This window comes from Ochlerotatus camptorhynchus, unplaced genomic scaffold, assembly GCF_037179485.1.
Source record: "Ochlerotatus camptorhynchus isolate MF236.1 unplaced genomic scaffold, CSIRO-AGI_Acam_v1.1 ptg000433l, whole genome shotgun sequence".
NCBI classification, from domain to species: Eukaryota; Metazoa; Arthropoda; class Insecta; order Diptera; family Culicidae; genus Ochlerotatus; species Ochlerotatus camptorhynchus.
In genome coordinates, this window is record NW_027040919.1 from 683,464 (window position 1) to 755,552 (window position 72,089).

At 39.9% G+C, this 72,089-nt stretch overlaps 2 protein-coding genes across 5 annotated transcripts; one reads left to right on the forward strand and one right to left on the reverse strand.

The window, feature by feature from the left end:
- Nucleotides 1-264: 264 nt before the first annotated feature.
- LOC135711505 (forkhead box protein K2-like) lies at nucleotides 265-39,633 on the reverse strand. 4 transcript variants are annotated; one of them, XM_065234371.1, is made up of 5 exons: nucleotides 39,365-39,633; nucleotides 16,106-17,319; nucleotides 15,317-16,045; nucleotides 14,907-15,229; nucleotides 265-1,230 (listed from the first exon to the last, which is right to left on the reverse strand). In XM_065234371.1, the coding sequence occupies exons 2-5, from the start codon at nucleotides 17,197-17,199 to the stop codon at nucleotides 1,058-1,060; spliced, it is 2,319 nt and encodes a 772-aa protein (XP_065090443.1). In that variant the 5' UTR covers nucleotides 17,200-17,319; nucleotides 39,365-39,633; the 3' UTR covers nucleotides 265-1,057. The 4 variants fall into 4 exon arrangements, with proteins under 4 accessions (XP_065090443.1, XP_065090442.1, XP_065090444.1 ...); XM_065234370.1 differs by lacking the exon at nucleotides 39,365-39,633 and adding an exon at nucleotides 28,123-28,277; XM_065234372.1 differs by lacking the exon at nucleotides 39,365-39,633 and adding an exon at nucleotides 27,743-27,930.
- Nucleotides 39,634-52,855: 13,222 nt separating this feature from the next.
- LOC135711511 (proton-coupled amino acid transporter-like protein CG1139) lies at nucleotides 52,856-71,316 on the forward strand. The gene is made up of 5 exons (XM_065234379.1): nucleotides 52,856-53,061; nucleotides 69,484-70,122; nucleotides 70,188-70,639; nucleotides 70,709-70,881; nucleotides 70,949-71,316. Exons 2-5 carry the CDS (start codon nucleotides 69,484-69,486, stop codon nucleotides 71,194-71,196), a joined length of 1,512 nt encoding a protein of 503 aa, XP_065090451.1. The 5' UTR covers nucleotides 52,856-53,061; the 3' UTR covers nucleotides 71,197-71,316.
- Nucleotides 71,317-72,089: the final 773 nt, after the last annotated feature.

A 72,089-nucleotide genomic window follows, 5' to 3' on the forward strand; every position in this document is an offset into this window, starting at 1 on the left:
ATTTCGATTATGGAAGACGAAGTAATAGAGCTCATCACCACAGGGGGCCTTTCGGATCGCTTTAGCCGAAACAATTTCGCACAGTGAAACTTTTCACGAACCCAACAGAGTTTTAATAACAATCAAATGATCCAATGTGTTTGTGTGTGTGTGTGTGTTGATGCCTATTTTATGTGAGTGTAGATCTACCTGTGAGTTCTTTTTCGTACCTCCTGCACGCTCTCTCTTTTCTTTTGTTTCTATTGTTTTCGTTTTTATTAAAAAAAAAAAAAAAAAACGATTTGTTCGTTAGGCTTCAATGGTTTATTTTGTTGTGGTTTTGCATTCACTTTTGTGTCTGCTGCTTGTTCGTTTCTAGAGAACTTGAGAAAGAAAATAGATTTCCGAAATGAACATCAATTTACACCATTTATGACACTCACGTATGTATGCCATCAATTCCAATAAGAACCTGAAGTTGATTTCGCTTGCCCGCATTGGTAGGTAGCTCCTTGAAGGAGGTCGTCCCCAACTCGAAGAACCCAGCACTCACACCCTGAACACCCTCACGGAAATAACAAACGAAGGTGAAATCGGAGCGTGCGTGGGGTTTCGTAGTTGGGAAACTTTTTGCTTCAACCCGAAGCAGAGCCGCACAAACACAAAGCGCAGAGAGAGAGAACCCGGGGGGAGGAAATGCCTTAGGCTTATTTAGCTAAAAACGACGACGACATCGACATTGTACAACAAGCACTTCTACTAAATAGAATAATTTCTGCATTAGTCAAAACTCTTACATGCTATGTTGTTTGCCACAACTTCTTCTTTTTTCTTCTTGATTTGTTTTGTATGTTTTATACTATCCAAGATGTTTTGTGATTTTCAGTTTATGCTTATCAACAATTATATCAATACGAACACAATAGCGGTTTTGTTCGTATTTTGCTTTTACCTACAATTGTATTAATAATGTGTAGTACCAATAATATACTCATACTCAATAAAGTTGGGTTTCTTTGCGTACAAAAGTAAACGGATGGTGGAAAATCTCACTGCGATTGCGATTGTGTGTATGCGCCTACAGATGGGCTCCAGCCACTGCTGCCGCTGACGTAGTAGCGGTTGTTGTTGCTGCTGCGGCTGTAGTGGAAGCTACTACGGTTGGTGCAATAGGCTGCTGTAGTTGTTGCTTAAGGAATTTACCAACAGATTCCAGGTGAACTCGTTTGGTGGGTTGTTTCGCAAAAAAATCTGGAAAACGTATTATACGCATGGCTTTGTATCGGATCTGCATTCAGTTTCAGTAGGAAGGTATTCGAGAGCGTAATAGAGAAAGAGCATTTCCAGCCCAAAACGCAAACCGGTTGGTCATGAGTGTTTCCGATTTGAATGAAACATTTCTCACGTGTTCGCTGCTACTAATGGTTGCATTTTTCATTTAAATATGATTTTTTCCTCCAGAGTAACTTTTGAAAAGGGCGTATAAAAAAATGGATTTTTTTTTTTTCAAAAAATCATAACTTGAAAACTATTGATCTGATCAAAATGGCATATGAGAAGAAGTTTTAGGTAGTTAAATTATCTTTGCGGAAAAAAATACACTGAAAGAAAAACTTAGTAAATTAGTATCTAAAAAACGTAAAACGATGATTATCTCAAAACACCCCCCCTTCGATCTTTATAATTTTTTTTTTCAAGAAAACTGAAAAAATGCCCTAATATTTGGTGAAGACTGTATACTGGTAACTTTCTTTAAAAAAAATTTATAATTTTTGAAATTTTTGTTGGTTTTTACAAGTTGGTGAAATTGCATATTTTTTAGTAAAATAGTAATTTATTTGGATTCTACGCATAATTTTCAAAAACATTGCACATAGAAACTTTTTTTCTAAATCCAGCCGTTCTCAAGTTAGTGCAATTAAAAAAAATAATTATAATAATTTTCTACATTTTGGGCCATTTTCAAATGTTAGTCGTGATGTCCAGCAACGAGATGTTTTTCCATGAATATATATTAAAAAACAGACAATTCATTCTCAAATATGGTAGCTGTCAGACTTACCCGTTTCTATTTAGACGCAGCGGAAAAGAAACAAGTTTATAAGTAAATACTCTCAAATATACCCAAATAATCAACAAACCCACTCATGTGCCTTTTTTCTGTCCTCTATTAGTTGTATACCTGGATAGAATTGTGTATGTCATAACAGAGGCTCAAAACATAAACAGGTAAACAAATATGTTATTAAACCTGTAATTGAGATAAATTCTCTAGGTACTTCTCTGACGTATACCATATTGTGCCTTAAGAGCTCATCCCGCGATATCACAACTACATAAAAAGGCACTCCGTGGAGGCTTCTTACACTCACACTTAAAAAAGTTTGCTATAATCAATTGTACCTAATGAAGATAGGTATAATGTCAACATTGTAATTATTCTGCTACATATATATATATATTGGGACGATCTTCACCTGTTCCATTCAGTTCATCTCTCTTAGCGTTTCAAGTTAAAAAGCAAGTAGTTTTTTACGATGGATAACAATTTCAAGTGTTGTAAACCTCCACCTAAATCAATTTCAAAGCATGACACAGTAGCAGTTCAGTTGTTTATCTCAAAATTATTAGAATTTTTAAAGTTGCAAATAACAGTCCAAAAGTGTATTTTTATGTCAGATGGAGCAGCATCACAATACAAAAACATAAAAATTTTTGCTAGCATTTGTGGATTTAAAGATAAGCATAATGTAGAAATTGAATGGCATTTTTTTGCAACTTCACACGGCAAAGGTCATTGTTATGCGATTGGCGGTACCCTTAAGAGAATGGCAACCAGAGCAAGTTTAGCTAAGCAACACGAGCACCCTATAACGAACCATTAACAACTGTACGACTGGGCAAATAGTCGTAAAGAAGATCTTCAAACAAAAATGTCATTTTGTTATGTTTCTACGGAAGAATACAAAAAGGCTGACACGGAATTTGATCCAATTTTTAAGAAAGTGAAACCAATTCCTGGAACTCGAAAATATCATTGCTATATTCCAGTTTCAAACAACCAAATTTCAGTAAAAATATTCTCTAATTCAAACGATACACCCAAATTATTCAATGTATTCAAATAATATGAGTTGTAAAATAAAATAATAAATATATACTGTTTTTTATCTCAACAAATCATTCATTTGACCATATCAACGTGCTTCTCTTCCGCTGCCTCTAGATAGAAACGGGTAAGTCTGACAGCTACCATATCTGAGAATGAATTGTTTGTTTTTTAATATACAATCATGAAATAAAATCTCGTTGCTGGACATCTCGACAAACATTTGAAAATGGCCAATAATGTTGAAAATTGTTATAATTATATTTTTTTTAATTTGCATTAACTTGAGAACGGCTGGACTTAGGAAAAAAATTTCTATATGCAAAGTTATCGAAAATTATGCGTAGAATCCAAATAAATTGTTATTTTTCAAAAAAATATGCATTTTCATCAACTTGTAAAAATCAACAAAAATTTAAAAAATTATAGATTTCTTTTTAAGGAAGTTACCAGCATACACTTTTCACGAAATTCAAGGGTATTCCATCAATTTTCTTGAAAAAAAAATTTATAAAGATCGAAGGGGGGGTGTTTTGAGATAATCATCGTTTTACGTTTTTAAATACTAATTTACGAAGTTTTTTCTTTCAGTGTATTTTTTCCGCAAAAATAATTTAACTACCTAAAACTTCTTCTTATATGCCGTTTTGATCAGATCAATAGTTTTCAAGTTATGATTTTTTGAATAAAAAATAATCCATTTTTTTATACGCCCTTTTCAAAAGTTACTCTGGAGGAAAAAATGATATTTAAATGAAAAATGCAACCATTAGTAGCAGCGAACACGTGAGCAATGTTTCATTCAAATCAGAAGGGGTCGAGACAAAATTGACATTTTTTTTAACGATTTGAGCTAGAAATGCTCGAAAGCGATTTCGTGCAATGACTTTTGGATTGTGATAATTGTAAGTAAATTAAACAAAAGAAAACATACCTTACGATGAAGACGATGAAAATAAATGCTATTTTAGATCTCTAGAAACGACGTACTTAACAAAAAGCAAACTTAAACCATCGAATAGTTGTTATGCTCTGGAGAAGGTGAAAAAGAAATACAAAAGACGTTAATTTTGATAGCAACTGAAAATGCATCGAATTGTTGGTGGTTGAGGAGTATTGGATAGTTCTAAACATAAGTCAAGTCTACAGTCAAACTATTAGTAAAGCATTTTCGATTTTTTTTTTTTGAAAAATGGTAAATAGATTCTATCAAATAACGCACGTGTTTTAATCCCCAAACCGTGATACTGAATCTATTGTTATATAATTTCATTCCAAATCGTCTATTGGCAGAACCCTCTCAGATTCCAATGATGGGTTTAAAAAGACATCGACTATTGAATATCGTTTTCGTTTTTGCGGTGTAGCTATTTTTGTAAAAATATTATAACATAGTCTGAGGGCTGGTAGCAATCACTGCTGTTAAAAATAGTGATTTTAGTGACCATGTTGATGAAATAAGTGACCAAATAGTGACTTATAGTTGTAAAATTAGTGACTAAAAAGTCGTTATGATGGCACACCAAATAAATGTTAAAACATCGAACAATCGACTTATTCAATTAGTATCTCATAAAAACTTATGTACGATATGAAGTAAAAGATTCAATAGAAAGTTTATGGCCAACCCAACGGTATTAGTCAGGGTGTCTACTAACGGCAAAAACCTGGAATAATCAGGATTTTTTTTTAAATACCCAGAAGGCTCAGAGAATTTAATAATTTTCTTACTAAGGATATTTTAAAACAGATAATGAATTTTAAAATACAAGCATTTATTTTTTCTCGTTATTTTCATTCACACTTTCAACTTTATAGATGCACAGTGGATTGATCTTCAGAAACAAATAAATATAAAAACAGCGGTTTCAAATGTTTTTGTTTTGTTTTGGAACATGCATATTTCCTAGAAATTTTAAATTTGAACTAGTTCTGGATTTAAAAGCTATGATACTTCAAGAAATTTTCAAGAATCTGGAGTCAAATTCCATGCACAAGTCTTTAATTGTGGAATTTTATTATAATTTCTGAGGACCTCATTCGAAGGGAATTCTGGGGAAAAAAATGGACAAAAACATCAAGTGCAATCTGCTTTCAATGTAGTTCTGAGGAATTTTAGATTTCAATTTAAGAATTTTAAGAAACCCTGAATTGAATTAAAAATAAATTTCAACGAAAACTCTTAGGAATTTCTGAGGAGCACAACTCCTGTGAGCTTCAGAGGAAAATTCCAGGGGCATTCTGAGCATAATTTCATAAAGTTTGTGGGACAAAACGAATCCGGAGCATAAGTCCTTGGAAATCTTTTGAAAATACTAAAAGGAAGATTACAATTAAATCTGAAAATAACTCCAGGACATCTTCAAAGGATTTCGGCAACTCAATTCAGGAGAGTTTGCCAAACAAATAATGAGAAGAAATCTAATGAATTTGTGAGGAGAAATGCCTCTTATGAGACTTTCAATGTGAGTAGAATTCCAACGAAAGGAGTGCGAAAGGAAATCTGAAATGAATACAATTAAAACTCGGAGAATCTTTCCAAAGGGTTTCCTATTGTGGAGAATTTCAAGGTAATTCCAAGGAAAACTAAAAGAAAATTGAATTTGGAGGATAGCTTCATCAAAATTTTGAGGGATATTTGAATGGAAATCTCCGTTGAATATGGAATGGACTATTCTTAAGTTTTCAGAACTACTTGAAAGCTCCCAAATTTTTCCTGAAGTTAATGAAACTGCCTTGAAGTTCTTTTGTAGTTTTAGAAACTAGCCTGAGCCTCACAATACTTCTCATCAAATTCTTGAACTTCCCTGAACTTTTTAGGACTTTCTAATGTTTCCTAATTTTTTTAATTAACATGAATCTCCTACATACACGAAAGGTTTAACAATTCGCTGAAGTTCTCTAAACCTCTTTAAAACTTATGTGACTTCTCTTATGTTAACGGAACTGGCTCTGAAAATTCTTAAAACTTCTCTAAAGTTTTTGCAGTTGTCATGAAGCTTGTTGTACTGCGCTGAATTTAATTGAACCGCTTCAGTGAACTTCTGAAGTTTTGCGAAGACTTCAATAAACTTTTTAACATTTCTGAAGTTATCTAAAAATCTGGGCACTGCTTTAAATTTCCCTGAAACAAATGGAACTGAAATTCCTTCAATTTTCGGAGATTACTTCACTTCTTTCAAAAGCTCCTGCATTTTGCTAATGTTCATAAAAATTCCTGAAGTTCGCGGATCTCCCCTTCAGCTCCATAGAATTCTATGAAGTTCTCGAAATGTTTCTGAAGACCACTGTGAAGTTTTTGAAGTTTTTCTAAATTTCTGGAACTTTTGTGATTCCACATTTTTTATGAAATTCGAATGAAGTAATTAATATAGTTCTATGATTTTCTTTGAAGTTCATCAAACTTCCATTAAATTATCGACACTAATTTTAAACTGCTTCAATAGTCTAGACTTTCCTGGTGTTATTAACACTGCCTAAGCAATTACTGAATATCTTTAAAGTTCTCCAGACTTCCCTGAATTTATCAGTATATTTTAAGAAACCGCAACTTTACTGAAATTAATTGATTTGCCTTGAAGATTCGACAATTTTCCTCAAGTATTCTAACCATTATAAACGCTCTCTTATTTTCTTATTTAATCTATGCTTACCTGAAGTTCTCTAAATTTGTTTAATAATCTGGCAAATTTTCTGATATATATTCAAAATTCTCTGACGTTTTCGAATCAATCATAGAATTCTTGGAAAACCCCATAATTCTATGGAATTCCTTGTAAGTTGCTGCAAATTTGCTTAAGTTAATGAGATTATTCTGAAGCTATCTGATCGTCCTCGAAGTACTAGGAACTTTGCTGAATATCATAAAACTATTTAAATTTATTAGAAGTTTGCTGGAATTTCTTGAAGATATCGCTGCTTGCTAAAAGTTCTCGCATTTTTTTTTAAATTAATGGAACTTCGTTGATATTCTCGAATCAACTTAGCTAAATTTTCCTAATTTTTTAAAAATCTTGAAATCTCCATGATAAAACACCCCTAAAATACTCTCATGTTTTCCGGATGTTCATATAATTTTCATCACGTCCCAGAAATTCTCTCGGAGGTTTGCTGAAGTATCCGGAGGATTCTACAATTTCCATGAAATTATTTGAACTGCCCTTTGATTCTCTGATCTGTCTTGATGTTCTCGAAGCTTCCTTAAATCTCTCAATTATATTCAAGATACATTTCCCAGAAACTCTCTGGACGTCTGTGAAGTTCCTGACATATTTCTGAAGTTTTCATTAATTCTCTGATGGTCTCTGTACTTCCCTGAAATTATCGGAACATCTTAAGGGTTCGCAATTTTTCTAAATTTACAATTATTGATGTTTTAACTGCCCCAAAAGTTTGGACTAAAGTTACGGGAACTGCTCTTAAGATCGGATATTCCCCAAAGATCCCTAGATCTCTAGAACGTGTTAAAAATTTGCACAATACCCCTCGTGTTTTCTATATTTATCAAGTTCGCTTAACACCTATTATGTGCTCTGAAATTCTAGGGACTTCATAAAAGTTTTTCGACTGTTAAAAGAACCTATTTGAGGATCTTAAAGCTTCCAGTAAGTTCCCCATATTTTCAGTGTGTTAACTTCCCTTATGTTCCCGCAGTTTGTTTATGGAGCTTCACGGAAATTCTCAGCAGTTCATTTTATTCCTCAGAAGAAGTTAATGGGACTGCAATGAAGATCTCTAATCTTTCATAAAGTTAATAACAAACTTGAAATAAATCAATTATTTGTTTTCCTTAATTCAGGCTCTTTGAAATTTTTCAATATCTAGAACTTGTTCTTGGAATAAGAAACTTCAAGACATTGAATATTTTAAAATCTTGGACTTACTCAAATTAAGTGCGTTTTTTTAAATTGTTTTAAGTGAGAAATTAAGCAAGTGCTTAACATCGACATTCAATGGATTTGATTGTAAAGCTGTTTATATAAAACTGATTACCATGTCTTAAAAACGTTTGAGTTAATTGCTGTTGTTTTTGATCTTCCAAAAAAGCATATTTTGAATGCTTTCTTAGTCAGGAATTTTTTTTTAGCAAAATGAGTAGACACTCTGAACATAGATAGAGAAAGCCTAATAAACGTCACAAAGCAAAGAATGATCATTCTTGAAATAAATTCACGCTAAAAAAGTTGAAAATAGCGACTGATTACAAGAAAAAGTAGTGGCTTGAAAAAAGTGACCAAGTCACTAAAAAGAGACTCGCTACCAGCCCTGCTATCTATTCAGAGACGATTCAGCCAATGGCTGAAAGTCTCTATAATAAAGAAATCAAATCATTCAATATCACCATTGCAATGATTAATGACCAATTCATTTGTTTCGAACCATAAGAAGTCTAAGACTAAATCACAGGAAGTTCACTATGCCCCTCCTTCCCCTACTTATTAGTAAGCTTATGGGGAGTACTACGAAAGGCCGAATCACAGAAGGCCGAAAATACAAAAGGCCGAATCTCAAAAGGCCGAAAACACAAAAGGCCGAAAAAGCTCAGGAAAGCGACAAAGTGGACCGGTCCATTAGCAGCGATATTGCTCTTGGTCCGTTTTGCTGAACGTTCAACTGCTTGCGCAACTCGTTACCCAATCAGAATGTTGTGTATGCATAAATAAACCGTTCACCTCTATCGCATCTCTCATTTCCTTACCCTTCTCTTACCTGCAGTTTACCACTTACTGGTTTTTCCCAAAAAGTAAGCAAGTGAGAACACCTCTATATCTAATTTCATCTTGGCTTATTGATTTTTTGAAAGTAAACCATTTCGAGCCGAGTCAGTTGTGCAAGCAGAAATGCTAAAGACTGGAGCACAATGCATCAGTTTCCGGGTTTTTGACAGATAATGCATGGGCTAACTGTCAAAAAACCTGAAAACTTATCCATTGTGCGCCGGCTTTAACAGATTGTTTGGATACGGTTTTCAACATATTCAGTTTTTGATAGGTTTTCGGCCATTTTGGTTTTTAGGTCTTTTGTGATACCTTAGAATATTTTCGGCCTTTTGTGATTCAGCCTTCTGTACGGTTCCCGTTTATGTGATTAAAAAATATTTCCCTGAATTCGAATGAAATTCCATGATATATTTGGATCCCAGGTCCAAATATATCATTCTCTGATATTGGGTTTTCCCGGTTCAAATCTCAAAATATTCCCGTTATTTATATTTAGTAAAATTAATGATTGCAATATCACGTAATATTTTCGAGATACTTAGAATCAATTTGAAAAGACTCGAGTCCTGGTTGTAAAGCGCCATAATATCCAAAGTACCAGAGTCATGGATTTTTTAAGGTCGTATAGCCGAACGCTATCGAGCTGAATATGTCATTATACCGAATTTTAGAGGGAGAGATTAAATTAATAAATTATTTTAAAAATCTTGAACCTGGTACGGAGCAAGAAAACTGTTTAAAGTATCGTGACCTGTACTAATATAAATCTTAAAAGCAAATTCAATCTTAAAAACAATTTTAATTTCTACGATTATGAGGCTTTGACATGTGTTTAGAGTTTAGAATATGTATTTTTTTTTTGAGATTTGTGACTTATGAAAATCTAACCTAGATTTAGAAGAAAAAAAAAGGATTGGATTTTTTTTCCAACAATATGAAACTGAGCAAAATAGTCAAAATGTGGGATTCCGAAAATTTTTCTAGACCCCTGATTTAGAAAATTTTTTAAGAATCCAAATTTGAAAAAATACAGTCCTTGGAAACTTGTGTGGCCCTGGAAAAAAGTTCCGGGTTCTAATATAATTTTTTATAGAATTTAAAAATTAAAAATTCTGAGAAGAACTAGAAGAAAAATTCAACGGAGCTCTGACAAGAATCCTAAACTAATTCCAGGATTGTGTCCTGACCAGAGTTGCGACCTATCACAATCACGATCGTCAAACAGCTGATGGTAGTAACGCTTTGTACATTCCTATCAATGTGCTCGTCGAAGCTCTCTCCATGACCATCCATCAAGTTGACGAAAGAAGTAAAAAGCAACTGGTGAATGTCGTCTTCGGTTGTGATCCATCACCGATCTGGTCATTCCCGACAATCACAACACTCATCTGTGCTCGTTTTGAAGCAGTTGCTGCTTTGCTTGCTATTGTGAGTGTGTTGATGAGTGAGCCCAACAGCGTCCGTTTAATGTTGCCTGCTTTGATTGTAACTCACACAGTCGCGCCTGCCGAGACGAACTTGGAATGCGTAGGCATTATTTTCATTTTCTTCTATCGTTTCGCTTTTTCTCATGATCGTACTGTACTGCCGGTGGAAGCATCCCATGTTTCAAAACACAAAAATGAGAAAACTGCAGTTAAAGTTTGAACAGACGTTTTGCTGTTATCGAAAAATTTCACGGAAAAAATTGATTCTACTTCGAAAAACTGACGTAATATAACTATTCCATAGAAAGTTTGTCAACATTTTGCAAAAAAAAATATTTTTTTCCATTAAAAAATCTTCTGTGACACTTATGCCGCGAATTTATCTGACGAGTTGAAAAATGTACGCATATCTGTCCCACTGTGAACAACTTCTCAGTTGCTGCTGTTAATATGTTTGACACTTCGTGGGTGACGGTTGGAGTTTTTTCTTAAAATTGTTGATTTCAGTGCCAACATTTCAAAGAAGCGTAATTGCGTTTGTAAACAATGGATAGCCGTCGATTTCTCGCGGAAAAAAGCTCACTCATTAAAATTAATGACACCACAGAGACACAGGCTAAGGAATGTTTCATCTACCACCTAGCATTGTTAATTTGGAGGGGTGAGCATTTATTTGCGAGATACCGACGGCTAAAGCCATTTTTTTACAAAACCAATTACGCCCCTTTGAAATGTTGACACTGATTTAAATGTGGGCCGGAAACGTCTGCCATAGAATATTTAAAGCAGTACAGTGGTTCCAGTGATAGTGATAGCTATTAGTCTTTACGAAACATTTGCTCCTGTTGGCGCATACGCACGATCATTTCCAGTGTCTGCATGTATTAGGCCCGAGTCGATCAGTGGTCGCACTGCCAATGACATTCTTAGTTGTTTTTTTCAGAGTAATTAATAAGCATGCTCACCTTAACAAACTTACATTTTGGTTGGACAGTTGCTCATCCCAAAACAAGAACTGGAATTTGTTCCAACACATCATCATCATACTGTTCAAGTTTTTTGAATCAGGCCATACTTTTATAGCCGCTCATTCATTTCACGCAGCGGTTGAAAAAAAAATGCGTCTCGAACGTGTCGTTCCAAGCCAAGTTTAATGTCTCACAGTACACGTTGAACTTATTCAAGCCATCGTGGACATCATGAGAAAATTGGTTTTTCAAAAAGGAAGTTATGAGCTACGATACGCAAGCAACATCAACAGTGAGGACCTTAAATACTGCAAACTGTTTTCCAAGAAATAACTCCAGCTGATCGAAAAGGATACGTTCTCTACTGAAGCTAACGTACTCTGGCAAAGGCCTCCTTGTGGAATTGAAGTAGATAAGCCTCTCTGTTGGCAGTTGTCGTACCTGTTATTGGGGAAGACGAAACATCATTTTTAGTTGGTCTTCCGACCAAGCAACATGCATCGGAATGATAGTTATTTAAGTTTAACCGTTGTATGCATTTGTTTTAGTTTTTAAAATATATCTCCATAGTTCTTCAATACCAAATAATCATATGTGTCACGAAAAGGTACAAATAGGGTAAGGTGTTGCAAGTTGATTAGTACATTTTTTTAATTTATTTGTTTGTAAATAGTAACAGAACTGAAAATGATAGTTCAAATTTTCCTTAAAAAAGTGTTAATGTGCCTACGACGTTATCGAGGTATCATCCAATTAATTAAAAGATTAATTTTACCATTTGGGCAATCGTTTGGAGCTTGTAATATGTTTACGATGTATTATTTGGATAGCAGACTGTAATTTTTGAATAATTTCTTATACGTATTACAAATTGGAGCAGTGGGACAGATATGCGTCCATTTTTTTGTAATGAGACAAAACGACTTCACATTTTTCTTTAATTTTTCTATAAGAAACATCATGTTTGAATATAATATTTTAAAAATGTGTATTGATTTATCCCGTTAAGCATCATAATCCCAAAAAAGTCAAAATGTCACATGGGACAGTTATGCTTCCACCGGCAGTGTAGAATTCTTCACTGTTTTCGTTGTGCTTTTCATCATCAGCAGCGAGTGTAACGTTTTGCTTGTGAGCAGCGACCATTACTGGTGATTGTTGCTTGCCATGGCTCTACCTCTCACTGCGTGACAAAACGTTCTGTCAGCGAAAGTCGGTTGATGCGTAGACGAGCATCACTGGTCCTGACGAACTCTTAGAAGAATTACAAGGGAAATGTCGGGAGAACTTCAAGGAGAATGCCTAGGTGATTCTGAAGAGAATTTTATGCGGATTGTGAGGAGAATAGCAGGTGAATTTTAAGGAGAATTTAAAAAGAAATATAAACAAAATTTAAATGGTTGTCTGATAATAATTTCAAAGGAATACTGAGGAAGATTCACAGTAGAATTTTAAGCAAGATCAGAGGAAAATTCTTAAAGTAAATACAGAAAAATTCTGAATAATTTAAATTAAATAGGGGAAATGTTGGCTTCGGCAATACCTTAACCTATTATCGTCAGGGGGTAAACAAAGTCCTAGAGCACTTAAATTTGGCCAATAGATACCAATACCCCCTGACGATAATAGTTTAATGTATTGCCGAATTCTGAGGAGAGTTTTACGAAAGGTCAAATAATTTCACAGGTTTAAGATATTAAGAAGCTGAATAAAACATGTTTGAGCTGAAGAAACATATATTTGCTTGATTAAGCTCAAGCTGTTATTCAAGTTTTAAGTTTTGTTGGAATATGTAAAGGTTTATTGATTTTTCCCGGTTCTCATGTGACATTCCCGGCTTTTTCCCGAATTTCCCGGCTTCTTTTCAAAATCCCGGTTATTTCCCTGTTCGCTGGCCACCCTGCTAATTGTCCAGGTAATCGACACCCTGTTATACGACTTTTTGCCAACAGCACCTTCATAGTCGTAAGTAACATCGAGAAATGTTTTGATCGACTGGTGACATACGACACTTTTTTTTTGGTCAGATAATAAAACAGGAAAAAGATAGCGGGCCCATGTTTTGCCTGTACTTCGTGTATTCGGAGTAGCGTCTGGTGGCTTTAACACCTTGATTTATTTACATTTGTTACATACGACCTATTGAAAAACCACTCCAGAGTTTTGTTCGATTTTTTTCACGTTTATGTCAAATGCGCATTATGCCAAACGGGGTACACCCTAGGGTACACCCGATTGTGAAAACATGGTTAGGTAGGTTTAAAGAGACTAGAATATAGAAAGTAGAAATACTCAGAGGGAAAGATGGGCGGAGAGAATGTTTTGAGCCAAATGAACATTCCCATGAATTTTCCCGAGGATTTCTTATTCTTACTAGATTAAATTTGAGAGTATTGCAATCGAACAGACATTCAATAACCTTTATGTTTTGTGTTCGTCTCGAGTTCAACTAGTTTTTGGAATATTCTAACTCTTTTGATTAATAAATTAATGGCACCAAGAAATGTGCAAAATATTGCGATGCTCTCAATTATTAATTTTGCACGTAAATCGGATCAAAAGTTTAGTTTCTAGCAAGGGTTGCAAGATAATTTAGGTACAAATCTCTGCTGCCGAATTGTATTTTATTTTCTCCTCCTATCTCTCCCTCTGAGTAATTCTAATAGAAAGAGACGCCATATTCCGATTGCAATTTCAATTTATCTGTTAGTGTCATTCCAATCGACCACGAGACCTGCCAAACAAAATTTTTTGTTACTGTTATTGGGGGTGATTGGAGAAGTATTGCTATCTGCTTCATTAATCTTTTCTGGTATTTACAGGTATAATCTCTAAAAACAAGCGCAAAGAAAAATGATTTCGTTAGATTGAAATTGTTCTCCAACTCTAAAGCGATTCACCGAAGAATAAAACAACAATGAATAATTTCACTCGAATAACAAGAAACGTGAACGAAGCAAAAGTCTAGCGACCAAAGCAAAAGTTCAATGAGTGTTGCGCATATCGGCTACCATGGTTGCTAGATTGCTTTGAGTTGCATTTTATTCTTAGATTAACTTTATTAAGGAGATTTTCAGCCAGCTCCGTTGTGAAGAAAATAAAGTTACCTACTGAAAAAAAAACTTGGGTAGACAATTTAATATTTAGAAAAAAAAAATAAGCAGGTAGACTCGCCCTTTCCCCCCGCTGTGAGAGTAAATTAGTGCCACTTGCCACTTGATTGAATGTTTTTTTTTATCCTTGGAAAAAAATGCTCATCAATGTAGGATATTAATCCAATTGCACCTAAAATACACTGACCCCACAATAATGGATCACTTCCATTTGATTAACACGCTAGACTGACTGACCCATAATTGTTTTTAGCTGACTGGACGTGGTCTCTACATCTCAGAAATGATATAATGCTAGCCTAATGTATTCATCATTATGAATGTTTACCCAGAATGAATGAGAAATAATCAAAATGTAGCTTTAAACATGTTCATCGAAAATAGATTCAGCCTTTAAAAAAAAAGCAAGTTTAGAGAAAGGTTGGGCAGGTCTGATTTAGAATGTGTATATGATAGGTAGGTAACCATTAGCAATAACATTTATTGTAGTAGATAGTGTAGTAATCCAATAATTTAGAAAAGAACAATTGCGGCATAGCACGACGGATACGGTCAATTCGCCATGCCATACATAGAAAAATAAATCTCACCTTCCTGCCCGGGATGGCCTGCCACACTGGTACCGGTGCTGCTGTGAACATACGCATTGGCTGCCACATGACCCGGCGAACCCGGCGCCGATTGGAGCAGCATTTCGTGCAATGGCGAGCCTTCTCTGCTTTCCGGATCCATAGCTGTCGGCGAAACGGGTGCCGACTTCGGCATACCGTACGGCGTCCGGAAGCACTGGCTACCCCGCTGGCGTCTCTTCCGGTAGCTTTGGTCTATCAGCTTCAGTTCGCTGTTTGGGTCGATACGCCAGAAGCTTCCCTTGCCCGGTTCGTCCTGCAATCGGGGCACTTTTATGAAGTAGCTGTGTGTGTGAAAGCGAGAGAGAGAAAGAGAGAGAGCAAAAACCATTTCAATTAGCGGGAAAAGTTTCAGAAACGATCGAAATTACCGGTTCAAGCTTAGATTGTGCCGGATTGAGTTTTGCCAACCCTTGTTTGCTCCGTTTCGATAGTACGGATAGTTCTTTGAGATGAACGAGTATATTCCGGACAGCGTCAGTTGCTTCTCCGGCGAGGCGGAAATCGATTGCACAATCAGCTGGGCGTAGCTGTACGGTGGCTTTTCGTTCTCAAGCGATTGCGACGTTGCCGGAGGTTGGAAATCGTTAAAGCTGTGACTGACGGTTGCGCTTCCACTACTGCTCGATGCCAGATGAACCCCGGATGATCCGCTCATGTCGTGGCCGAGTACTCCGCCTACGGAACTGAGATGGCCAGTTGTGTAGATGGAGAAATCGTGATATCCTTGGCGGGGACTCGTGGGACAACTGTTGGCAGCACTAATCGTTCCCGTAGGCGAAGGGTACGGACTCTTGCCGTTGTCCCGGTTGCGGCCACTCATATCAATGTGTTCCATCGATGACGAAGTGGGCGGTTCCTGCGGTATGGAGATCTTGAGCGGGGCGTACATGCTGGTATTGCTGGGGGTCGACGTAGAGGCAGGATGGATATCGCTGTTGCTGGATGGACCATTGCCGGTGACCTGCATGGTACTGCTACTGGCGGGATAGGGCCCGCAGCTCGTATCCAGCAGGTCACGTGGCCCGTCGGAGTTATTTTTGTGGTACAAATTCTCGAACTGGATCTTGATGTTTGTACTCGGGAAACGTATGCTGCAACTGTTGGTAGAAATAGTTGTTTTATGAAAAAAGTACATTCCTTTCAACCGAATCACTTACACTCTGGGCAACAAAAACGGCTCTGCTCCTTTTCTGTGGAAAATATTATCAATGAAGACACCATTTTTACTCAAGCAGGATAAATAGAACTCCCCGTCGGTGTGATCATGGTGCAGCAGTAAATGTTTTCGCGATACGAAGCTGTTCCTTCCAACATGGAAGTCCACCTGTGCCCGCGACGAATTCCGTCCAATTTCGATCAGGTCCTCGGATATGAGCAAGATGTTGTCCTTGCTTATTAACCGAGCGATAAAGTTGCTCTGGTTGATGTTGGCCAACGAGATCGGCTGAGGTGGTGGTTGAGATGCGGGTGTGATGCGAGAACTTAGCGAGTCGGTCGTACCCGAAACGGTCGGAGATTGGGAGGGGGACAGCGAACGGGACGGCGGACTTGGCGAGCGCCTCTGGTATGACAGCTGATGATTATCTTGCTGCTGATGTTGGATGAGTTGTTTGCGAAGCTGGTTTTGCTGTTGCTGCTGATAGAGCGCTTCGATAATACTTTGCTCTTGGTCTTCGATCGATTCCCCACCAGGTCCCTGGTGGACGACCTTTCGCCGAGGATCTTCGTGATCCTCGTCCTCGCTTGGATAGCCAGATCCGTTCTCGTGTTGTACATTATCCATACGCATCCTTTTGCCCTTGGCTATTTGCTGTTGTTCCTGGTGCAACCGATTCTGGTGAGCTTGCTGGCAGAGCGCTTCTATCACGCTCTGCTCCTGCTGCTCGATGGTCGGTTGAATGTCCCCAACTTGCTGATGCTCGATGACCACACTTACCGGATGGTTCGGATCACTGACTGGATCGTACTCGATAATCTGTTGCGGGTGATGGTGATGAGTGCTGTAGTCAAGCCCGGCAACGGAAACCGAATGATCTGCCGGTACGGTTTCGACCATTTTCACAGCAGCGGCCTTGGGCGGGTGCGACTGACCGTGCGCCTGGTGGTGATAGTACACCTGGAATTGGGGCTGCTGCTGCTGCTGCTGTTGTTGCAGTTGCTGATGATGGTGCGGTGGAGACGCGGACGATGACTGGATCGTCTCATGTTTGATTACGTGCTGCGGCATGTGGAAATTGTTGTTGTCGGTCATTGTAGTAATCGCTTGTGGCTGTTGCTACTGGGGCCGAGCATTAGAGAATCGATTACACACACGCGCGGCGATGGATCGATGATTCAGGGTTGCAACCGCTGGGCAGTCCTGGATCGAGTTCTGTAAAGAAAGGCAGGAAATGGGTATAAGATTGTGATTGAAGAGTAATTGTTACGCTATCCTCAAAGACGAGTGCTTCTAGAATAAAATATAGCGATGTGCCGCAGATTAGATGATTGCCCTGGGAAATTCACGCGACGTGGTTCAATCTGACTTTTTTTTCCTGGCCGAAGAGTTTACCAACACCAAGTGGGTTTTCAAGCCGCCTTCAGCTCCACATTTTAGAGGAGTTTGGGAGCAAGTAGTAAGAAGTGTCAAAACGGCGCTCGGCAGCTTGTCTAGTTTACGGAACGCAGATGAAGAGACGTTGTTGACGATCCTTGTCAAAGCAGAATCTATCGTTAATTCACGACCTTTGACGATCAAGAGCCACTGACCCCTAACCACTTCATTCACCAGTGGAGTTGTTCGATCTCTGAAGACGTTAGCCGAAGTCGACCAAATAACTAGGACTAACTTGGATTTGGCGAGACAGCTGGTCGGCCAGTTCTGGACTTGCCTAGCATCGCTTACCGTATGACATGGCACAACGAATTGGAACCACTAAAAATAGGGGATCTCGTGGTAATAGTGGACAAAGGGACTCACAATGAGTGGATCCGTGCCCGGATTGTGTCCGTCCGCGATGGAAGAACGCGTCAAGCTGTTGTACAGACCTCGAATGAATTGTTACGTCGGCCGGTTTCTGTGTTGGCTTTGGAGACAGCAGGTAAAGCGGAACCGGAAGTTCAGCGTTACGGGTCGAGGGATGTTGCGGACGTAGCCATCGATGCAGTAGCCCCTCGGCCGACATAGCTACCAGATCTACGCGTGTCATCAGTAGTGACAGTGAGAGAAAAAGCAATTGAAGCCAAATCTAAAATGTGCGCTGCAATATTGTTTAAATTAGTGTCTTTACTGTTGTTCATACATTTGTTGGATTTATATTGTCTCTAAGGAAAATAAATTCTTTGAGTTACGGAAAGCTAACCTAGCTTTTGACGTCTCTCTGAAGAGATCCGAAGAGTAAAATCGAACAGCTGTCGTTATCGGGCATTCCTTTCGCAAGATCCAACCACGTTCGAAGCCGACGGCGGAGACAAATTTTTTTAAGGCTTTATTAAAGAGATTTTTAAACTCAGGCTAGTTCATCTCTAATAGGCGGAGACAAATGTAACAAGTTTTAAATCATGTTTTTTCTTCTTCTAGTTTTGCGTTTTAGAATTAGGTGATGTAATATGGGCCTAACTTCGACGTTCATCCGATTACCGCTGGATGAGCTCCTGAAAACCGACAAGACGTTCGTCTGGTTAGCTAAATTTGACTTGACCTTCTCCACCTTCAAGTTGATCGTCAACTCCGAGGTGCTTCTGACGCACTACAGCCAACAACGCGAGAACAGCTGCCACGTTTCTGAAAATATCAGCCCAGAACGCAATGCCTCCCACCTCATAGGAGCCCCTAAACCTCTCAACGCAGTTGTGTTTACTGACTCCTGCCAGTGTAGTCGTTTTGGCCCTGTGGTTGAGAACGGTGAAGTGGTCTTTCAACTTTCTATTTCAGGCAAGTATGCGTTTATTGAAACCAATTCCTCGCCTCTACGTTTCAGCGCAACGTCATCTTTACCACCGACTGAACCTCGCCTTTCCGATTGCCAACCTATGTTATCCGGTGGACTTGTGGTGTATTATCGAAATGTTAGTGGCCTGCGAACTAAGATTGACGACTTTTTCTTGACTGCTGTTGAGTCCAACTACGATGCAATAGTTCTTACCGAGACCTGGCTAGATAATCGAATTCAATCAGCAGTTCTCAGTTTTTCGTAATGGCAGTAACCGGATGAACAGTGCCAAATTACGTAGTGGTGGCGTCTTGATTGCGATTTCCAAACGACTGAACTGTTGCCGCGATCCTACTCCGGTCAGCACTTCTCTTGTGGGTGTTATGGGTGAAGAATACGACATCACACAACATTATAAGTATCGGCGTTATGACCTTCCTCCTGACCGTAAATCTAATTTGAGCTGCGTTGAGAACTATACCAGTTCCATTGGTGCTGTATTGTCCCGATCACGTCACAACGATCTAGCTCTGCTATTTGGCGACTACAACCAGTCTGGGCTTGTTTGGAATATTTCCGCGAATGATCATTCAACCGTTCTCGCTTACTTTTTCGAAGGGACGTACCGTCGGTTTGGCTCACCCACGCATAGGAATACTACAATCAGGTAGAGGGAAATGTCCCCTATCTGATGGTAGTGTTAACATGCGTGGACGAGCTACCAGTTATGCCAAATCGACGATAAAATGCATTCTTTACTAAAGATGATACGTCCCTTCGAAAAAGTAATCGAGCATTGACATTCTTCGGTCGTACATGACTTCCTGCTTCCTGCTGTACTCTTTTGGATGGTTTCAGTCTGTATGATTTAAGGCAAACCAATTCTGTACAAAACAGAAACTTTCGGCTGCTTGATCTTGTGCTGGCAAACGAAGCCGCCGCATTCGAGCCTCTGATACATCTAGATTCCGATCATCCAGCGTTGGAAGCTTTCATCAATTGAATGTACAACCGTTTTCTATGCAAGAAATATTCGAGACGTATGCAGACCAATCTCCGGCTCAATCCCAAGCTATTCTGGACGTTTGTGAAGACAAAAAGGAAAGAGGATGGGCTACCGGTTGAGATTCATCTAAGCGATAAAAAAGAAGAGATCAGAGATACTCCCAGTGGCGCGTTCAGCTTTGATATTTTCACGGTCACGTTGGACCTCGTCGACTCTGCCACCCAGAAGCTGAAATTCTAGAACACTGTTGGGCCTGACGGCATTCCATCGTCGATACTCAAAAGAGCTTTCCTCTCCACTTTTAAAGCTGTTCGATATTTCATTACAACGAAGGTGTATTTCCTTCTCGTTGGAAATCTTCGTTCATGTTCCCGATTTTCAAGAAAGGAGAACTGCGAAATGTAGAGAATTACCGAGGAATTACTTCACTTCGGCATTCGAGATAATCATCAACGACGCTTTATTTTTCAGTTGTAGAAACTACATTTCTCTTGACCAACATGGTTTCCACCCCAAACGTTCGGTCTCAACAAACCTCGCGCCTTTCATTTCCCTATGCCTACGGAATATGGAGGCAGGAGCACTGGCTGCTTTTGACCATGCCACTCTACTTGCCAAACTCGAGAAGTTCGGTGCCTTTCAAGGACGCACTCGTTGGGCAACTCAGGCGTTCCTCAAGGCAGCAATTTGGGACCGATATTCGCTTTGATACTTCCAACTGGCTGCCGGTTCTTCTATGCAGACGATGTCAAGATGAACGTGGTTGTGCTATGCTTCACTGATTGCTTGCGGTTGCAGCACCTGATCGATAAGATAACCAACCTCTGCAGTGTGTGGACAACGTTCGTGATCTAGGAATTAACTAGATTCTGGTTTTAAATTTAAGCTACATTACACGGATATCATAACCAAAGCTAACAGGCAACTCGGATTCATCTTTAAGATCTCTGATGAGTTTCGGGATCCTACCTGCCTGACTGTTCTCTAGTGCGATCGATCTTGAAATTTGGTGTAGTAGTATGGTGTCCGTATGACAGGCTTGTTGAAACTCCTCAAACTCACTGGAGGTTTTAAAAAACTCTTGTCCTGCGGGTTTAGCCAGCCCTCACCTCGAGTGAGTGGCGGCAGGAATATAGCAGAAGTAAACAGAAACTCATCGAGAGAGAGGGAGAGTGAACTTCAGCGAGAGGATGATTTGACGTAAGGTGCGCTTTTCGAAACTCCAGATGACTTTTTTGTTCGACGCAAGAAGCTCAGAGTTCACCCAGAGTGAGAGTAAGAGCGTGTGATAGAAAACATGAATATGAATGGCAGCAAACCTCACTCTCATTTTATCCCCCTTCGCTCACAAGCTCTGAAGCTCAGTGGAATGATTTGGCAGTAGGCATTCTACTCCTCAGAAAAATGCTACGCTCGGCTCATTTCAAACTCGCGAGTGAGGCTCCATCAAGCCTGTTGTATGAAACCGTTTGGATAGCGAGGATCGAGTCTGTTCAGAGGAAATTCGTTCGTTACGCTCTTCGCCACCTTCTTTGAAATGATCCAACGAACCTTCCACCCTACGAAGATCGTTGCCAACTCCTGGTTATTGAAGCTCTTGAACGTAGGCGAAAGATTAAACCAGACAGTTTTGCAGCAAAAGTACTGACAAGCGAAATCGACTCTCCCGGGATTTTGGCTGAATTCGAAATCTATGCACCTGAACGAGTTCTACAATCGAGAAGTTTCCTCGGACCTCGAGCAGCTAATTACGGATTACACTTCAATCTACCGGCAATTTCTTGGCGATCATCTTACGGTGGATTCCTGTATCCGGACCACGACCGTTCTACATTTCACTCTGGAGCTGTAAGACTTTTGTATCATTACAGTATTTGCCACTCTGAAGCAAATCAACCACACGTGGTTAATGAGAACAATCGTAGTTTAGTCCTTCGCTTCGTCACCGCTCAGGATACTGCTCCACATTTGTCTATGGCTGTTTCTCCGTTGATAAAGACTGTTCCACACCATGCTTCTTTAGTTATTGCACTTGAAGGCAACCAAATTCCTGAGGTCATTCCAACCCACCCCCTAGAGGTCTCCTACGATTTCCGAAATGCTGACCACGACAGTATCGGGAAACTTCTTTCGAATTTGGACTGGCACATGACACTCGTCCCTGCCGATGTCAATGCAGCTGCCCAAACGCTCTCGCATATTTTGGCTTACGTTCCGAAAAAAGGTCCTAAACAAGGTAATCATCATCCTTGGCAAACAAGTTAACTTCGTATGTTAAAGTCTTCCAAAAGAGCCGCGCTAAGAAAATACACCAAGTACCACACCCTACAACTCAAGGACCATTATGCGAGGATCAATCATGCGTAACAACGAACCAGTCGCCAATGTTAGCGGCGTTATCAACGAGATGTTCAACGGAAGCTTCGATCTCACTCGAAAACTTTTTTGGAATTATGTGAATGAGCAACGAAAGGAGTCTGGCCTTCCATCGACTATGGTACTGAACGGCGAAGAAGCTTCATCCCCTCAGGACATTTGCCGTCTGTTCTCAACCAGGTTTGCGAGTGTATTCTCGGATGAGAACCAATGTCTGGTCAATCTTTGGCAGCTATCAACATCGACCTCGCTATGATAACTAGTTCGGCTTCGCAACTGAAGTCTTCATTTAAGCCTTGGACCTGACGGAGCTCCTTCCGTCTTTCTTAAGCAACACATCGATAGCCTTGTGGCTCCTCTCTGCCTTCTGTTCGAAATGTCCCTCTCCAATGGGGTGTTTCCTTCCTGCTGGAAATCAGTTAAGAAACATCGACAACTATCGCGGCACCACATCGTTGTGTGCCACATCTAAACTGTTCGAGTTGGTCGTTATGGAACCATTAGTCTCTCACATCAAGCAGCACTTGAACGAAAACCAGCATGGTTTCATGGCAGGGCGGTCGACTACTTCCAACCTTCTGTGTCTCACCTCGTACATTACGGAGAGTATGACAGACCATATGCAAACAGATGTCATCTACACTGACCTATCAGCCGCCTTCGACAAGTTGAACCATCCTATAGCGATCGCCAAACTGGATAGGCTCGGTATAAACGGCAGTCTCCTACGATGGTTCACATCCCATCCATCTGATCGTCAGTTGGCAGTTGCAATCGACGACTGCCGATCTCCTTCGCTCTCTGCCACTTCGGGTATTCCGCAAGGTAGCCACCTCGGCCCGTTGATATTTCTTGTGTATTTCAACGACGTCAATTTCGTCCTCGACGGTCCACGACTCCGAATCCGAGCCATCGCTGACTGCCTCCTTCTCCAACTCCAGCTCAACGCTTTTGTTCAGTAATCACGTTCTCACGGAAGAAACATCCAATTACATTCAGTTATATCCTAGAAGGCGTTGACGTACATCGTGTGAATCACATTGAGGATCTGGGAGTCATCTTAGATTGTCAACTCACATACAGCCAGCATATCTCGTACGTGATCGACAAGGCATCCAGAACGCTCGGCTTCATTTTCAGGATAGCTAAAAGTTTCACGGACATCTACTGTTTGAAGTCGCTTTGCTGTTCCCTCGTCCGGTCGGTGTGTTAGAATACTGCTACCCTGTATGGAATCCCAATTACAAAAAGTAGAGTCTATTCAACGACAATTCATTTGGTTTGTCCTTCGATGATTGCCTTCGAGGGATCCTCTTCGCCTTCGCCAAGCTAGGAAAGTCGGTGCCAGTTAATTTACCTGGATTCTTTGTGAAGTCGAAGAGATACGACAAGGGCACTGTTTGTGGCAGACATTCTACAGGGCAAAATCGATTGTCCTTCTATTCTGCAACAAATCGACGTTAACGTTCAACCACGAGCACTCTGTAACAACGCAATGCTGAGGATACCTTTTCTTCGATACATTATCCTCCTGATCACTCACAAAACCATAAAGGCACTACGTAGAAAGATGGGCACTGCCACAAGGGCAGTCTCCCTGTGGACATCACTGACTGGCTTCCAACTTTCAGCCGAAAAATGCACACTAGTGCACATCTGCTCTCACCATCATGCCGTCCTTAAAACTCCCATCTGTATCAATGGTACAGCTATTACCATCAGCAGGTCAGTCCGTATCCTCGGAGTTCGAATTGACTGATATTTGACCTTTTCTGCCCACTTCGGCGAAGTCAAGAACGCCTGCAAGACACGTCTTAATCTGCTACGATCCATCGCAAGTCGACACCCAGACAGTAACCGGCCCATTCGGCTTCGAGTTGCTAGAGTAATTTTAGAATCACGTCTCCTTTATGGAATCAATCGAAGTTACCTGTCTCGCTCGCGAACAACTTATTACGAAATTAGCCTCTACATACCATCAAGCTATCCGTATCTCATCCGGCCTGCTACCATCCACGTCTGCAATTGCAGCTTGCGTGGAAAGTGGAGTACTACCATTCAACCTTCTAGTTACTCAGACCATCTGCAACCGATCAATTAGCTTCGAGGAGAAGACAGCTGGCTCAGATGAAGGAGTTTTCCTCCTTACCGAGGCCAAACAACTCCCCCGGTATCTAGCATAAATTGGTGTGGAACCAGAGATTGGAACCTGCCCGGGCCCATATCGACTGGGCGATGAAGAAGAAATTCAAGGCAGGATCCAACTCTACGGCACTTGTGAGATCCGTCGCGGAACTACAGAGAACTAGATACTGCAACCACACTATCCGTTACTCCGATGGATCGGTTTCCCGTGAAGGGGTTGGCATCGGCATCACGGGCCCTCAAATGTACGTACTTCATCGACTTCCAGACCAGTACACTATATTCTCGGCAGAAGCGGTCTCTACTTTTATTGCTGCTACCACTCCCTCAAACAAGCCGATTGCCGTATTTACGGACTCCGCAAGTGTAGTTAGCCCTCAACTCAGACTCTATTAAGCACTCATGGATCCAAGCCATTCAGCGATATGCCCCCAGAAACACTACATTTGTATGGATTCCGGGTCACTGCGGCATTCGTGGTAATACGGAGGCGGATAATCTAGCGGCTTCTGGAAGACAAGCCCAACTGTTCACCAACAGGAGGTTCCATCGGGGGACCTGAAAAAATGGGTTCCCAACCAAATCTGGGACTTATGGTTAAATACATGGTCCCAATCAACTAGCATTTTCTTTGGAAAAGTGAAGGCTGACACACGAAGATAGGAAGACCCCCCTGACCACCGAACTCAGGTTATCCTGGCAAGACTCAGAACAGGCCATACCAGAGTCTCGCATAACTTTTCAGGGAGCTGCCACTGTACTCAACACGAAGGCTCAAGAGAGCTGTACGGCATACCGGGCAGCATTAAGGACGCACTGAGTAACGACCCGACTAGAATCACAGCATTAATGGGCTTCCTCCGCGAGGCCTGCCTCTTCGACCAAATATGAAACCTGTCAAAATCCCGACCACCGCAATACAAATGGACTTTCTCTTATCACCCAACATCTCAAACCAAAGCAAGATCCTCAGCAACTTAACAATCAAAACTCCGAAGAAAGACAGCACATTGACAGCCTCAGTATTTAACTAGAGAAGGCCTCTAATAGACCTCCTAACATGATAAAAAAAAAGAAAAAAAAAAAAAAAACTTTGTAACTAGATGAGGTCCCTTCTGGACCCCACACTATCTTTTCAGAGACGAACCAGCCAACGGCTGAAAGTCTCTATAATAAAGAAATCAATCAATTCACGGCCTTTGCAGCTTGCTACTTCTTGACTATATTGTATTTCCTAGTAATGCTTAATCCATCATTAGGACTAAACCCAGTTTGTTGATGTAGAACCAAATAAACAAATAAACATGATCCAATACGGTTCATGTATGCAAGTTTCAATTAATTATAATATATAATATATTATACTTTTTTTCGTTTTCAACTGCTCAGTGGAAACCTTTCGTCACGGTTTGACACTTCCAACTGTTTTCAATCAGCAAATTTTTGCAAGACGGTGAGTAGCTGTCCATTTAATGTACATCAGATGAATTTTGCTACCTGTTTCCTTTTTAATTCCCGATCAACTCTGCGGTGACGGCCTCGACTGATCCAAGGACAACTCCATGCCATAGGCCGAGATCAGGTTTTTATGCTTAAGACCATATTATTATTATGAATCGGAATTATTTTTAAATAATTGTTTTGTTATTGTGTCCTTTTGTTTTTACGCCTTTTTGCGCAAGTAGACTTTTCCCCATCCCCATCAATCTTCATTTAGACAACAAAAGTCCGATGAAGAGAATTATAAATAAATAAATAAACACCGACAGCCACTGAGCAATCCTACCATCAGCCAGATCACGAGGGGTTCGCAATCATTTTCGCACAGGATCTTCTTAGGTCGTAGCTTTAGTTCTTCGGATATCAAAATAGCACCGCAGATCTCAGTCTGCGAACACCGTGAGGCCTAACAACTTCTGCTCTATGATTTTTATATCGTCTGTGTCCTGGCTGATAGATCAAAACGTCAAGACTGAGGAAGACTTCGTTGTAGTATCATGACGGAGAAAAATGTAAGGTTGATTGCATTACATTGCATTGTTAACGCACTTCATCTCAGTTTCAGGCCAATAGAGCACGTCCCCCGTTTCGACTCTGTACTTAGCAGGGTTAGCCGCAGTGGTAAATGGGTACCAGAAATTCTTCGACCGAAGTGATTCGCTAGCTACGGTTCAAGGGTGTAACATGTTTGCCGAACTCTGTTTGTTGACTCTGATGATATTAAAATATGAGTTTTTGGCTCGCACTTTTTGATGTTCAAAAACGGGCTTAAAGTGCGCATCCGACGGTTGCAGAGTCATCAGAGGTCCATCACTTTGTGAGCCCTAACATAGGTTCATTTGGCACAACATTCAATCCAGCTCCCAGACGGAGGATGAAACTTTGGTGGCATAAGTACCACAGTTTCAGTAGATTAGCCAAATGCATCAAATTATTTCTTAAATGATCGATTTTTGTACACACATAGCTAAACATTGTAGGTATTATCCTGGCAAAAAGCTACGAAAGCACCACCAGCGAAAGCAGTAATAACTATATTGTTCCGAACGTATACTGCCAGCTTCCTATCAGAGAAATAAAAATAGAAACAATGTCGCCAAAAATAATTTTCGATTAGCGCTTCCCTGTCAATGATAATACCAACTACAAGAGCAACGGTGAACTGGATTCTCACAGCAGACCATTGCAACCCTCAATCCATCAACAGCATTAGCAGCAGAACGCATGATTCTATTCGGGGTACACATGCATATGAACACTCACAACCATTCAGACGGAAAATTACGCTGAAGGCTATTAAATAGTATTGTAGATTGTAATGTTTTGTATACCGGGCCGAAGAAGCGGAATGCTAGCGTGACCTGATAAGGGTGCTTACTACTCTCGGTGGATCGAGGGTAAGAACAATACTATACGAATACTGATGTTATTAAACAAATACAACTTCGCTGCGAAAGGAAATGAGAGCTCCCGTCCAATGACGCAAGAGTTTTGTTGAAAACTTTTACTTTTGTTTGTAATATACAGCAAGAAGTTCAGATAACAATTGCCAATGTACGTACCTTTCACCGAAATAAATTATGTTACAATCGTAAGCAAAATATGTACGAACTAAAATGTTGCACGTAATACCCCGAGGACTGATGAGCACTGCCTAAGGTTTTTTCCAATAAATCGATAAATCAAATAAACAAACTCCGGAAAACTCCCTGTTGATAGGGCTCTTCGGTGCTGCGAGCAGAGCTTTGTTTACATTTCGCTTCCGCAGAGGTCACTTTGACAGCTGGTACCGTTCCGCACCGTCAGGGTACGCATTTTTCCAGCCATTTTCAGGTTAGAAAAGCAGCAGACTTTACCTTCCGAGAATCCGACGACGGCGAAAGCAAACTCACAATCGATAAAACTTTTCTTCCACACCAAGCCCAAGAACCACGTTTTTCCACACAACACTTTTAATAGCCTAACCAGCTCGTGAAAAATTGCACAAGCAAAAGAAGAAAAAGGTTAGGGATTGGAACGCGGCGCAAGTCGATTCGGTGAGAGAGCCAGGCTCTTTGCAAACAAAAACACGCCACCGCCCGACGAAGGAAACGAAACGCAGAACGAACGGAATGTTTGCTTTGTTTACAATCCGTAATCGATGAGCGCCCTTCCCGTGCCCTAGCAACCAACCAGCACCGCAGGAAACCGTTCTCGATGGCCCGATTCCGGGAAATACCCGGCCGGAAGTACTTACCGAATCGGTAGCAACGTAGGAAAACACTCCACGGATGGAAATGGTTCGAATTTCCCGGTGATTTTCGAGAAAAATGCTAACACTCTGCACTGCAGCCAAATAAGACCCAGCAGAAGGAAAGGAAAAGAAAAACAAGCACGCGAGCAGAAAACCACTGACTTTTGGGGGATGACGACAGATCGTAAACTGACAGCCCCATGGCAGTCAGCGAGCGCTGTCAAACGTTATATTCACCACGAACTGCCAGCGTTCTCAAAGGAATTTCACCATCCTCGTCGTCAGGGATGCCAGAAGATTTTAGACAGATTCCTCAACAAGATCGAAAAGATATCTTCATTTTTCATTTTTCATATTTTTATTTTTAACTTGATGAGATTGTTTCAATATTTTTTTTTATTAAATTTATGACATTATTCATATTTTTATGCACAACCAGAGATGGTAGGGAGAGATAAATGCCCACTAATTTTCACTCAACACAATTTTTCAAGATTTTGAAAATAACACGTTTCTAAATATTGACTCCTAGATCACATCCAATTATCCAAATCCTTGAGTTTAATTATTTGTTATGTCTTAGACTTAGAGAGCTTAGCAAAGTCTCTAAAGCTGTAGAATTCTTCTTGAGTTTAACCAGTATTGAGGAGGTACTCAGAACTACACTTCTTCCAAGGTAATCCATATATTTTTCATTAAGTTCTCCTCTCCATCTCCTTTGAATACTCCTCAGAATTCATTTAGATTTATCCCTACTTAGAATTCCTTTTATGAGCGTCTACATTTTTTTTTTAAATAAATTCTCACCTAAATTCGTTTTATAAAGCCACGAATGAAGCTTCTTTCTCTAAGTATAAAAAGGCCTTGAAAATTTCTCTTAGCTTGGTTAATATTGTTTTTCAAATTTATTTAACATTTCGTTTTTAAGAATGTGGAAAAATTAAACCTTAGAAACTTTATTATTATTTAAGTTCCACATGCTTGAAGATTTACGTCACGGGATGTAAGATCTACCACCGATTCCTAGTCCTGACTACTTCAAACTAGGGGAACAGAATTTTGCAGTAATCCAAGGAACACACCTTAGTCCTTGTTACTTTTTATGCCTTGTTGATAGTGACTAGACTCGGCTTTGTCCACCGAGGATGATCTTGAAACAAGGAAAAAAAAGTTAGTTAGTCTTCATATACTTGATTCCTTATCTTCTATTCGTTGTTCCCTAGTTTGAAGTGATTAAGGCTAGGGTTCTGATGCATGGTCATTATCGGTGTCATTTCTTAATTTTGTTGCTAAGGAATCCAATTTTGACTGAAAAAAGGGGCGCGCTTTGCAGGGTGTTCCAATACTCCGAAGGGTATACATAGCGGGACCTTCCAAATAGAATCGATTCCTTGCGATGAAGGCAACAAGGCAAGAAAGACAACTGTATCAAAACCGAATACTTCATCATTTCTCAATAGTGATGGAGTAATACAAACCGGTGGAAACTAATGATTTTAAATTGGCTCACTACTTGACTAGTCTATTGGTCCCAAGCAAATCGATTAACGTACCCTATTCTAGTTGCAATTCTAGTACTACACTATGTTTGTTTTGATTCGCTATTAAAGTTTGGCAGATAAAATGAGGGGTTCGTGGATTTTCCTATGTTTCGAAGGGTGCATCGCTTAGCTTGGGACCGAAGATAGTACCAGAGCTGAGCCAAAAAGTTGAGCACGTTTCTTCGGGACCTTCTGGTCTTAGAGTTACCTCTATGGATCCACCGTTCTACGTAAAAGGATCCCCGGAACGTTTGCGGAATAAAATCAACTTTTACATAAGTAAAGGTCTTAAATCAAGACCAAAAATTGAAATGGCCTTAACTCCATTTTGTAAACAAACCTTGTAAGGCCATTTTCTTGCGAACCGAAACCACAATCGGGTAGAAGAGAATTTTCCCTACCTGTCCATTATGTTGGTTTGCCTTTGCGGACTTCGGTTCGCGAGAAAATGGCCTTACAAGGTTTGTTTACAAAATAGAGTTAAGGCCATTTCAATTGTTGGTCGTGAAATGGACCATGCGCCTGTGCACTGAAGGCTACAAGCTTATGGTCCCAGCGATGAACCACTTCAAGCAACCGGTGGAAAATAACGATTTTAAATTGGCTCACTACTTGACTAGCCTATTGGTCCCAAGCAAATCGATTAACGCACCCCATTCTAGTCAAAATTCTAGCACTACACAATGTTTGTTTTGATTCGCTATGAAAGTGTGACAGATAAAATGAGGGGTTCGAGGATTTTCCTATGTTTCGAGGGGTGCATCGATTAGCTTGGGACCGAAGTTAGTACCAGAGCCGAGCCAAAAAGTTGAGCATGTTTCTTCGGGACCTACTAGTCTTAGATCTTAGTCTCTATGCTACAAGGCTGTCGAGGCGTTGCTGAAGCAACAAAATGTGGAGTATTTCTCCCACGACCTCGAGGCCGAAAAGCCTCTCAAGGTAGTTCTGGGTGGCCTCCCCGACATGGAACCCGACACACTGTGCAATAAAGAGTTGAAGGAGAACGGACTAAAGCTGATCCAGATTTACAAGATGAATCGACATGACGAACTCAACGTGTATCAAGGATCTGCAGAATATTCAGGCGCTGTTCCACATCGTGATGATATGGGAACGGTACAAACCCGTTAACCGTGATGTCACCCAATGCTCTAACTGCTTGCTGTTCGGGCATGGTACGAAAAACTGCCACATGGCCTCCCGCTGCAACAATTGTGGTGAGCAGCACGCACCTGATGTCTGCGAATTAACGGAGGACGCAGATCCCAAATGTTACAATTGTGGGACAGCACATCGGGCAACCAGCAAGACTTGCTCGAAAAGAGTGCCAGAAAACAACGGGTAGAACTTTCCTGCCATCTCCCAACGGCACCAAATTGAACATCTGAATGGCTGCTGCTGCTACATAGGTCTCATTTACTGCTGGGGTGCCTAGCCCTCCAACAAGCTCAATTCGTCAGACATATGCGGCAACCGCTGCGTCTCGAAGTTCCTCCAACCTCCGGGGCTTTTCTGGCGTCGTGATGATGCATCACCTTCTCAAACAAACAAGAACACAGACACCCTGCTTACATCAACGAAACTTGTAACGCTCGTGACAGAAGTCATCAACATCCTCACCTGCAAGACCCGAACAGAAAAGCTTCATGCTGCCGTATCACTCATCAATAAGTATGGACCGTGAAGCCATCAACATTGCAAATTGGAACGCTTGCTAATACCGATATCGCCATTATCACCGAAACGCACCAGAAGCCCGAGATTAACGTATTCCTAACCAATTTCCGGCTAGTGAGACCGCCTGTTGAAGATGATGCGGCTTACTGCCCCAAACAAGTCAACATCTGGGACGAGTCGGCAGCAGACCTGCGAAGAGATATTGTCAAGCAAACATGACGGTGTGTAAACTTCATCATCGCTGGCGACGTGAACGCCAAACATCAAGCTTGAGGCAATAGTCGGCGCAACCAAAATGGCACCAGCTTGTACAATGACCTGCAGGAAGCGCAGTACAACATTTTGAGTCTGAACACTCCCATCCGGTTGAGTAGGTCCGGTGCACACGCCACCATCAACATCTACATCAGTAGCTTGACCAACAACATCTCGCAACCTGTGGTTTACCAAGAACTGCTCGGACCCCTATCGGGTGGTGGCCGATGTGGGTTCCTCCGTGATCCGATTCGATGCTTCCCAACGCAACTATCACCGCGCCGACTGGGCGCAGTTCCAACGCTGCGTTGACACCATTATCGACTATGACGTCCAGCCGGAATCGACCGGTGTCTGCGCTCCATCAATGAAGCAATTTCCCGGACCAGGGAACAACATATGCCAGTATCCAGACAGGTGAGTAATAATCTGAATCTGATGGGGTGATAGCAGCCATGAAGCCCGCTGGTGTTGATGGAGTGGTCAACATCGAGTTGAAAAACTTGAGTGTTGACTTCTTCGAGCCCTTTGCAGCCCTCTTCAATAAGTGTTTGGTGCTTGTGGTGCTTGGCTACTTCCCTGCATGCTGGAAGTTAACCAAAGTCAGTGCAATCCACAAGCCTGGCAAAGACCGTACCAGTGCCAAAAGCTATCGCTCCATCATCGTCTTGTCACCTTGAAGCTCTTCGAAAAGCTGATACTACTCAGTCGTTTGCTGTTGTTTTCTAACGAAAATAACATCTTCCTCAACAAGCAATTCGGGTTTAGGAAAGGACACTCTACCATTCACCAACTCGCACGGGTTACTAACATCATCAAGAGGAACATATCCGTTGCCAATACGTTCGCGTTAGATGTCTGGCATGATGGCCTTTTGTACAAGCTGCAACTTCCCGATCTTCCTTGTTAATATTACCAAATAACTACTTGTCGGGTCAAGTCCAATTGACATACGTTTCATCGTCCATAATGATGCATCCGTTGAATTTGGTCAGCACCTAGGCATACAGCTTTCGGACACGCGGTTTGACCGTAATGTTTTGCTTTACGGTCCGGTTCGGTTGCCTAATAGCCCGCGTGATATTGGATCAAAATATCATGCTTGATATTGATTTTTGATTCCATTGATATTGCGAGTCTATTCACAACGTGTAAAGTTGAAGCTGAGACTTGAATCGATGCAAAAATTGTTCCGTTGCACCTCGTTTTCTTAGAAAGACAAGGTATAATGATGCTATCTCGTTTTTCTCTTCGCCGATGGCAGACACGAAGCGACTGCTGTCAGCCGTTATGGAAGTTTCGGTTGCGTTCGGGTGTAAAGCAAAAATCATGAAACTCATGTCGTTTTCGTTTTTGCGGTGTAGCTACACCGGTGCTACACTGCCGAACACCGAAAAAAATTAGGGTGTAGCTATCGGTTGCACCTTTGTTTACAAAGAAGTGATGATGAACTGTCAATGACTCGCACTTATTGCTGCTTACACTACACCGGTGTAGTGTAGTAAAAACGAAAACGACATCAATTTCACCACAGTTTGGGGAGATTTGCAGCTGGTGAGTTTTGTTAGGTTATTGAGCTGCGATATCACAGCTTGCAATATCAACCGCAGTTGATGGCTTGTTAATTTTTGTCTACGAAAATCAAGCGTGATCTTGTTCTTTGGTGAGATTTGATTTTTTTTTTTATTTTCCTCGATATTTTCCCAACTCTGTTTGTTTCAAAGAACTCTGCCGATAATACCCATGGAGTTTTTGGGGAAGGATTTCTAAAAAAATATGTGTAACATTCTCTGCTCTGACCAACATTCCAAGATAATGTAAAAGAACGGGCTTCCGAAGTCTATCGGACTAAGAGAAATGAGTGCCGATAGATCATTAGAGACGCCAAAACGAGCAGCTGGGAGGAATTCCTTGAGGGAATAGGCTCTAGGAGACTACTTCGCGTATTGCCTTCGACCAATACGACACGGTTTTCATCTGTAGGAACAACGCGTCCATGCAAAGTTTGGACACCATAGCTATTCCAGAAGCTCCTGCTTCACTACCGATCAACGCCCCTTTCCAGATTGCTGAGCTCAACCTGGCACTCAGCCGTTGCGTTGGGAAATCGGCCGGCCCGAACGAAATCGGGTACCCTGTGCTCAGACACCTACCGCCTGAAACCAAGCTTGCGATGTTAAGCATACTAAATAATATATGGACGGAGAACATAATGCCGTCGTCACCATTCCCAAACATGAGGAGACGATGTCCACACCGAAAGATTTCTGGCCAATTTCGTTGACTTGTTGTTCTTGTACAATCTTGGAGCGGATGGTTAATCGCCGGTTAATGCAATTTTGGAGGATAAAAAACGCCTAGACCACCGGCAGCACGCGTTTAGACCTGGTCATGGAACGGGAACCTACTTCACCGGCCTAGGAGAGGTTCTCCAGGAAGCGATGGAAAACAATCTCCACGTCGAAGTCGCGTCCCTGGGTCTAGCAAAAGCATACAATCGTACTTGGTCACCCCGGGTTATCCAGCAGGCGATTGGGGCTGGGTGGCCATATCCTACATTTCATTAGAAATTTTCTCTGCGGCTGGACCTTCTAGGTCCTAATCGGGAAGCATCGCTCCTCAATTCGAGTGGAAGAAACAGGAGTGCCACAGGGTTCGGTCATTTTTTTTTTTTTTTTCCTTTGGTTTGTTTTTTTCCGTCGATCTTGTTTTCCGTGCTGAGCACCAATGCTACCGACGTGCCAGGAAGGCAGCTCCCACACCTGGACCCTACCTATCGACCCATCAACTCATGAACCGGGGACCAACGGCTTTACTTCCCATCCGAAGGAAGGCGTGATCAGAGATGTTATGCCTCAGAACATCCCGGTGGCGCCGACTGGGATTGAACCCAGGCCTGTTGGGGTGAGAGGTAATCACGCTTACCACTACACCACCGGCGCCGTTAGGGTTCGGTCATTGCGGTCACTATTTTCCTGGTTGCTATGAACGGGATCTTGATGACAGATGACGTAATTCTCTTGAATCGGCCGTACTCTTAAAGCCCTACATAGGAAACTTCAGGCAGCTGTATCGGACACACAAATTTGGGCGTCCCAGGAGGGATTCATGCTCTCAGCCGACAAAAGCGTGGTCTCTCACATCTGCCGATCCTCACACCGCCCATTACAATCAGCCATCAAGTGTGATGATACCACAATACCTTTCCGGATACAATACTTGGGGTGCTCTTGGGCGGGCTTTGTGCCTCGTTCTTCATTTTAACAATGTAAGGAATCCAGCATTTTACGAGCGATCATGGCCGCCACAATCTGGTTGTGTTTCTGGTAGGGAACATATGATTTGAAGTTTGGCTGTAAACGGTAAAATTTAATCGTTTATACGTCAAACGACATAACTCAAACTTCAAATCGAATGTTCCCTACCAGAAACTCAGTCAGATTGTGGCGGCCATCAGCACTCGTAAAATGTTGGATAGCTGCCGCACAATACTTAGCTTACTGCGAACACTTTCAAGTCATCATCGTACTAACAACATGAACATTATTCTTAGGGTAGCAAAAGCCATGGTCAACAGTAAACTCTTCTACGGAATTGAGATTTTCTGTACGGCTAGCGACCTCTTCACTGCGCGGATCGGTCCCACTTATAATCAACCCATCCATATTGCAGCTGGGCTCCTACCATCCACTCTTGCGGACTCGGCATGTGTTGAATTCGGTGTTTCTACCTACTACCTACTGGAGAAGACTGCTGGGAACGAAGAAGTCTGTCTCCTTAGAGAGAGGAACAGAGCTCTAAGGAATCTGGCCTATCAGGAGCTCCCCCAGTGTCGAGACTACACTGGACCGGAACTACGGGATGGGCAGAACCAAACCTCCACGTTGACCTCTCGGTTGTTAAACGATTTCAGGCTGGTTACAATTTGCGGCAAATGAAATGCACGGATATGTGACAGAGCTGCTCAGGACGAAATACATTGAATTGCACATCCCGCTGCTAATTTTCTTCCCACTCCTGGACCAGTTCCCGTGTTCTCTGCGAAAAGTGCGGCAATCTTCTACGCCATTACCATGCAGGCCAGCAAACCGCTTTGTCTTCTTTCGGACTCTACAAGTGTTTTAACAGCTTTGGAATCCCAGACATCCATGGATCCAAGGGATCCGAATGGAAGCTCCGTCGAACACTACTTTCCTATGGATCCCCGGGAACTGCGACATCCGCGGGAATTGTGAAGCAGACTATCTTGCGGCTATGGGTCGATCTGGACGGCTCGCTACTAAAACCGTTCCTGGACAAGATATTAAGGTTTAGGTGAAGTTCAAACTTCGGAACGTTTGGGCCCAGCCATAGGAAACCGTTTCTTCGCAAAATCAAAGGGGAAACCACCAAGTGGCAGGATTCCTCAAACCGTCAGGACCAACTGATTCTTTCTCGTCTCTGCTCAGGACGGCTTCGTTCCGAAAACATTACGTTATTTGCAACACAACGATGACGGTAGAGCACCTTTCAGTAAACTGCCAAGGTTTCCAGGGAATTAGTAAGATTTATGGGATTCCGACCAACATTAGAAACGCACTGGCCCTTAAACCGAAGCAGCTGTTATATGCTTCATCAAGGACGCCAACATGCATAAGAACATTTGACCAAACAAGAACCAACCATAACCAACCCACTGCATCGAACCAGGACCAACCTCTATAACGAACTCTGAATTCAACACCATGACAATTTGCCGACCAAATGCACCAAACCAGGAACAGCTACTAACTACGACAGCCAACTTTGATAAACAAATACTGTGTTACTAAGGAGGTCACTAGGGGGGGGGGGGGGGGCTTCAGGAGTCCCTAATAGTCAAGAGATGAACCAGCCTATGGCTGAAAGTCTCCTTATTAAAGATAACCTATCCTAACCAAGATAATGTTGAGAGTTCTGATTTGAATTCTTAGGTGAATCTGAGGAATTTAATATGAATCATGAGGTATAACTCCAAGAGAATTCCGATTAGAGTTCAAACATAATTATAGCTATAATTTAAAGGGTGTTCTGATGATAATTTCAAAGGAATACTGCGGAAGGTTCAGAAAAGAATATCATGTAAATCGGAAAAATATCAAAGAAATAGTACTGGAAGGATGATTCTTAAAATAAATTAGAGTTGAATTTAGAAGCAATTCTGAAGGATAGTTTAATGAAAATTCAGCAGAGAATTCCAAGGGATTTCTGAGGAGGATTCCGACGGATTACTTACGAGAATTTCGAGAAGAATTTCAAAGCAATCTGATTCTTATAAAAGTGGCAAAGGATTCCAAGGAAATGCTTAAAAGAGTATCAATGGAGAAACTTTACCCTACCTGATAGTGGTGTAAATATGCGTGGACGAGCTACAGTTACGTCAAATCGACGATCAAATGCATTGTTTACAAAAGCTGATACGTCCCTTCGAAAAAGTAATCGAGATATGAAGAAGCTCTACGCAATAGAATGTTATACAAAATAACGAACTCTGTTTGAGGGATCTCCAAGCGCAATCTCACGAACACTAAAATTCAACATCCATATATAAAAACGAAGAAGAAGAAGAACCAACAAGGTATCGCGATATCACAACTTCTTAAAAAGTAAGCAAACGAATGATCTTCAGGAGAAATGGACTCGGTTAGATTCGGAGAAAGAGAGAGCTACGAGTCAAGCGATGTAACGACAATCTGAACTAAAACTAAGATTTGTTCATAAGAAATAATATAAATCCTACTCTATAAGTTGGACAGTAGAGTAAGTAGGAGTTAGTCGTGACGGTTAGTAAATAGGGTTAGTTAGGAGTGAGTGGTGACTCAGGTTAGTCAAGTGTTTAGTGATGACTGGTTAGTTAAGAGGAGTCAAGAGTGAGTCGTGATTGGAAGTCACGAGTTAGTAGTTACTGGAAATCAAGAGTTAGTCTTCAGCCTAATAAGTACACAGATCAGTTAGTTCGTTAGAAAAAAGTGTAACAACGGTTGACCAAGAAAATAAAATAAAGTTAGAGTAGAAGAAAGGGTGTAGTGTAGTGTAATCTTCATATCCAAAATAGCCTTAATCAACCGGCATGCTTCATCCCAAAGAGAATTCCGAGTAGAGCTCCAAAACAATTTTCTGCTATGTTTAAAGAGAATTCCGTGATAATTCTTAATATGCAATAATGCTATTTTTGGACATGTCATGTGAAAAGAACCATTAATCTTCGCAATGAGCAGAACACTAATAATCATAAATCTGCCATGGTTAGTATGAAGAACTGTCAAGACTATATTATGTTGTTTAACAGCTTATAACACGTTACATCTCCCTATAAAATCTCACATTATAAAGAATAGTCCCTTCCATTTCAAAACTTGGTTAAGCCCTTGTATGCATGTTTACAATCAGGGAGCCTATTGTTTTCGGCAGACAGCAACATGTATGTTCATAAATAGATCTTGATCGAAATGGTGCAAAACCGGAACCACTGGCATGCGTACCACCGTCAACAGAAAACAAACCAACTGCGTCATCCCATTTTTCAGCGATCGACAAAAGCACTGAGTTGTTACGCGTATAATAGTAACTCTTCTTTTGCTGTTGTAGTAGGTATAGTCAGAGCGAGCGACGCTGGGATTGGATCCACTTAACCGATGTGTATGTGCTTATGTGAGACTTGCCGTTCGCAGTCAGTTTTCGCGAAAGCACATTTTTTGTCTACAAGTTGTCAAAAATCGTATTTATATTTGCCCATTTTGTGGTTGTTGTGAGGGCAGCGAACATGATCTTGTTATGCTATTTTCAGATATCAACACCGTGCTGCCGGCTTTCCGCCGTGGTCTCGTGTTGTTGGTTGGTTGGTCGGTCGGTCGAACGTCTCGCGTAGACTATACGCTCACTCACATTCAAAGGATCACGGGTTGGTAGCGGCGATTTCGCCGGATAGATCCGGTGAGCTTAATCGCTGATTTCAATATCGGTATTTACAATAGCGCGAGCTTGATACTTTGGTTTTGTGTCATGCGAGGGGGACAATAAACACCTCTTCATCCACAAATTGGTATCAATCACTGCATGTGTACCTACCTACTCGAAGGTTGAATCGAACTTTGCTGCGGGAGGCAGTCTGAGCGAAATTTGCATCAAAAATACATGAGTGAATCTATTTTTGGGCGTACGATTTTTCTTTCGCATCGACGACGTTCGCTTTTCTATAACAGAGAGGTACCCCCGTCGCAAATGTTGAGTAGAGTAGCTAACGTTACAGCGCACAGGTTTTTCGTTTACGCTTACTATTTTTGATTGAACACATCGAGCAGTGAGTGAAGTGCCTACTTACCCGAAGGCATATAACAGACACGTTTTTTAGGAGATCATTAAAATTAATCTACTGGTTGTTTCGGAATTTGAACAACATGAAATGACGTACTGTAACTTGAAACATCCACAGAAGCATAGGCAAACGATTTCTGTAATGCTTAGCTGCATGTTTCACTTTCAGAAAATAAAATTCGAACGGGTGCAACCTGTTTCGCGAATGACACATGTGCAAATTTCATTAACTGGATGGAATTTTCCACTGTTCGCAACTCGTAAGAATGATGTAAAAGCAACGTGGATAATAATTATCCAGACACTCATTGAAGTCGCCCTATCATCGGGAAGCACCTTTTCGTTTTGCGAAATGATCTCAAGTGTAAATCAAAAAATATCCTACGTCATGATTACGTGCTAAACATTCGTCGGACTATTAAAAATCTAGAAATACTTACATCACTCTAGTTTTCCTGATGGCACTTTCCGCGGCGCTTCTATCAACGAGTAAACAAACCAAACGGAACCTTTTGTTTACTTTTGGGGAAAACTACCCTCTTATTCCGACGCAAAAAAGCACATGCACCGTTCGGCTGAAAAGACCACACTCTCGTGGTCTTTGGGTGTTGCTGCTTGTCGTCAACCGAAAACGGACCAAAACAGAAGGTAACCGAAAATAATTTTCACACACTGTACGAATTTCTTGACTCACTTCGGCGACAGCGGCCTGCACCACGCAGATGGTATGATTAATCTTTCCAACGCAATAACAACCAGAGGATGCGGGGGAAACGCTGGTTGGTAAATATTATGTTCTGAGTTTGTATTTTTTGTCACTGCTATGCTTGCTACCTGGGAGGGAGAAGCAAATACTACACACAAAATCAAATAAATCAATCACAATATTGCGCAAGAAAATTCTTGGCAAATAAAAATTATCAAGTAATTTGTTCCCATAATGAGGGGTTTCGGTTTTTCGTGTCTCTGTTGTTTACGTGTTACCGTCGGATGACTTAATGCTTGTGCATTGGTGCTCAGCACGGAAAACAAGATCGACGGAAAAAACAAAGCAAAGGACTTAATGCTTGTGGAAAGTTGGAGTTGAAAAATCACTTGTAGAGACTCGTAGTGAATCAGCCAAAATGAAGTGTCAGATAATGCGGCCGGAACAGCAGAAATTATCCTGGATTGGTTTTTTTGCGCTTTCCTACTGATTATATCACAAGATCCCAATGGATTAAGTTCTGTCGGATGGATTCCGGAACCGGCGAAATTAAACCAAGCTCGCGAGTCTGTAGCGTATGTGTTGACGGTACAAGTGTTTTGCATTTTATCAATGTTGCTATGATCTTTTTTAATTATTTGCAGGCCCATTTCTTAGAGGACTTCTTCCGCGTCGATAAAAATGGGAAGAAAACGAAAAAAAAGATGTCGTTCCGTCGATTGAAGCTTTCTTGCTACCTCCTGAAGACGAACCGGAAGAGAGCGATCGGTTGTTGGACTTGTATAAATCCCGTCCCGTTGATAGCCGAAGTATGTTGAGTTGATTTGAGCTGAAATTTTGTTGTTACTAACTGTTATGAAATGATGAATAAATGTGTGAATATTTTAAGCATTTCCTTTATTTACCAATAACAGTACATCACATTAACAAACAATCCCATAAAGATGGTCAGATATAGACATTTGAATACCCGAACCAAACCCGTACCCAATTCATAAAAATTTCAAGAACCCGAACCCGACCTGACCACTGTAATTAATGAAATTAATTTAATAACGGCTACTTCCTGTGCCGGAGTTGAAGTTTTTGCGTGCCCCTCGATGCTACCCGTACCCAAATATACCCCTTACCCGATCCGAACTCAAAAATATTTTCTTCGTATACTCGTACCCGACACGAACCCAAAAATTTAGAGTAACCGTACCTGAATATCTCTACAACCCCCTCCATTTTCGAAAACTATCAAATTTACGATATAACATGCTTGATACACTACAATTTAGCTAAATTACATACCGATTCCTGAACTGAAGAAACGAAAATTTTGCAGTGCAAATTGTTTTCAAGCAAGAAAATATTTTGTATTCGATATCAATACTTCCCATTGATTGATGTTTTGTACTGCTGGCTCCCACTGACAGTTTGTGACAGCTCATTTCTGGCTTCACTTGACATTCACATTTTCCGAGTCTGTTTCTCCCTCCCAGCTTGCTACTATAGTCAATCAACGGCGATGACCTCGACACCACTACTGATACTAATCTGTACGTAGTATTTTATTATCGTAACAGCGTGCTACGACGATGATGGCGCCCTAATACACACAATCTCGCATGAATGAATGGGCAACGAATTAGATGATGAATGTAGAAAGAGAACACCACTTTGATTTTACGGATTTTACTGACCAAACCGACCGCTAGCTGCTGGCTGATGCGGAAAACTGTAAACACGCTGCTGCGTTGTTTTTATTTTTCGGTTCCGGACTGGATGGATGCGCGTTTTCTTTATTTTTTCATGATGTTTTATTTCATGCGCAGACAGAAACGTCAAGCGTCGCCTCGGGCGTCGCGATGCCTGCTTCGGTGACCCAGTGGTAAAAATATGTGCTGGGGTGCCAGCAGAGATGGATTCTCCAATGCTGTTTGAAAAACACGCTGCAAGTTGGCCCGGAGTTATTTTTTCCAAGATCTCAATGTGGATGTTTTTCATAACGATGCAGGAAAGATCTCAATGTGGATGTTTTTCATAAATTTTAAATTTGAACAATCTTTTTGAAATTATGGACTTAGAAAAATTATACTTGTAGGAATTTTCAAGAACCTATATCCTATACACGCAGAAAAATTTATCGTTGAAACAAAAATATTTGAGGTAAATTTAAACGTAAACTCAGTTTGTTCTGGCCACAAAAATAAACAAGGTTTATTTCAAACGTATTCCATGTTTGAAGTCATGTGATATTAATGTTTAAAATAAAAATAATGTTACGTTTATTTTAAAAATATTCGTGTTGAAAACAAACGTGAAATATTTGTTTGGTTTGACAACTATGCGAACAAAAATAAATATGTTTATTTTAAACATACTTCTTATGTTTGAAAGAAACATACTTTATTTTAAATTATATTAGCATTAAGGATAAAGAAAAAAAAAATGGATTGCAAAGATATGAAAAAAACGAACTGCAGATAGGGCATCTAAACTCCTGCTCTTTTTCCTGCGATTAAGAGTGGGCTGTGAAGGTTGGGGTCCTGGTCCGAGATGCGGGGACCCGTCGAGGTGAGTGTCCGGAGGTTCCAATTCAGTAAAACCAGTGAAACTATGTGATATTAGCGTCGTTTTGTAGTTTCTAACGTTGGTCCTCATACCGGGATCTTTCTACGTTCGGTGTTGGAGGAGGGGGGGGGGGGGACTGGAGGATCCGGAATAGACTCAAAATCTATTTCGGATTTTCGTTTTTCTTTCGACGTCAGTTGTGGAGGAGGATGATACAGGGATCGGCATCAGAAACGACAGAGTGACATCGATACTGTGGGGTTCCTCCGGTTTTAACGAGCTGGAACTTTAAGACACTTACCTAGGTCGGTTTCCGGATCCATGACATGGATTTTTGGCGGGCCGTTTTCAGTTGATTTGTATATGTAGCTGGGGCAATTTTTTCCAAATGTAAACAAGAAGGAAAAAAGGCATGGCACGCTAAAAATCGTTTACCCAAATTCTATATTGTTGAAATAAACATGCTTTTGACTTTAATTCAAACATATATATTTTTGTTGCAAACATGTTTTTAATTTATTTTGAATTATTCATATGTTTATAAAATAAACATTTATATTTTTGATTTAAATGAAAAAAATTCGGCTCCGTGTAACATTGTTCCCTGACTAATACCTCAATGAAAACAACATCGAAAGCTTGTCACGCAAGTAGAAGGAGCACTGTTGGGCACTTTCTGAAATATTTCAATAGTATAATCGTATAATTCCCTTGCAAACCCAAATAAATCTATCTGCGTAAAAATAAATAAAATAAGAGTGATTTGCGGCAAAACCCGCCAGTATTGCACCCAACGTCAGTGCCTATACGTAAGCGTACTACAACGCGGCTTTCAAATAAAGGAGTAACAAGTGTGATACTATCACTTCAGGCTAGAACTTTGGTTCTCTTATGCAATGGTTCATCAGAGAGGGGAAGCTCAGTAATCCTCATCGCATGCTCATGACGCTATTCTGTCACGGCATGAGCCAACGATGCCGGACCTAAACTAACCGTCTCCAACGCTCCACTAAAGGGCGAACACGAAATTATTGCGACTTATTCAACAGGGCATAACTTTTTTACCATAGGGTAAAAATCAACCAAATTTTGCACACTTTCTCATTGATGTGTATTGTGTACATGCTGTCAAACTCGAAGTCGTGTTTTTCGATTCAACGAAAATGGAGGTGAACCAACGCGAGTTGAGAGAACAAATTCTTTCCAAACACCTGGAATTTCCTGACCTGTCGCACCGGCAGTTGGGAAAAATGTTGAACATTCACCATTCAACCGTCTCCAGAGTGTTGAAGCGGTTCCAGGAGCGGTTGACGTTGGACCACGGCAAAGGAGCTGGAAGAAAACCGGGACCGGAGAACAAAAAGACGGAGGGAAAGGTGAAGCGGATGATTAAAGCAAATCCCAACGTCTCAAGCCGTGATTTGGCTAAAAAGATCGGCATGTCGCAGAGCTACGTCCAGAATGCAAAGAAGAGAGCTGGACTACATACATACAAGGTACAGAACTTCCCAAACCGCGATGATCGGCAACAATCGACGGCTAAAACTCGGGCACGGAAGCTCTACGAGAAGATGCTGACAAAATATGGCTGCTGTGTGATGGACGACGAAACGTATATGAAAGCCGATTTTAAGCAAATTCCGGGGTTGGAGTTTTTCACCGGCAAGAGCAAGTTCGATGTGGCCGACAAATTTAAGAAGAAGAAAATGTCGAAGTTCGCCTCCTAATATCTCATTTGGCAGGCCATCTGCTCTTGCGGACTGAGGAGTGAGCCTTTCGTGACAAAGGGCACAGTAAATGGCGAGATCTACAAATCTGAGTGCCTCGAGAAGCGACTTTTGCCGTTCTTGCAGCAGCACGACGAAGCTCCGCTATTTTGGCCAGATTTGGCATCATGCCACTATTCTAAAAGTGTCCTGGAGTGGCATGAGGCCAATTCTGTCCATTTTGCTCCAAAGGACATGAATCCGCCAAACTTTCCGGAGCTGCGCCCGGTGGAGCAGTACTGGGCAATAATGAAGCGGGAACTTCGGAAGAGCAAGAAGACAGTCAAAGATGAGAAGAAAATGTTAATGTTAAGAAAATGGAAAAAAAAAACTGAGAAACTGGTACCGGATGACACTGTAAAGACTGATGGAGGGCATCAAGCGAAAATGCGCTCAATTTTACACTCAAGGCTCCATCGATTAACTTTTCTTTTGATTTTTGAAGTAAATATATGTATAAAACTACCCTAAAATTTTGGTTTGATTCTAAACATTATAAGAAAATTGGCATGACATTTTCGGTGTCGCAATAATTTCGTGTTCGCCCTTTATGAAGCATAAGATTAGGCCCGCCCACCAACGTCCAGGTTAAAAAACTAGCCAAGGGGAGGGAAAACCGGTTCTGTTGCACTTCAAGCACATAATCTACCATGGCGTGATCCGCAAAATCTCCCGCTGTATTCTGATCGCTGCAATCTGCTGAGCTTGGATACTCTGGAATGCCGACGGAAAAATCAGTAAGCAGTTTTTGTTGCCAAGCTATTGAATGGTGAGGTCGACTGCTCGAGGCTTCTCTCGCTGTTGGATATCCGAGTACCACCGAGAACATTCCGAAGTGGTACCCTTCTCCAACCGCGGTACCATCGAACGGCGTTCGGTTACAACGAACCACTAACAACTATGATGCGTACGTTTACGGCAGTCGAAGAATTATTCGAATTTGGGGAATCTTCATCTCGCTTTTTGGCACGGATTAGAAACACTTGAATTGTTTTAGCTTTAAGGTTGTTTCATGTAGACAATAGTCCGATGAATAAAATTATATAATAATAATAATAATAATAATAATAATAATAATAATAATAATAATAATAATAATAATAATAATATATCAAAGTCCTCGGTTATCCAGGTCGTCTAGTTCTGCAGTATCAATCAGCTCATTCAATGGTAGCACTATAACTTTGGACGTGTCGCGAATCAGCTTCTTGTAGCTTCCTTCACCACCTTAAGCTCTTTTCGTTTATTGAGCTGTTGGCAGGCTGGGCAGATGATATAAGCGATCATCTTTCTTCCTGAACCTTTTTCAAATTTGATCTCCGTAATATTTGGCGGAATTATCGCCGTAATATTTGGCCATAATCTTCGATGGATTCTTATCCATTCCATTCTTGACACGATAAACACGGGCTCGCATTTGCTCCTTTATTGTGCATTAAGGGTGATATAGGGATGATAGGGATGAGTATTTAAAGCAATCTCAAAATGTTCTTGAGAGCACTAGACCAATTTCATTTTGGATCCTGTGTGTGTGTGTGTGTGTGTGTGTGTGTGTGTGTGTGTGTGTGTGTGTGTGTGTGTGTGTGTGTGTGTGTGTGTGTGTGTGTGTACAATCTAACCCCCACTGTCTGGCAGTGTTATTATGGAAGAAAACTGCTTTTTATTACCCTTAAATTAAAACAGGTTTAGTCCGGGAGTTAGAAGGTGTTAGCTCTATTGCAGCTCCAGTGACCCATTTCAGAATGCCTGGTAATTCACGACCACTCCGAGGTCACTTTTACTTACAATAAGCCCCGCATGTTCACTCTACCTTTATCAAATGGATAATGGTATCATAAACACACTTCCAGATTCAAAAAATATTATTTCCAAATCTGGCACGTATATAGTTTTGAAATTTGTTCAACTGTATTAAATCGATTTGAATGGACATTTCTTATCAATTTTGTTTCGAATACCTCTTGATTCATCTGCTGGCAGCACTTACTGGCCCTTACCTGCGACCAACTCATCTGCCCGCAAATGCAACAACGAATAAATCTCAAAGCTCTCCGAACGTCCCCTCGAAAATGCAATCGAGATATGTATAAGAACAATCTTCAACTGGAACGTACTCACCAAATCAATACATCCGGGAGCAAATTCCCGATGCTTATTTTTCTCTCGCAAACCCGTCGTCGCCGAACGGCAAAACAAGGAAATTCGGTGAGCAATTTTGTGACACGGAATTTTCACTGAACATAAACCGCGAATTCACGAATTTCACCACACCCAACTGCGAAACACGTTCAGAAGCACTTTTGGTACAATTTCGATCAATTTCTTGCAGCGCGTAAATAAATTGAAATTAAAAATTATCACTCGCGATGCCACTAATTTCTGGTCCGGGAGAAAATCAAACAACGCAGATCGCGACATCTCTTCTGATGCTTGCAAACATGTTGAATCACGTTTTCTTTCTCTATTCTAAAACTTCCCGGAAAGCGAGAAAACTACCAATCACACACGTATAAACGTCCGGGAGGCAGAGTGCCAGCGATAATCCGGCAATTACAGCCGAAAACTATGAGAGCGAACGCACGCACAAAACAGAGAACAAACTTAAAACACAACCGTAGCCAAAGGCGTTCGAAACTGCACCCGCACTTTAGGTGAATCATCCTGTCGCAAAAAAGCCATGCAGGAGACGGATTCTTCATCGCCTTTAACTGGTTTAGCGCATTGGTCACCCCTAATAAACAAATACCATAAAAGAACAATAACCCTAATAGTCGAACTTTTCCACAAATGGTTTGGATGATACCACAAACACGTCGTTAAGCAAAATAACCATAACAAATTTATTAGGGACAGGCGGAAGTCATGCTGACTCAGTTTCCAAAAGTGATTTAGAAACAGCGGTGGAGATGCTCTAATACGCAAAGAGGTATTGAATTCTCAAGATCGCCCAATGCTAGACAGTATACACTACAATATGTCTGATTGGATAACTTTTTCACTGTTTTCACAACACAAAATATGCTCTAATTAGACGATTATCGCAACGAACTGCACTTTCCACTAACAACCAGTACAATATTACAGGTAAACCGAACGGAAAAAAACGAATAACGATAGCCCGTGTGATAAAAAATCGACAAATTTAGCAGCGCACAATCACGACGATGTGAATAACAACAACTGTCAAATGTTCTTCGACCAATTTCATTTTGGATCCTGTCCCAGAAATCATCCTACAAGAAATATCAGTGCCAACATTTCAAAGGGGCGTAATTGCTTTTGTAAACAATGGCTTTAGTCGTCGATTTCTCGTAACTAAAAGCTCGCCCCTCCAAATTAACAATGCTAGCTAGTAGAGGAAACCTTCCTCTACTAGTTGGTGTCATTATTTTTCATGAGTGAGCTTTTATTCGCGAGAAATCAACGGGTAAAGCCATTGTTTACAAATGCAATTACGCCCCTTTGAAATGTTGGCACTGATATGTATGTTCGATTCCCGCATTTCTCACTTTTCCCGAATAAGCCTGGTACGCAGCTGAAAAGAAAACGGAAAAGTAATTTTTGAGGATTTTTCCCAAAAGAAAATTTGACAGCTATAGTCTGCTAAATTTTGAGATTATAGGGAGATGTCGTCAAATTGTAAAATCAACACTTATTAGTGTTTATGTTGTTTAAATGCATCCAAAACATCAGTTTTGCAATAAACGCCAGCATTACCTAACGGAATAATTGATCAGACCATTATTCCGCAAGGAAAGTGAAATTGTATTCAGAATGCGCCACCTTCATGTCGATCACGATACTATCGATCTTTCCTTTACCGATTTCTTTTGAACTGCGTACTGGGTCAAGAAATGCTAATTAAAAGAAATTTCTTTAGCATTCCGTGTCCTATCCCGTAGCACGTAAAAACGTCATTACTTTTCAGCTGCGTACCAGGCTATACTAAAGAGCCTGAATTTATAAAGAGGCGACATCTTATCCATTTGACATGTCTTTTGCTCGATTGGAATGACTTTTCCTATGGCTTTGACAGACATTCGATTGTTCAAATTTTGTTATAAATTCAGTCTCTTTACAGTATACCTTACTTTCTATTTTAATATTTACGATTTTACAGACACACTCACACCCACTCTCGCACAATATTCAACTGGTATGCAAATCCTAGAAAATGAAAGGGAAAGCAAACAACACATTCTCTTCGCCTTAGACCCCTTAGACAGCGAGTCCGTCACCACGTTTACTAATCAGTGATGTATGAAAGATGCCTCGCTGGATACGCTCAAGGCTGGACGGGTGGTAGCTGGTGGCCACGAAAGGTTCCTGAGGAAAGCAGTAGAAGCGAACCTCCTCCCAGATGACCACGGCAATGCAAGGAAATTTGTGTTCGTCAAAGGAAGTATTAATTAACATGGTGACACCAGTCCAAATACTTTTTACAATATAAAAAAAAATAAACTGCATACCTACGTGCCAGGATTCAAAATAACATTTTAAAACTGGAAGTGTGTGTGTAATCAAATATATAATATTAACAATATGATCCACTCTTTCACTTAGCTGGCGAACCGAACTTTTAACGATAAAAGCACCTCTGTGGCCAAAAAGGCTATCAATGTATTTGTTTATCGTCACGAGGGATAAACCAAATGAAAATTTGTTTAATATTTAAATGAATATATTTCAGCATTTTATATTACTTCATGACAACAGTGACATGTCAGACAAATTTTAAAGTAATATACAGGGTGCGTGACGAATTTTTGCAGTAAATTTCAAATAGTAATTTCTCATGCTTGCGGATCATGATTTAGATATATTTGGCAGCACTGAATTGCTCATACTGTTAGGTGTAAGATGTAAATAAACAGTGTTGAGTAAACGTAAAGATGTCGAAACAAAAGAGCAATCGGTCAGCCGCTGTCGCTTTGTTGCGCGCCGGAGTAAGCGTAATAGAAATAATTCGGTGGATAAATGTGTCTGGAAGAACAGTGTATAATATAAAAAAAGGCCTGGGAAAGTGATAAAACGGAGAACCTGCTCATACTGCTAATAAAACACAGAAATGGCTTGCGGAAAATATTTCGGAATTTTGGGAGAAAGAAATTTGGCCCCCAAGCAGTCCCGATATCAATCCGTTGGATTATTTTGTACGGGGCATCGTCGAAAGGAATACCAATAGAACCCCTAACACCACACTTAAGTCCCTAAAAGCTAAAATCAAGGTAGTGATGACATCTATGGATTAAAAGATTGTCAAACGTGCATATGGCAGTTTTCGGAAACGTCTAGCTACAGTCGTCGAAAGGGAAGGCGATTTTTTTTGAATAAAATTAGTTACAACTTCCATATTTTGCAAAAGAAAATAAATCACATAACATTCATTGCTAGAATAGCTAACTGGCGTAATTTTTCTCAAATATGTCATTTACTGCAAAAATTCGTCACGCACCCTGTACACAATGTAATTAATGAAAATAATTTGACTCTTACTTTTGTAATAAGTGCTATATTCGCACCCCTCGATTGTAATTGAATGATTGTTGCTGACCTTTTTCAACGTTAGATGGTTGCGTGCAGCGCTGCCATTTATACAGATTTATCTGTATTATACAGATTTTTTAATCTTAATACAGACCCGATACAGAATACAGATTTATCACAGATTTTTAAATTACAATACAGATTTATACAGATTTTTATAAAATGCTTGAGAAAAAAATTCAAAATTTATAAAAACAAAATAACTTGCTCGATTTAATCAGCGTACCCCCTTCTCTCCAAAATTAATTGTTGTGCTAAAAACTATATTTTTTGCAGTGGGATCTGCTCGAGGCGTTGCTGTTTCTTTTATGCTTCTCTCACTCCCTCCAACGGAAAACGCAGTCACGCCCGATTCCACTGTGCGTATATATAGCTGCCTTTTAATAACTCATGATGACATCAAAATTTGATGTATTTTTATTTTGTTTTTTCGGCATGCATGCAATAACATGTTGATAACTAAATTTGTAGTCTAAATAAAATATCTATATCAAAATAAGTTATCAAGCAGTTCTCACTAATATCAATATATGTTATAATTTTGATATTCCTCGCATATCTTTTAGCTCTCATTTTTGTTCTGTTAGCCATCAACTCCATCAAAATGAAATCAATTTGAGTTATCAGGAATAATGAAAACAACATAATTCTTGTTTTCATTTTGTTCTCACCCTCTGCTCGGGAACCTATCAAATTTCCATCGACAATTAATCATGTTATGGTGTTTTTGACAGCATTCACAACCAGAGGACCAACCGCTTTCGGATGCATATGGAGCTGGTAGTAAACGATTTGAGATTGTATGGGGATTTACAGTATTAATTGAATATTTCTCGCGTAACATTTGAAAAGGGCCTATGTCCAAAATGTAAACAAACCAGAAAATGAATTGTAAATTTTTCCGCCAGTATTTAATTCCTATATAAATAGATTGAAGTATTTTAGGCATTTATATTGTTCACAATAACAATAGTAACTATATCTCAGTACACAACATCCAAAACATGCGAAACGTTTTCAAAAATACATGAAAATCGATAAAAATTTAATATCACAGTAATAAGCCTTTTTGTGAATCTTTAAATGGTTAGGCCCTTTTTGTTAAGCCGTTGTGCTTGTCATCATAAATTGTAGGCCCTTTGCTAAGCCTTTTCTTAACGTCAAATAAATCATCGGCCCTGCCTCAAGCAGTAGGGCTTAGCTTTGATTTGAAATTTTTCAATCATCGGCCCTTCTACGTCGCTAGGCTTATGAATGGAACCTCATCGAACGAAAAAAAATATATGTTAGGCCCGAGGTTAGGCCGTTTTAGCATGAATGATTGGAAAAATTTGGTGGATCGGCCGTTTTTAAAATCAAGTTATTTTTAATGATTTGTATCGATAATGCGGAACATTCCTATACGACTGGTAGCTAATTACCAGTGCTACAGAATGGTATCAAAAATCGGTTTGTTTACATTTTGGACATAGGCCCTTTTCAAATGTTACGCGAGATTTCTAATATAAGCATGTATGTCAAATACAAGAAAAGTGCCCGAGCACATTAAAATGGTACAAATACAAGTACTCGTTAACATTTTACTTGCATTGAACATGTATTTCGTAAGAAATTGCGGATTTTCTGATATTCTCCATACTGCAAAAATGATTTTACCAGCACTGGCGGGGCGACATCTCTCGACTTTTCGGTGTAACTACCACACAAATGATGTAATTAATTGTATTCATCTATATTAAAAATATCAAATAGTAATGAACTCGTGCACTTTTTTGCATTTAAAACTGCTTATCAGGAAGATAATGAATAGAAACTAAAATCTCCATACATTTTCAAACGGCTTCATATCACTCTTATAAATAAGTACGGGCGATATCACAAATGGCGCAATTATATCCCGTATGGTTAGTACGATAGCCCGAATAGGTGGTTAAGCACTTTTTATGGTTATTTTGTATGCACTGTATTTTTAAAACAACAAAACATGATTAATTAAGAAAAAAATCGTCAATACAGAAAATACAGATTTTTTAATAGAGTGGATACAGATTTTTTATAAAACCACCTGGCAGCTCTGGTTGCGTGAAGTAATATTTTGCGGGTCGCCATTGCAACATATGGAAAAGGCATGAATGGATCATATTGTTAATATGATATATTTGGTGTAATACTAATATCCAATTGATAAAGGTAATACATACATGTGGGGCTTATAGTAAGTGAAAGTAACCTCGGAGTGGGCGTGACTCTCCAGACATTCTGAAATTCAAATTGTCATTTGGGTTGGACTATTTGCCATCTGGTAGCGCCATTCGACCTTTTGTCCTTCTGGGCGTTTTTTTTTTAATTCAACCGTTTGTCCCCTTTCTCATACATCATTCGACCTTTTAAACGTTAGACCTTTTCTTCTGCTTCTCATCATTCGATTTGTCTCTCTTTGAATCATTCGACCTTTAGTCCATTCAATTTTTTTGTATTTTATACCATTTATCATTCGACATTTTGTCCATTCGACCTTTTGATTTTGTCCCTCTTTGAATCGTTCAACTTTTTGTCTCTCTTTGAATAATTCGACCTTTTGTCCCCCTTTTAATCCTTCGACCTTCTGTCCTTTCGGTTTTTTCTCATTCGTCGTTTTGTCATTCGACCTTTTGTCTTTCGACCTTTTGTTGAACAATCTCTTTTAAAAATCCTAAAAAAAAAGTTTCGAAATTTGCACAGACTCTTGAAAATACTTTCAAAGCAGCCCAATAACATTCGATCTAACGGCCTTCGAAAAACTTAATGTTTCTGCAACTCAAGCAAATTTTGAGGCTCGGAGAACTTGAAATATGAGCTTTGAAGTTTTTTACATTTGTCAAGAATCTTGAACTGAATTTATTGTTGTTACTGAGTTCGGAGGCAGGAGGGTACCGTTATTAGATTCGTGCCAGTGAAAACGCAAAGTGGAGGGATTCCGTGCATCTTGTCCTTAATCACTCCAATTTGTGTTTTGTGTAGCTCTATTGAATTCACGCAAACTAAGTTCACAAAGCATTCTTTAGTCCAGTTGCATATTCTTATCTCTAAGCAAACTATCGACTTAACTTCGCATTACTAAACTGTTGTTCGATCACACAGCAACAGCACTGCACCGAAGCGTCTAGTTTAATGTTCAACAACAACAACCACTTGAACAAACGCCTCCTCCAACGAACAGATTTACCTCGTTATCAAGAATTTTCCCATACCTCTCAAGCCACCTACACTTACGTTAGATAGTTTCTAAATAACAAGTTCGAACTATCCTACTGTGCTCAATCGAAGAGTTCAACCTTCATGGTGAAGGTGGGGAATTCTCCCGAACACTTGATTTGCTAAAAATCTTCACGTAGCGTGAGAAATTAAGCTCCGTGCGCTGCTGCCGTGAGCTGGTAAACCTCAATCGCGAGTTATCTATATCCGCGCTCAGTTCTACTCCGGAGCTGAACGCGATCGGTCAGCGCGAAAAATTTCACGATCAACATACGTCGTTGCGAAAGTTTCTTTTTCCCATCGAGTCCTCCTCACGTTGACGAAGGTAATTTAAGACAAGTGATAATTTATGTGGCAAACTGGCACGGGTTTTTCGGGGAAAAAAAAAGATGACCAAATGATAATTAGGTTCGACGTGTAGTGAAAGTGTTTGCGGTTGGAAATGATCGTTTGTTTACAGCGGTGTTCTGACACCTGGCCGAGAATGAATTTGGAGAGATTACATAAATTCGAAATTAATCGGACCCGATCGCTTCTAGCTGATGGGGGATCTCAAATTCCTCCCACTACCGGTGATACTGACCACATCGCTCAGCGGAGCGATCCGAAACCTGATAAAAATAGACAACCCGTACCGCGAGGAATCTCGCAAGAAATGGAGAGGACACAATATTTTCATGTTTGATGGTTTTTTTTTATCTCCAACTTTTCTTAGTCTATTTACAATGGGAGAGTGAAAACAAACGCGAAAAGGTTTTTCAACTTGCAATATTTATAAAAAAAAAAAAATGTAAATAGGGGTTTTGACCTAATTTCCGTCCTACGAACGGATTTGATCAACTAAACTGAATGTTTCTACTAAAAGTACTAAAGATGACTTCTAAATGTATCTACCTGTTCATACGTACAGTTAGTTTTGATAGAGTTACAAATTGTTGCAATATTTTTTTTTTTAATCTTACACTGCTACTTGAATCAAATTCCGCCATACGATTTTCTTCGTCATCCGGAGGATGTTAAAGGAAAAAAAAGTGGTTAGCTAGGAGTGTTACTTTTGTTTTTAATGCGTGTATATATTCAAACTTTGCGCGCTTTTAGGCTTCGTTTTGTTACTTTCGAAAAGTAGTCGCAAAACAAACGTGATTTGTGCACGTCGATGTTTTCTACTCGATAGAGCGGAAATAGGCGATCACAACGAAGGAGAGCTCTACCCTATATGTGACAACGTGACGCACAGTGTGACCCTGTCGGAATGGAATATTTTCGGTGCGAGAATTTGGCACCTTAATTGTCAATATTTAAACGCCAACTTCAAACGCAAATTCAAATATGGCATACTTTATGGACGGCAAGGTCTGAGCCAGATGGCAGCTTTTCAAACATGACATACTTGTTGTTCTGCATTCCTGGATTTTTTTTTAATAATCATAGGTCGTTAATCTTCTAACTAATTTGGTTTGCATTTACGTGTTTACGTTTTCCGATTGCTTCTACGTAAAAAAAAACTCAGTCAACGAGTCATTATCGCAAAATCGTATGACGTAAAATTCGTTTTGGGATGTAGAATGAATAGAAATCATTCCGAGATGGTGGATACTGTTCGATCACTTGTCTTTGATAAACGATGGCCATGATTTTACGTTTCACGGTCGAGTGATTACCTGAGCAGCTGAATGCGAAAACAATGTGTTAATAACGATCAGCATTAAAATAATTACCAGTCAAATGGAAGGGCAACTGCTGTTGACAACTGTTTAATTATTCTCAGGAAGTAAATGTAGTAGAAGAAATACGCAGAAGCACTGGATGTATCTTGTTATGGTCAGTTTGTTCAACCTATCCTAAAAAAATCTATCACGTGGTGGAAGTTGGCATCGCTATAAACAGTAAACAGACGGAAGGCATTTATCCAATGCACAATGAGTGGGAATATGAATACAGTAGTGCTGATAATCGAAATAAATGCGGTGTTTTATGCCAAGCAAGTGCTATACTTACTGTGGTGTATCGGGAATCAAGAGCAAATACTAATTGACAACTAGTTCAATCAAGAGTGAATGTTTAAAGGTTTGTCACAGGAAACTAGATTGCTGTGATCATTTCCGGTTCCGTTGTTGATCGCTCCTAGCAACTCCAGAAGTAAAGGCATGGCTGCTACGCCAAAATCCTCTCCTAGCGCCGAGGTGATTGAACAACTCGATTATAGCAGGTAACGTATGACCTACTTGATTGATAACCAGTTAGATCTTCTTCCGTTTCCAACTCTTTGAACGACTCGTAGCACATATCAGTTTCCGATCTATCATTAAATTTTATGACTTTAGGTTGCTTGGTTGGACTTCTCGCTTTAATTTTCATCTCTCTAGCGAACATAAGCTTGAAAGGACTTTCTCTTGTCGTTGTATGTTTTGAAGCTCGATACATTTCTAGGAATGAAATCAGCGTCACGGATCACTGGACAACTTCTTCAGGGCTGTCTTCAGCGTCTTGACCACATTCTCTGCAGAACCAGATGCAAAAATTTCGGAACTCGACCGACGCGAACGCAGTTCTATCAACCTCTATGGTTCCATTATCGGATAGATCCAAATCTTGAAATGTATTCACCTAACTTCGCGATCGTTTCCTTGGATGTCAAATTGCGTACCGGGAAAGCTTCAATCCACTACACTGGTAGAAGATTTTTTGATTTTTGAAGTTTTCTGAAGTACTGTATTTCTGCTCTAAAGATTTACGAACTGCCTTTAGTTCAATAAATTTCTAGGTAGATCTCCGAACTTCTCTAAAGTTCTGTTGATTTCTTTGTGGATTCTTGGATTTCCATAAAGTTCTGCAGATTTATCAACAATTCTATGAAATTCTCCAAAACTCTACAAATTATCTAAAAATATTTGAACTTCGCTGAAGTTTTAAAAATTTATCTGAAGATTTACAAATTTCTCTGAAGTTGTGAAAATACTTCTAAAGATCGGCGAACTTTCCCAAAGTTCTGTGAGTTTTGTTGAAGTTTTGCATTTTTTTCTAAAAACGTACGAACTTTTTGACGTTCTACAGACTTCTCTTAAGGTCTACGGATTTCTCTGAACTTCTTCAGATCTATCTATTTCCAAATTCAATGGAGTTCTGCTTGGTTTTGGAATTGAGGTACTTTCCTGATATTTAACGAATTTTTCTGAAGATCTCACAATTTTCTGAAACTGTGAAGTTTTCTGAAAAATTCATGCAAATATCTTTAAAGCTCTGTAAAGTTCTATTCTCAAGATCTACGAAAAAAACCTTGAGGCTCAATAAATTTCTCAGTAGATCTGCAAACTTCGCTGAAGTTTTGTAAATTCCTCTGTAGGCTCTTGGGCTACCCTGAAGATCTGAAAATTTCCCTGAAGATCTTCTAAATTACCTAAAGTTCTCAAAATTCATCTGAAAATATTTGAGCGTTCTTGAATTTTTAAATGTCTCTCTCAAGGTCTACGAATTTCCCTGAAATCGTATAAATATTTTTTCTTAAATCACCGAACTTCCCTGAAATTCGGCAAAATTTTACTGAAGATCCATTAAAATTTCTGAGATTCTAAAAATGTATCAGCAAATCTGCACACTTTCTTGAAGGTCTTCAAAATTATCTGAAGATCTGAAAACAATAAATAAATAATATAGTTCGTTTCAGCGTTGCCAGATATACCGATTTATCGGTATTTATACCGATTTCCGAACTAAATACCGACATACAGAATACCGATTTTTGAGGTTTTATAATGATTTATAACGATTTTTTAAATAATCAAAATGATTATTGCCTGCCCACGCTCAGAATTACGGAAAAAAAATTACTGTGAGAGACTTGTATCTTTTTGAATATCTAAAAAAAGTTTGAGCCTTTAAAATTACGAATCGATAAACAGTCGATGGTTCTTTCTGGTAATTCCGGGGGAATCGGGAAATACTTTTTAAAAATTATTTTACTTCCTGAATTTTCTTCCACCTTACATCGTAAATTATTTTACGATTCCTCTCGGAAACTTATTTCGACTTCCCTTGGAAGCTTCTTCAGCCTTCGCTCGCATGATTCTTCCATCTTTTCCCGCCAGTTTTTGCAACTTTCCCGGAACTTCAGGGATGCTTCCAGATTGTGATTGCGGATCCACCCTAGCTGCAGTTAAAAAGTTCTGAAACTTCAGAAAAGTTCAGACTTTTGGGTCCAAAGAACTTCTGGAAAATTTAATGGTTTTCAGGACCGATTGAGAGAATTATAGGAAGCTCCGAGGACAGATCAATAAATTTCAAGGAAATCGCTGAAATTTTAAAAGAGTTCTGAGAAACTCAGGCAATTTCCGAAAACTTCAGCAATGTTCTGAGGGACTCATGCAAATTTAAGAAACGTAATGGAAGTTACATGAACATTAGCACATTGTGAGAACATTTTATGGGAAGTTCCGTGCTTATTAATGGCAGTGTCTTTTAAAAATTAGAAAAATCGGGAAGATCAGAGAAATTTATTGCTGATGTTGCATAAATTCAAGAAAATTGTGAGAGCGCTTAAGAAATTTCGTAATCTTCGAGAAATTCTAGAGACCTTCAAAGTTGATTAGTGATATTCCGGTAGTCTCATTATAATCTGGGAAGTTCCAAGTATTTCAAAGATGATCAGAGTATTTCAAAAAAATCCTATTAACTTAAGGAAAATTACAAGAACTTTTAAGTAATTGCGAAAAAATATGGAATATTCCTAAGTACATTTCAGGAATGTTCCAAAAACTTCAGGGGTATTGCGGGGTCTTCAGGGATGTTTTATGACCATTTGGAAAATTTTCTGGATCATTAGAACATCCCCAAGAGCTCTTTCTTCCGGAATTATGTCCTCGTTTCATTCGACTGTCTGGTTAGCGCTCTGGCTTCCGATTTCCTCCAAAAAAAATTCCAATCTACCTTAGCAAGTTTCTGTCAGCGTGTCCAGGAAGTTTCTTCCGTTTGCTTCAGGAAGTTCAATCAAACTTCTCCCAGAAATTTCTTTCGTCTAGTTCTGGAATTTTGTCCAGTTGGTTTTTTTTTACTTCCAGATTTTTTTTACTAAAAGTTTTTTTTTTAATTTTTGCCAGAAGATTCTCAATGTATGTCTTGGAAGTTCCGCGGATGTTTTTCCGACTTCTCTCAGAACTTTCCTCAAATTTCCTCCAGGAGAGCTTCTTTCCTCATTCTCTGGATGTTGTATTCAGCTTCCTCCAGAAGCTAATTCAAACATTCTCTGGAGTTTTCTTCCGGAATTTTCCGATCATAGTCCAAAAGTTAAAACTTTCGCTTTCAGAAACGGCAAAAATATAAAATTAATTAAAATAGTAAATACCGATAAATACCGATTTTTTAAAACCTTTGATACCGATAAGCTTTAAAACATTCTGGCAACGCTGGTTCGTATGCCTCTGCCATGGCAGGATGGCCAGACAGTCGTTCGTCTTTTATTTCTTTGATTGTAAAATAACACAACGTACACACTTAGATTATTTTACCGAAATCTGTGAAATTTTACCGAAATCTCAACAGCTGAACGTTCGGTAAACAGTTCGGTGATTTTTCACAGATTTCCTGTAATTTTTCACAGATATTCGGTGAAAAATTACAGGAAATCTGTGAAAAATCACCGAACTGTTTACCGAACGTTCAGCTGTTGAGATTTCGGGAAAATTTCACAGATTTCGGTAAAATAATCTTACACACTTAGAAAAAATCACCGACTTCGGTAATTCATTCACCGAATTCTCAACAGCTGAACGGTCGGTAATGTTTTCGGTAATGGAGAACATTACCGAAAAATCTGTAAACTGGATCAGCAAAATTAGCTGTCAAATTTACCGAACGATCGGTAACGTTTACCGATGTGCATTGCTTGATTTGTAGTCGATTTTACCGGAGAACTGTAATTTTGAGGACGATATGCAAATCGAAAAGTACCGAGAGATCTGTAATTTTTTAAAAAGGTCACCGACTCAACTGTAATCAAGGTGGCGATCAACTTTAAATTTCACTGTAGATTCTCGGACTTGTATCATTTTCATTTTCATTTTCATTTTGCAGCGTTTGGTGGGGCAATGGGAGCGCAAGTCAATCCAAAGCCGAGGATAAAGGAAGGGTAATGGCTGAATAGTTTATGCGAACCACTTGAACGCCATGGGAAAGGAAGGGATTGAAGAGGTTGGTTATTGGGGGGTTTTGAGAAAATGACACATAGTACTAGATTTATGTTGCAAAATGTAAAGAAACCGAAAATCCATCTCCCACTGATTCATCCTTTCACATAGGGGAATTTACGTATTCTCGGCAACCTAAGCAGCGACCTTCTTTCTATAGCCTTTTTCTCTAATGAACGCAAACATATGCAGTATTGGTTTGTTTACAATCTATTGCTGCCAGCTGCTCTAACAATTTCAGTCGAAAGAATTGTCAAAAACTGTTTTAAAACGCTTTTACAAAGCTCCAATCTTCTCTAGTGAGAGCGAGTATTGTCGGCAACCAGTTTTTCTTCGGCAACCGTTCCATTTGAACTGCATGTAAATCTGCTGTTCTATTATCGGCAACTCGAAATCAGCTACAATTTGTAGTGCGTGTGTTTCATTTCAAGAAAACCCTGCTAGATTGCTTTTTCTCAGTGGTAAAAATATAGCCAAATTGAAGCTGAAAGCATAAAGAATCGTTTGCATGCATTCAGCGAAGTGTTATCGTAAGAAAATCCAGTGAAAATAGTGTTTCAATTTGGGTTGCCGAAAATAGTCTGTCATGCCGAAGCCGTCATTTCCCCTATGTACCAAACCAAATTGATATTTTAAAGCAGACAATATATGAAAAGGCTAGTTGCCAGTTGCTTTAAAGGCTAGTTGTCTCCCTAAGTGGGCAACCTGCATCCTAACTCTTTTATTAATCTACTTAATGTAAATAGGCTGTCTAAATTTTCTTAATTAAGTTAGTTTGATGATTATGATATCTCATTAGTCTTATTTAATAAATAATTGAAATCTCTAATTTACCTAATCAATCATAACTCATATTGCTGATTGCATCTGAAACTGGACTGTCCCAAAAATGCAAAAAGTGTGATAAAAGTGCACGTTTCCGTCAAATCGTTTTGATGTCTTCGGAGCACTTATTGCTTGCATCATAAGGAATAAGTGCACCGAAGACACCAAGACGATTAGACGTAAACTTGCAGTTTTATCACACTTTTTAATAAGTGAAAACGCGCTTATTAGTCCAATTTGGTGTGAAACGCGCAATACTTTATTGCATACCGTGCCGATTCAAATTTCGGACACTTAAACTCGAATTTCGGACACTTTTAAAAGTTGATTATCTCGGTCGAATATGATCCACATGTCTTGTAAATTTTTAAATTTTTTTGACTAGTGCCCTCCACGATCATCTAACATTATTACTTTGTTTCTAACTGGATGTAATATTTAATTAAAAATGAAAGTGTCCGAAATTTGAATCGTCCGAAATTTGAATCGGAACGGTACATACTTGCTTTGTAATCTAAAATTTAACGTGTTTCAAGTAATTTTGACTTTAACGGCGCCGGTGGTGTATTGGTAAGCGTGATTACCTCTCACCCCAGCAGGCCTGGGTTCAATCCCAGTCGGCGCCGTCGGGATGTTCTGAGGCATAACATCTCTGATCACGCCTTCCTTCGGATGGCAAGTAAAGCCGTTGGTCCCCGGTTCATGAGTTGATGGGTCGATAGGTAGGGTCCAGGTGTGGGAGAGCTGCCTTCCTGGCACGTCGGTAGCATTGGTGCTCAGCACGGAAAACAAGATCGACGGAAAAAAACAAACCAAAGAAAAAAAAAGTAATTTGACTTTGATCTATATTTATTATATCTTAGATCGACCCAGGTGACACCTTCAAGTGACTAAAATGCTTAACTTTGAAATTAGTTTCCTAGCTGATTTTTAAATTATATAAGGTATATGCTCCAACTACACTCACACGTTTCCACTATGTCGTCCCACAAAATTACGTATGGATATGTCACAATAGAAGCACGCCACAGTGGAAATCCCGAGCCATAGTTCAAACACTAATCCCAAACCAAAATGAAGCATATATAAGATTAGTTACAATACCAGGGTGGTGTTAAATATTGTTCCCCGAGTAATGCTTCAATGAAAACAACAATGAAAGCTTGTCACGCAAATAGAAGGAGCACTGTTGGGCACTTTCTGAAATATTTCAATAGTATAATTTCCTTGCAAGCCCAAATAAATCTATCTGAGTAAAAATAAATAAAATAAGAGTGATTTGCGGATAAAAACCCGCCAGTATCGCACCCAACGTCAGTGCCTATACCTAAGCGTACTACAACGTGGCTTTCAAATAAAGGAGTAACAAGTGTGATACTATCACTTCAGGCTAGAACTTTGGTTCTCTCGTGCAATGGTTCATCAGAGAGGGGAAGCTCAGTAATCCTCATCGCATGCTCATGACGCTATTCTGTCACGGCATGAGCCAACGATGCCGGACCTAAACCAACCGTCTCCAACGCTCCACTATGAAGCATAAGATTAGGCCCACCCACCAACGTCCAGGTTAAAAACTAGCCAAGGGGAGGGATTCTCGGACTTGTATCATAGAGGTAACTCTAAAACCAGAAGGTCCCGAAGAAACGAGCTCAACTTTTTGGCTCAGCTCTGGTACTATTTTCGGTCCCAAGCTAATCGATGCACCCCTCTAAACATTGGAAAATCCACGAACCCCTCATTTTATCTGTCAAACTTTCATAGCGAATCATAACAAACATAGTGTAGTACTGGAATTTATACTAGAATGGGATACGTTAATCGATTTGCTTGGGACCAATAGGCTAGTCAAGTAGTGAGCCTATTTAAAATCGTTACTTTCGAATTGATTGTTGCTTGTATGAAGCTATGCGAATTTTCCTGAAGATTTGCAAAATTTCGCTTATAGCTCAGACAAACAGACATAACTCATTGAATATTTCTCACTGTAAAAGATCGTCGCTAAAACATTACCGCCATCTGTTTGTTGTGTATTAATTTATTTGATAAGGCTCAACCGAATTAACTTTACAGAGCCGAGGATTCTTGGTCACTATACAATACATCTTAAAACTATAGTCAAAAGGTACAACACAATAAACACTTTATCTTCCGCTATCCAAAAAGCCTCCTCCATCAGAACTGGAGCCGCTTCCAGTAGTTTCATTGTATGGCAAATTGCTGTACGCCAACGAGGGTCAGAGCGCGTCCATTGCAGCAATGGACGCAAAACGTGGTCAGCACTCACACACTCATCACGAAACGGTTGCTTTCCAAAGTCGACGACGCATCGACCGAAAGAACTGCTGATGAAGAACAATGAGGAGGACCACACAATGGTTGCTGCCGAGAAAACAGACGATCGCGTAGCACACATCGAGAGTGGTCTGCTTTTGTCGACAGCCGAGTGAACACTGACCCGCCATCTGTTGAGTACACTGTTGTGGGTAGTACGCTGAACAGATGGCGGTATTGTGCAAACATCAAACATACACTCAAAAAATATTGAAATCTAAATAGTATAAAAGTTACGCTAAATCGCAACTCTCCGTACCGACACAAAGGTCGGTATAAAGAGAGAGAATGCAAACTTAGTATAAAATTGGTTTATGCGTGCCATAGTATAACATCGAAATATACTTACAATGCATAGATACGGTTTATTCGAGAGAATGTATTTTTCGCGTCTTTATTTTATTTTTGGTAAATATTATTGTTTTCAAAAAAAAATAAAAATTGTCTCAGGAAGGTTTTTAATTAATTTTATTTTTTATAAATATAATTAAAAAAATACTTACAATTTCGATGTTCATTAGGATGAACTCGTGCTCACGCAGTCTAGCTGCCCAGCAGATCACAGGCGCAGTAGAAATCCACTGGGACGAAGCTCTTCACCAGCACGAAGCTCCGAAGAGAATCTAGATGTTCTTTTTCCTATCATTTTAGTAAACACTGATCGAATTCCACTCCTTTATTCGGACTTAATATAATTTTTACGAAAATTTTAATCGAACCAATGTATAAATTTTGAAAAACCATAAAATGCATAAAATTTAATCTATATTTGTTTTGCAATATTTTTGAGTGTAAGGGAATTGACTATGCGCGCCACAGGTGTTGGTACTACCAACTACAATACTTTTAAATTGACCGTTAAATGCTTGTTCTATGAACAAATTGCTAGTTTTATATCTGTTTGTCTGTGCTTATAGTTTAACAAATTGACCTGAAAATATTTTAGCTTGCTTGAAGTTTCGAAAATTTCTTTGAACATTTATCTGAAGATCTACGATCTCTCTTGTATTTTGTTTATATGAATTTCTTTTAATTTCTTTGTAGTTCTGTTCTCAAGATCTACGTACCACCATAGAAGTAACTCTAAGACCAGAAGGTCCCGAAGAAACGAGCTCAACTTTTTGGCTCAGCTCTGATACTATCTTCGGTCCCAAGCAAATCGATGCACCCCTCGAAACATAGGAAAATCCACGAACCCCTTATTTTATCTGTCAAACTTTCATAGCGAATCAAAACAAACATAGTGTAGTACTGGAATTTATTCTAAATTGGGGTACGTTAATCGATTTGCTTGGGACCAATAGGCTAGTCAAGTAGTGAGCCAATTTAAAAACGTTAGTTTCGTATTGATTGTTGGTACCACCCCAAACCTCTCTGAAGCTCTAATTTTTTTTTAGTAAGCTTCCATACCTGCTGTGTTTATTCTTATACAATACATGCTTCGTATTATACTTATATAACCCAAGTGATTGAACTATTCCACAAATGGTTTGAATGATACCCTGATCACCGACAAACCGACATGAATGATCATACAAAGTATCATCAAATTTATGATCAAAGCACAAAACTGACATCTGCCGCCGTGTTCGCGAAAATTGTGTATCCTAGCCACGAACACGCATACAAACTGTATGAGTTGGTTCGTGTCTAATCTATTCCGGGCAAATTATTTTTATCTAGATAACAAATTTCTATGGTTTTGACAGATGGGATCGCTGCACATTTGAATCCGCCGTTATGGATTCTCGATCAAGAGTTAAGTTTAAGTTTCATGTCGGTTTTTCGGTGCCCTGATCACGTCGTTAAGCAAAATAACCATACATATTTTATAAGCTTTGCTGCGGGACAAATCAAACGTTCTTTAGTGGTTCAAATCCGGAAATTAAAAAAAAAATCAATATTTTCATGTAGCTTTCGAATGAAAATTAAACGCAAACAAATCAAACATCAAATCTAATCATCCTGTCGAAAAAGTGTGAACGCATTTAAACATTGCATCCGACAAAATTATCAAGCAGTCTGCTCGAATCAGACCAACAAATCATATAGCCGTTCGCAATGCTGAGTTTCAAAATTGTTTTAAACTACTCGTCAATTCTATAATTTGAAACTGTCAAAAATAAAACTGCAACACGATCAGCGCAACGCACAGTTCTAAAAGATGTTTGTAATCATCAAGTTCCATAAACTTTACTGTTCTCTATGAAATTCTCCGTTTTTATTTGTGAAGGTCTCGAAACATCTCTAACACATCCAAAGAAATTTGAAACAGAGTTCCATTCGTGTTTCAAACTCGCTCAGAAATAAAACAGAATAGTCGAGCAGTTGCAAATCTGGTGCAAAATAGTGCTCGAATTATGAAACTGCAACTAAGCATTGCGAGAGGTGCGTTTCTGTTCTAGTTTCAAATTGAAACAGTCCTTATAAAATACAACAGCATTGCGAACGGCCTCAGCATTGCGAGAGGTGCGTTTCTGTTCTAGTTTCAAATTGAAACAGTCCTTATAACAACAGCATTGCGAACGGCCTCAGAGGGAGAGATGGGCGAAGAGAATGTTTTGAGCCAAATGAACTGCCAAAATCTGAGCCAATCGAACATTCCCATTAGAATTTGTCAGAGGATTTCTTATTCTTACTAGATTATATTTGAGAGTATTGCAATCGAACAGAAATTCAATCACCTTTATGTTTCGTGTGCTTCTCAAATTCAACTAGTTTTTCGAATCATAAACAATATTCTAACTCTATCCAGCATTTTACGAGTGCTCATGGTTGCCACAATCTGGCTGAGTTTCTGGTAGGGAACATTCGACTTGATGTTTGGGTTGTGTCGTTTGACGTATAAACGATCAAATTTGACCGTTTACAGGTCAAACGACACAAGCCAAATTTAAAATAATATGTTCCCTACTAGAAACTCAGCCAGATTGTGGCGAAAAGTGCAAAATATTGCGATGCAATCGATTATTATTTTGCACGTAAATCGAATCAAAAATAAAAGTCATGTGCAGTGTTGGGAAAATATCAAAAAATCAAATCTCACCAACGCCGAAGATCACGCTTGAGTTTCGTAGACAAAAATCAACAAGCAAACTACTACTCGGAATATCAAGCTAATAAAACTCACCAACAGCAAATCTCACCAAACTGTGGTGAGATGGAGTTAAATGATTTTTGCTTTACACCCGAATGCAACCGAAACTTCCATAACGGCTTGCAGCAGTCCCTTCGCGTCTGCCATCGGTGAAGATTAAAAAGAGATAGCAAACTATGCTTTCTCTGTCTAAAAAAACGATGTGCAATGGAAGCATTTTTCTGTCTGTTAGTTTCGTATTGATTGTTGGTTATAACATGTTATAGCATGTTGTATCTTGATGGTGGTTTCTGTGTTGCAATTATTTGACAACCGTTATAACATGTTATAACCATAGAGGTAAAACGCTGGCCAGACTGAGCAGTTATAACATGTTATAACGGTTGTCAACTAATTGCAACACAGAAACCACCATCAAGATAGTGCTATAACATGTTATAACTCTGTAGTCTGAACGTACTATAACCAACAATCAATACGAAACTAACGATTTTAAATTGGCTCTCCACTTTAGTAGCCTATTGGTCCCAAGCAAACGATTAACGTACCTTATTCTAGTCGAAATTCTAGTACTACGCAATGTTTGTTTTGATTCGCTATGAAAGTTTGACAGATAAAATGAGGGGTTATTGGTTTTTCCTATGTTTCGAGGGGTGATTCGACAAGCTTGGGACCGGAGATAGTACCACAGGTGAGCCAAAAAGTTGAGCACGTTTCTTCGGGACCTACTTGTCTTAGAGTTACCTCTATGCTATAACCATAGAGGTAACTCTAAGACCACTGGGTCCCGAAGAAAATCATTATTATTTTTGGCTCACTCAGTACCAGAACAACGGTCCCAAGCAGTCCCAAGCTATTTCACTCACCCCTGCATGTTCTGCATGAATCCACACACCCCTGATGTTCTGTCAAACTTTCATAGCGAATCAAAACAAACATTGCGAAGTACTAGAATTTCGACTAGAATGGGGTACGTTAATCGTTTGCTTGGGACCAATAGGCTAGTCAAGTAGTGAGCCAATTTAAAATCATTAGTTTCGTATTGATTGTTGTTATAACTGCTCAGTCTGGACAGCGCTTAATAGTACGTTCAGACTACAGAGTTATAACATGTTATAGCGCTATCTTGATGGTGGTTTCTGTGTTGCAATTAGTTGACAACCGTTATAACATGTTATAACTCTCCAGTCTGGACAGCGTTTAACATAAGAGAGTTTTTGATATTGTTGATCAGAAGCATAATTAATGATTTTATAATAAATAGTGAATGGATATGTTTTATAGATTTTCCAGTCCGGTTAATAAAACTATACGCAATATTTGTTGATTTTTTCAATGGTTTTATCACATACAGATGACCACTTCATTCATGCAGTTAAAATTACGTTTACTACCACTCGAACTTTGAAATAACACATTATTTTGAGATTTTTCTACTAGAACCACGAGAAAAGTAGCCAACATTTGTGCGTTTCATAAAAAAAATAGGTCCAGTTTTGTGAAATCGCTGGTAGAAAGTCACACCAAAACTGCTTGACAAAGTAGTCAATTATACTCAACAATATTGTTGGTTACAACTAATAAAAGGGATAAAAGTGCACGTCTACGTCAAATCGTTTTGTTGTCTACGGTGCGCTTATTTCTTACTTAATAAGGAATAAGTGCACCGAAGACAGCCAAACGATTTGACGTAAGCGTGCACTTTTATCACACTTTCACTAATAAGTGAAAACGCGCTTATTTGTCCAGTTTGGTGGGAAATGTGTAATACACAAACAAACATAGATACAACCGAGGGGGAAGACAGTGAGAAATTAAAAGCAATCCAGAGTAACTCTGTGGAACTCTTTTGCTCTCTGAAGCAAGCACCACACGGGCAAAAATATCGTCAATACTCAAAAGTATTGACAATCATATTGATACAAATCAGTGTTCACTCGGCTGTCGACAAAAGCAGGCCACTCTCGATGTGTGCTACGCGATCGTCTGTTTACTCGGCAGCAACCATTGTGTGGTCCTCCTCATTGTTCTTCATCAGCAGTTCTTTCGGTCGATGCGTCGTCGACTTTGGAAAGCAACCGTTTCGTGATGAGTGTGTGAGTGCTGACCACGTTTTGCGTCCATTGCTGCAATGGACGCGCTCTGACCCTCGTTGGCGTACAACAATTTGCCATACAATGAAACTACTGGAAGCGGCTCCAGTTCTGATGGAGGAGGCTTTTTGGATAGCGGAAGATAAAGTGTTTATTGTGTTGTACCTTTTGACTATAGCTTTAAGATGTATTGTATAGTGACCAGGAACCCTCGGCTCTGTTAAGTTAATTCGGTTGAGCCTTATCAAATAAATTAATGAACAATTCAATATTGATACAAATATTGACGACGGAAATATATGTTCATCAATTGACGTAAAATTAGAAAAGTTTGATTTCATGTTTCAATATTCCCCCTCATTTTCTCCTTCTGTTTGACTACAGCAGCAGATGGTGCCTGTTTCTTGGCAACTTTTGTCAAGGTGGTTGTGATTTGACTCGTAATATTCCATCGGATACATAAATGTTAGTGAGGAGCGACCCTGTATTGATGAACCCTAGAAAATATTGTTGAAAATATTGACATGAAATTATTGATGGAAACATTGACAAAACTTCTTTCGTGTGGGGTGCACTTGATGAACGATTTTATTATCTCGATTGTTTTAACAGCGCAGCCCAAGCAATCAATGTTTTCGGTGTAAAGGAATGTTAGTTTTTTTTAGCCGGTGATCTATGCCGTAAAATACACTCAATTCATCGGAGAACCTGCTGGCTAATAAATGGGGCTAGGGGGCGTCTGTGGAGGTTGGGTGGAATAGTTTGTACGTTTTTATTTTCCTGTTTTAGCAACCGAGATCCTCACATGATTCACCCTCAAGTACATGTCCCCACCGGAGCTGGTAGCCGGAAGTAAATATCCATTCGCTTGTTCTAAGCATCTGGATGCCCAGTACTACCATGTACTACGGTAGCAAGATCCTGGTCAATTTCATTACCATTGCAAAGAGAAAAGTGCCCTGCAGAAAGCCATCATCAGAGTAATTTAAGAAAATAGCCAAAACTTCAATGAACTGGTAGAAAACGAGATTATTTCCTTATTTAAATATTGCATCCATTTATTTTCTTCATTCATTGTTTTCGTTTCGTTATCGAACTGACATTTGCATGGTCAAATTCTAAAACTAAATGCCCTACTAATTCTCTTTCGTCACAAATTAGATCAGATCCCAGAGCAAACCAGAGTAGCTCTGAGCAGCTCTGAGTAAAAGAGGTATTCAATCGAAAGCTCTCCTCGGATACAACAGTTGTTTAGCCACCATCAACACTGATTTGCTGTCATACATTTTTTGTAATTTTGGTTTAGTCATACCTTGTTTAGAAGAATACAGTTGAGTGTGCTCAAAGTCGTATTGGAAGAAGCATTACATTTTAACTAGATACCTCAAAATAATTATCATTGTAATATACAATGCACCCACGCATAGAATCTCACATAGAATCCACTAGGGGAAAATTCGACGGTAGTCTTAGGACAAAATTTGACAACGCACTTCGTATTCAATAAATGTTATTCGAAATTTAAGAAAAATAGTTCAACAATTCACTGAGAATTCAAACAACGTAAACAAACTCGTAGAGTAGACAACGATAAAGTCACGCACAAAGCTGACACATTTTGCTCCGTGGCAAGTGACATCGGTAATAAGGGCCAATAAGACAATTTGAAAGGGACCGGTACTAATCACAAATTACGTCCTCACCGTAACTCAAAAAAAGCACGAGTGCTGACCGCCCTAATAAAAGCAAAAACAAAAGAGAGCTTAACGACGTGATCATCCAAACCATTTGTGGGATATAGTTCGTTTATGGTATTAGTTTATATTAAGGGCAGTGCTGGATTGAAGAGTGTCGAACAATCAAGGGGATACTGTACTGAAAATCGCATTTTTTTTAAATGCGTTGAACATTATTTCGCGGATGAAAAATGAAATCAAGCTTTAACACATTCCCACGTTCCGCGTGATGCAGCACGTGCCAGATACAGTCAATAAAGCGTACTACCTGCATGCCGGCGTGGTGACAGCGGCGATAAACAGGAAATTTAATATGCACGACAAAAAGTAATCACCGGAAGGCAGCATTGGCTTGACCGTTTAGTAGCAAGGTTGAATTTTGCACTTTTCGTGATTCACCGCTCAGCGCCGATATGAATAATTGTCGCGAATTTCAAGTAGGTAATTATTTAATTGAGCCGAGTGCAATCTGTCCTCCCGTTGCAGATGACAATTACCATCTCGGCAGACGAACGGCAGCAGAATGGAGCGACCAACGGGTCACTCTCGGAGGGCACCGTCAACAATGGGTTCGTCCTGGACGACATGAACGGCAAGAAGCAGAACGGATCAGCAGCGGAAGTCGAAAACCATTATGGACCTCACCACGGACACGATCACCACTACCACCTGCATCATCACCATATCCGGGAGAAGCCTGGCCATGACTACACGGATGATGTGATCACAGTGCATGGTGTACAAGCGCATCACAAAACAAACTACCTGGAAACCATGACACATCTGCTCAAAGGTAACATTGGCACCGGTTGCTACGCCATGGGAGATGCATTTAAAAATGGCGGACTACTGCTGGCGGGAGCGCTAACCCTGTTCATTGGGTTTGTCTGCGTTCACTGCCAGCATGTGCTGCTGAATTGCGCCAAAAAAGTTCACATGGAGCAGCAGAATAAGGGTCGACCACCGGATTTCGCCGAAACGGTGGGGCTAAGCTTCCAGAAAGGACCGCCCCGATTCCGATGGTTGTCCAAACCGATGAAATTGGCTGTGAATATCTTTATCTGCGTAACCCAGCTGGGATTCTGTTGTATCTATTTTGTTTTTATCAGTTCGAATTTTAAACAGGTTCGTTAAATGCGTTACTAGAGTTGTGGGCTCGTACTAACCAAGCCGGTGTTTTCTTTTCACAGATCTTCGACCGTTACGATATGGTCTTGGACGTTCACTACCACATGGCATTGCTGTTGATCCCCATCATCATGACGTCGATCATCACCAAGCTGAAGTTCCTATCTTACTGTTCGATGTTGGCAAACGTGTTCATGTCGCTCGGCATTGGCATCACGTTCTACTACGCTTTACAAGACCTGCCGGCGATTACGGAGCGACGATTTGTCGGCAATTTGGATCAACTGCCATTGTTTTTCGGCACGGCAGTTTTTGCCTTCGAAGGTATCGCTTTGGTGCTACCTTTGCAGAATGAAATGAAGAAACCGCACGATTTCCGAAAGACCTTTGGGGTCCTAAACATCGGAATGGTGTTTATCATTTCGCTTTTCACCTGCTTCGGGTTCGTCGGCTACCTCAAATGGGGCGAAGATGTACAGGGCAGCTTGACGCTCAACCTTCCGGATAATGAAATGTGAGTCAAGAATTTTCCGAGTAAAAGTTTGAGGACTGAAATCCGTTTATTGGTTATTTTTCTTTTCAGACTGGCAGAGAGCGTCAAAATTATGATCGCAACCGGCGTGCTTCTGGGATTCGCTCTGCAGTTTTTCGTAGCCATGATCATCATGTGGCCACCGATCAAGTGCCGATTGAACATTACCAAACACCAAACGCTAGCGGAGATTTGCTTCCGCATTTTGATTGTTCTAGTGACCTGTAGGTTGAACATTCTTATTCTGTCTATAAACGGTTATGAATCATTCTTAATCTTTTGATTTTCCAGTCGTCATCGCCGAGTGCGTACCGAATTTGAGCCTCTTCATCTCGCTGATCGGAGCGCTTTGTTCGACGGCATTGGCGTTGGTCTTTCCGCCGATTATCGAGCTGATTGTTGCCTACAGTGAACCCGAAGGAAAACCGAGTGCATTTATGATTGTGAAGAACGTTTTCATTCTAATCCTGGCACTGCTAGGATTCTTCACCGGTAGCTACGAAAGTCTTTCAAAAATTGTGCAGGAGTTGTTAATGTAGATTGTATTCATTAACTTAGTTTTGTAAGTGTACAGATGCGGGTACTAGTGTTAAATAGATTTATAGATTTACTCTAAATGATTAGAAATATGAAATGACAATAAATAAGGATCAACTCGAATGTTACCAATTGTGAAAGTGTGAATTATAGTTTTGCAAATTTGAAAGAAAATTTAATCGGGGGAATGTGCACATTTGCAATAAATTTACTTAGCGCTTGTTAATGTGTGTACGTAAGCGTTTTTTTAATGTTTTATAATGAGGAGAAATTTTCAAAAAGCGCTCTGTGACCAGTGCTGTGATGGTAAATGGTTACCCATTGATTTTAGATGTGCGCGCCTCGCCCACCACAAATTTATGCGCTCCTTTAAAGAGCTCCTAAAATTGTAATATGGGAATCTATTACTGCTTGTACAGTTACCGAAATCGGTGTAAATATTTATATTATACTAGCTGAGTGTGCCCGGCCTTGCTCAGGATTCAATATTAGCTTGAGTTTATGCGCCAATTAAAAAACCATGCTATATTGTACGTAGCGCCCCCTCTTATCGAAGGGACTATCCCCTATGGCCTCAACATGCCAAATTTGATTCCATTTACTTGATTAGTTCTCGAGTTATGCCGAAATTTCTGTTTCATTTGTATGGGAGCCCCTACAGAGGGAACCTTTCCCAGCCCCAAAAACCCTGCATACAAATTTTCACGCCGATCGGTTCAGCAGTTTCCGAGTTTATAAAGGTCAGACAGACAGACAGAAATTAATTTTTATATATATAACGGGTGTTCAATAAAAAATGAGAATAATTTCAGTGCCGTCCAGCGCTCTTGTGAGAGCATTGCGACTAAGTTACGACGTACGGCTGACCAGGGCCCCTTTTCCAATATTCATTGAC

What these genes read in the sequence shown, in the direction of transcription:
- LOC135711511 (XM_065234379.1), top strand. Translation starts at nt 69,484, where the DNA reads ATGACAATTACCATCTCGGCAGACGAACGGCAGCAGAATGGAGCGACC. An exon ending in AACCTTCCGGATAATGAAAT is followed by an intron (nt 70,640 to 70,708) that starts GTGAGTCAAGAA and finishes TTTTCTTTTCAG; the next exon opens with ACTGGCAGAGAGCGTCAAAA. An exon ending in TTTGATTGTTCTAGTGACCT is followed by an intron (nt 70,882 to 70,948) that starts GTAGGTTGAACA and finishes TTGATTTTCCAG; the next exon opens with TCGTCATCGCCGAGTGCGTA.
- LOC135711505 (XM_065234371.1), bottom strand. Translation starts at nt 17,199, where the DNA reads ATGACCGACAACAACAATTTCCACATGCCGCAGCACGTAATCAAACAT. An exon ending in CACAATCTAAGCTTGAACCG is followed by an intron (nt 15,230 to 15,316) that starts GTAATTTCGATC and finishes TCACACACACAG; the next exon opens with CTACTTCATAAAAGTGCCCC. An exon ending in AGGCCATCCCGGGCAGGAAG is followed by an intron (nt 1,231 to 14,906) that starts GTGAGATTTATT and finishes TACGTTTTCCAG; the next exon opens with ATTTTTTTGCGAAACAACCC.